The sequence below is a fragment of the Castanea sativa genome, chromosome 6 (genome assembly GCF_040712315.1).
Source record: "Castanea sativa cultivar Marrone di Chiusa Pesio chromosome 6, ASM4071231v1".
In the NCBI taxonomy this organism is placed as follows: domain Eukaryota; kingdom Viridiplantae; phylum Streptophyta; class Magnoliopsida; order Fagales; family Fagaceae; genus Castanea; species Castanea sativa.
In genome coordinates, this window is record NC_134018.1 from 14526219 (window position 1) to 14598307 (window position 72089).

Genomic DNA, 72089 nt, shown 5'->3' on the forward strand with positions numbered 1-72089 from the left:
TAGATGAATAGATTTCATTACACAAAATATACTTAAAACACCTAATAAACAGTACTAAGTTCAATTTTTTCCCTTTAAAAAAATCAAATTTTTTCCTTTTGTATTAACTAAGATGTTGCCTCTTGACTGTTTCTAAAATCATTCTTATCTATATTATTTTTCTTTGTTAGATGAATAAATTTCATTACACAACATATACCTAATGATAGTAACAAAACTTTTTCCAAAAAAAAAAAAGAGTAAAGAACTAACTATTGAAATTATCAGTATGAATACCCAGCTACTGCATTATATGAAGAAACAAAAAGACTATTCAGTGCATTGTGCAACTCCTACGCCTAGCATTCTTTTAGAACTCAGACCATATGAAGAAGCTGTTTACTTAATATTTGAAGGCCCATTTAAGTAGGTTGGCAATTATCGTTTCTGCAAGGCTAACAGTAAGCTAAGATTGATGGTGTGCTTGGAAGTTCAGAAAAGAAATCTGATTCTTTACTGAAACAGAGTTTCATTAATCTTTAAAACCAAAATAAAAATTTTCAGGCGTTCAAGTGATAATAGCATTTTTGTGGACCCTAATATAAGATTAAACCCCACACTTCCCTCCCTCATTATCTACCTACCTCAAAAAAAAAAAAGAAAAAAAGAAGAAGAAGCAAATGAGCTTAAATATTGATGTGGTTAATCTATTATTTAGTTTGTCTATATATGTATTTATTTACGTATGTGTATGAATCTTAGTGCTTGAGAAAACAAAAGGTATAGGAATTTTCATCTTGGGTAGAGTATCAATTGAAGTTTTTGATTAAGATGATGAGCAATTGAAGTGGAAAGTGAATGTTCCAAATGGACGTACCAAAACATCTGAGGAGAATCCATCAAGAAAAATATCTCAACATATTGCAATGTACTACACGTGAATTAAGATGCTAGAATGCTTCAATTTGTCTCCTTAGCAAAAGGTGTGATTCACTTTGGAAATTTGATTTAATGCTTTTAATTATTTGTTTTATGAGTTACTACAAAAAGGCAAAATGAACTATCAACTTCTGTGTTTTAATCTATAGACATTTCATACTTTCAATTTATAAAAATTTTGCACAATTGTTATCAGCCAACTTTGTAATGGTTTCTTAAAAAAAAAAAACTCTTTACAATAGCTAAAACTACATTATACATACAAATGCTTTAAGTATGAAATTTTTTATGGTGGCATTTATTGTTGCTAAGAACATGTTCTACTTGAACTTACATGTTCAATGGGTTAGTGACTAGTATATTTAAAAGCCGAAACGTAGAATTTATTGTTGTTGGACTCTTATTATGCCACATCATTGACCATATAATCTTTATTTTTTCTTTTTTATTATTTTTTTACAAAAAATATAAATAAATTATTGACTGTACACATTCATCTTGGGCGGTTTTAACATTACATATTCATCTACTTTAATTTAGAATTAAATATTTTTTCGTTTTTCTTTTTACAAAAAAATATAAATAAATTATTAACTTTACACATTCATCTTGGGTGGTTTTAACATTATATATAATTTTGCCTTTACATATTCATCTGCTTTAATTTAGATGCTTATAACTAAATAATGAAATCAAAGAAGAATCAAAACCAAAAACAATGTCGGTATATATCTATACTATATATAATAATGGAAGGTTTGTATTAATTTTTTTAAAGCTCTTTATGCACTACATCTATAACATCTTTTCTTTTGTTTTGTTTCTTTTGCAATTCTTACTTTGTACAACTTTTCATCTTCTTCAACTATTGTCTTTTTAGTTCAATCTTTCATCCACTCCAATAATTTTTTTTTTAAATTTCCATTTAATTCCCTTAGATTTAAAAGTTTTTTTTCCCCTTTATATCTTCTTAAATTATACCGTTTCACTTTGTTCAACCTTTCATCTACTTCCACCTTTCCTCTTCCATCTTAATTTTCATATAAATTTATTCTTACTTCATTTCCACCTCTCTCCCCTATTCTTTCCAAGTTGTCCACGACAAAGAGGTCAATACACTTTCTCTCTCTTTTTCCTATTTTGTTTTTCTTTTGGTGGATTTTTTATTTATTGTTTCAATGAATTTTTTTTTTTCTACAAATGGTTATTTGTTATTGTCAATTTAATTATCACATCACATTTGTTTATCCTTTTGGTAATTTTGTATAAACTTTTATGCATATTTAGGTAGTTTGGTATTCCAATTTCCGGTCACAAGTTCTTTTTCTTTATCCCATTGGTTTGATTTGATTTGGGTTAATAATTAGTTGTTTTGCAAGTTAGAATTTGATTTTTTACAGCGATCAATTTATATTTTAAACTATGTGACTTTATTAATTTTTGTTTATTTTTTAATCCTTTGTGGTGGACAAAGTACCATTAATAGTTGTGTTAGAAGTACTATATATTGTCATTTATTTAGAGAAAAACAAAGATTAGCCAAATGAAAATAATTGGATGGGTGACATATTTTAGCTTTTGCAATTGTATTTTAGTTATTATTATTATTTTATAATAATGCATATATAGAAATTTAATTCTTAGATTTTGCTAATCATTGTTTTTTTGATAATATGTTTGAGTGGATGAAATTGAAATTTCTGCGAAGAAAATAACCTTAATAGATTTTTAACAACAAATTGTTTTCCTAATTGGTCCAATTGATCATTGTTAAGTTTTTTTTAGTTTTTTTAGTTACGTTTTTTGATGTTTTGGATTGTAAGGCGGGAAAAAGATAGGGTTTAAGAAATTTTAAAACTAAAAGAATAATTTTTAAATTTTATATTCTTTTTAATGATTCACAAAATGTTTTAAATGCCTTTTATTAAAAAAATGAATATTTTCATTAACTTGCCTTTTGAATTTTTGAGAAAATTTGTATTGTTTTCATTTTGGTATGACAAAATTTATATTTATGATTTATGATTTTTCCTATATTACATTTATGATTGTTCTTATAATAAATAAAAATATGATTATGAAATACATTACTCTTTATTAAATTATTCCAACTTGTAAAAAAAAATAAATTTAATAAGCGAGATCACCCTAATGATATCTAAAAGCTAAAACTTAGTATTTACTATTGCGATGCTTTTATTTAGCCATGTCACCGTACGTAGTATTTCAATCCATTTGGTCCACTTTGGTCTATTCTATTCACTGCAGTCCATTTCAATTCACTTTTGCCTAGTTAGGTCTAATTCGATCCATTTGATCCACTTTGGTCCATGTGTTCCATTTTAGTCAACTTCGACCATTTGGTCCGATTTGGTCCATTTTTGTTCACTGTGAGTCATTTGGTCCAGTTAAGTCCATTTTTTCCTTTACAGTCCACTTCGATCCACTACGGTCCATTTCATTCCACATCGGTCCATTTGATCGACTTTGGTCCATTCATTCCATTTTGATCAATTGTGATTTAGTTTGGTCCACTTCAGTGATACATTGTGAGAAGATGTTCGGGTAGAGAGAGTTGATGCTTCATTAAAAATTAAGTCACATTCTTAGCATATGTTGGTAGGTTCTTGATTTAGTCCACTTCAATCCATTTAATCCATTTCAGTTCATTTCGGTGATGCATGTGTGAAGATGTTTGTGTAGAAAAATAAGTTTTTTTATTGACAGTTATGTCACATTCTCATTGTAGTGTTGGTAGGTTTTTTTTTTTTTTTTTTTTTGTAATTTTTTTATGTCATTAAAGCCTTGTAATTTTTTTTTTTTTTTTGATGTAAACTATGGATTTACTTATATCTACTTTCTATTTAAGTCATTCAAGACATATAGAAGATGAACCATTTATAAAGAATACTAGAACAAATTCCAATCACACATTACACTATTTACAAAATATGTCGCTTATATAATAATTGAATGTAAAATGCATTGTGTTTCTAATAAATAATAATAATTACAAAATTTATGTGTGTTTGTGTGTGATTTTATTTATATGGCCATGCATTAGGTTAGGTAATTATCATTTATTTTCTGTAATTTTATAAGTATGCTTATGCATACTATGCATTATAACATGTTGAGTGAATCAAGTAAAAAACAAGTTTGCCACTATCAATATCTGTAGATTGATCTACAGATTAGGCGGAATATGTATGAAACACATTTTGATATTTGTAACCTAGTCTTCGGATTCGAATCTCTAGTTTTAAGACCAATTCCTTATCATATTTTTCTTTAGTTTTTAGATAGTAACTAGTAATGAATGACGTAGGACCAAAATCTTGTAATTTTTATTTTCTATTGATATAATGATATAATTCAATTTAATCAACAAAGATGTATATTCATCCACAGTTATATTATTATTTTTAATAAAATAAGTGTTGCCTTCATACACATATACACCCCTAAGGATTTCCAAGACCAATAAGTTTAGTCTAAATTTAGTCGAAAAACGAGATAGTCACACTATGCCATCTTTAGATAACTATATCTCATTCATTTCAAAATCCAAATCAAGTCAAATTTGAGTTTATTGGCCCAGATATGGGCAATATCATGGAAAAATATATGGGCAAAAGCTCATAAGCTTTTGAAGTTTGAGCATATGGAAATTTTGTTGTTTTTGAGGAGCTTTGATCCAGACTCAACCCTAATATGAGTCTAATACAAATTTATTAACGCAACTTAATTTTGACATAGTTTTTCATTAGGATTTGCAAACACATCTTTGAACCCTAATAATTTTGATAATGTAATATCTCATAAAAAACATAAAGCCATAATACAACAAATTTTATCTTGATTGCTCACGTGCCAATCATATGTTGGTTTCTTAATCCTTACCACTTTTCACTAAGCTTGGTCACCATTGGCTCTCAGCCACCATCTTAAGGGAGTGACATTTTTTGAATTAGAACTACTTTTTTCAATGTTAATAAATTGGTTAAATAGATTACAAGTAGCCTTGAACCTTTTTTGTTATTGAAGAGGCCATTTTAAGCCTTTATAATTTATATAAGACTGATGTCAAATTTAGGGGAATAAAATTGTGTTTAACTTAAAAAAATGTCCAATGTAAATATCAATTATAGGATACGTAAAAGATAAATTTTATGTTCACAATATTTACATAACACTTTTACAACAAATCATACGTAGCAGGTAATTATTGGTTTTAATCCGAACCCACCATAGAAATTACTTTCTAGCCTACCAGTAATAGCAAGTAACAACTTACCACCAAATATTTATTGTGAAAATGTTTTGGACGTAGCAATTAGTATAATGCAATTGATATGAAGTTTGGCTATCGAGCCTCTAACAGTGTAACAGTAATTTCATTGGTTGAGGGTGATTGGTTCTTGCTTGATAAATATAATCTTTTTCCTATAAAGCAAGCAGGCTCTTTAGGTTCAGGTAATGAACTCTCACTGTGCAACATCATAACCACAGATGACATGTTAGGCCGATCTTCATGATGTTGTTGCAAACATAAGAAACTTATACAGAGGCAACGAACAAACTCCAATATGATGCAACAGTCTTCTAAGCAAGTATCAAGTAGTTCTAAAGGCCTGCATTCTTTCCATAAATTCCATGCCTAAAACATTTAAAATTTTCTTATCATTATATGTAAAATGGATAGTCAATGCTTTTGAGAACTTACGTGTGCAACAAGGTTTAGACTTTGGCTGGGACGGATAAACCCTCGATTTTTCTTTCCACTTAATATCTCCAATAACAGTATTCCAAAACTAAATACATCTGATTTGACTGAAAATAGACCATCAATGGCATATTCAGGTGCCATATAACCACTGCAAAACATCATTAAGAATGAAACTCTTTGAGTAGAAAAGAAGAAGAAGAAGAAATATTGAAAATAGAGCATGTTAAGAATTCTTACTAAGTTCCAACCACTCTCTCTGTATTTCCTTCAGTCTGATCTCCACCAAAATGTCTAGCCATGCCGAAGTCAGAAATTTTTGGATTCATCTTACTATCAAGTAAAACATTACTTGCTTTGAGATCTCTATGTATAATTCTCAATCTAGAGTCTTCATGAAGATAGAGAAGCCCTCGCGCAATCCCACAAATAATGTTGAAGCGTATAGACCAACCTAAAACTTTCGCTCTCGTTTCATCTGGCAAGTTCCTCATTTGTATGAATACAAAGTCCAACTTGGACAATAAAACACAAAATTGAAATTCATTTATATAATAATAATAATAATAAAGGGACAAATATTTCCTCCAAACCAGGTTTGAAAAATCTCCTCCCATCCATTATGTGGCTGTTCATAAAACAATCCATAAGTATTAAATTACATGATTCATTAAATAATTTAAACATGTCATGGGACTATTAAGTAGATTCTGTGACTCATAGTAAATAAGAGTAATTGTTTAAGTTGTCACATAGTGAGTTTGAGGAACTTTTCTCAAAACTAGTTTGGAGAAACTTTGTCCCAAAAGAATTTCACGGAGTTTGGAAAAAATTAATAAGTTTTTGAGAAGTTCAAACCAAAAATGAAGGAATCTAAGCTTCCGTTGGGCATTTATTCATAGATTAGCATTGTCTCATCTCCTTCAATGCAGTAGCCCAAAAGCCTAACCAAGTTACGGTGTTGCAATTTGGCAATCAACATAACTTCATTTTTAAACTCATTTAATCCTTGTATAGAACTTCGTGAGAGCCTTTTCACAGCAATTTCATGTCCATCTATTAGTGTACCCTGGAAATTCACACTTGTAAGTGGATTTTATTGATATAGAATATGCTGATAATTGCTTTTTCTGTAGTCTTTATAAAATTATCTTGTATATTTACCTTATATACAAGTCCAAAGCCTCCTTCACCTAGCTTGTTATCGCTTGAAAAGTTGTTAGTGGCAATGGCTATGGTAGCTAGGCTGAAGAATGGGACCTCTAAGTCTTCATTTTGGAGTTCAATGTTCTGGTCTAACATGATATTGTTCTCCATTTTATCTGATAAGAGCAAGATGGGCTTCACATTATACAAAATAAACTAGAATAATGACAACTTTTAAATTCAGTTAGGCCCATCAATTATACAGTTGAATTATTATTTAATTTCAAATTAAATCAATTTTATGATCCAAAGTGTCAATATTAACAATCAAAACAACAAGTTACCATGTCATATTGCAAAATAATAAAATCAATAAAAGCATGAGAGAGATATTATGATATTGAAGTGGAAAACCGATGGAGAACTCACCAAATGGAAAAACCATTACAATGGTAACTTATACTAAGGGTAACCTATCCTAACTAAGGCAATCCATTATAAAAGGAGTTTTACAATCTTGACCAAAACCTTTGTATCTGGACTCTTCAATACCAGAAGATAACTCAGTGCTGTGACATCAAACACTTTAGAACTCTAAACTTCTTTTTTGGATTTCTACACAAATGATATGTCCACGTCAACAAACTAGAAACTCTAATGCAGTCTACGACACCTACTTGAAAATTTGATCTACAATTAGCTCAATGGAAGAAAGGCTCTGTGTGGTTTCAAACTTCAGATCACAAGCTCTTAAAAAAACTAGAAGGCGTCCTTAAAGATAGCTCATAGAATGAAAGGCACGGTTTTCTCTCTAAAAGCTTTGAGTTTTTGCCTCTATAACCTCATAGTAAATCATTCTTAGATAGTTTAAATAGGTATTTACATGTAGGGTTAGAATTCTGATCAGAATAGGATTGGAATTTTGTTTCTGTAATTGTCGATGAAGCAGGGGTTGAGTGAGGATCAGGCGAGGCCTCGCTTGCCACTTGGGCCACAAATATTTGTTCCCTTGAGTGAGCCTTGGTTTCCACTTGAGCGAGCCTCTTCAATCAACGATACTTTAACCTGATTTTTTAATTTCGTTGACAAAATAATAACAGGTAGAAGAATACTCCCCATCAGTCTGAGGTCTCTTGAGTCTAAATTCACTGATCGCTCCCCTTTGTCACAAAATGACAAAGGATAGTCTAAAGGAAATAGTTTAGCTTAAACAAGGCAGTGAAAAAAATGACCCACCATAGACTAGTGTAGATGCCAACAAAGATGTAGCATGCAAGAAGATACCAATTAATGTTTGACATGGGCATAGAGCACTAAGTGCCATTAGCACTATAGCGGTACCAAGGAGCTGCTCCAAAAATAGAACGCACAAAATTGACACTCAAAAGACCCAAAACAAAAACTATTTCTGATACCAAATGCGCGATGTTGAAGAACATAAGATGTGGTTCATATGCTGTCCAAAATGCAAGAAATTCATGAATAATCAATTGATATGCCAAAACAAACAAATATTCTGCTTGGAAATTGAGGTTAACCCAAAAACTGTGATTGTGGCATATTATCAAGCCAATGTGCAAGTGACGAGTGCGGTGAATATATGACCTTCCAAAATTTTCCCCGCTTAGCAGTAACCCCAGTCAAATTAAAAAACATGAACATTTTGCTAAGTGCTTCAGTAAGGTAGAAACAAAAATCAGTCAATCCTAAGAGTAATAAAATAAAATCCCATATCAAAATCCTAAATGAGATGCAGCAACAATCAAGAATTTACGATCATACATACGAAACAAGTTTTGTAGAATTTGTTAAATATTAGCATTGATATATCATGTTGAATATGCTATTATGGATGCGGAAGCGAAAGCATAAAGTATAGAACACAATAACACAAGAGGAGGATTACGTGGTTCAGCCTAACGACCTACATCCACGGAGGAAACCCTAAAGGGCTACATCAATAATATATTAGAGTGTAGAACAAATCTTGTGTTACAATGAACCATTACATGTGTATATATAGTAGACTAAACCCTAAACTAATAGACTTCTAGTACAAGTAGGAAACTTGGCTTGCACACAAAGTAGAATTAAGCTTGGGCTTATGCTAATGGGCTAATATATCTCTAACAGAATTAAAGGCCAAGATCAATGACAATTCAAGTGAGAAGGAAAGCTAGAATAAGAGACGAGACTGGTGCAAATTAACAGTAGCAAAGGTCAGAAGCAGTTTACGCAGGGTGCAGGGGTATTAGTGTATTAGACTTAAATTGACTAAACCTACTAGAAAGGTCTTGCTCAAGCAGAATTTAACAAGTCGATTGAGTAGGCTTGAAGAATTGGCAAGCAAAGTTTAGGCGAGTGTCAAGCGAAGATGTTGCTTTAGTAGCATTCATGCAGTTTCTTTTTTCATTGTAGAATAGTATTCATATGGAATGAGACTTAAAAAGTCGCTTAAATGTATGTATATAAAAGAATTGTGGCAAGACTAAGAGGATATAATCGTAGAACAGAGAATTTACATATTAGGTGATGGTGAATGAAATGTGACTAATCACTTTGCTTCAAGCGCGCAGGAAATGTGACTCCATGATCATTCTATTTCTATGTTCTTTAATAGGGAAACCAGGTATACCCTTAATGGGACACCACTCATAAAGGGACTTATTTTTTGGAATATATTTCACAGTATCTTGAGGCCACAAAATGGAACCAGGTCCATCTAATGTCATTGAACTAATTTGTGCCGAATACTGTAATTTTTCTTGAATTTTTTTAATTATTTCACTTTCTTTACCTAGAACAACCACCATTTACCATCTTTCTTTATCCACCAAATGCGTAAAAAATGTTGAGCTAAAATATATTAATCCCGGTTAATTAATTTAATTACCTAAGTTGATTAATTAGGTCAAATTACATGCAAATCATGTAGGCTCCAATAAATCACCAAATAACTAATATGTAGGGGAAAATAAATAAACACGGTGATTTGTTAACAAAATGGGAAAACCTCTCGCAAGGCAAAAACCCCCCCTGAATGAATTTAAGGTCACCACTGCTAAGAATTCACTAATCAATAATCAAGTGGTTACAAGTATGAAAAATCTTACTACTATCCTGGCCTATCCCAAAATACCAACCTACAGTTGAACCTTTGCTCCAATACCCAATTGGACTTGATCTTGTAAACAGACTTCTTTCCTTTGTTTCATATATATCCAATTTGTGACTAACTCCTTTGCATGGATTCTAGTACATGACTAACTCTAGCAACTTGATTGATTGTTGTTGGCTTCAAGGTTCTTCACTTTATAAACGATAAAGATCAGGAAGTACTTGATTATAAAACCCTAAGGCCCTCAAACGCAGTAACTTCACACAGAATATATGAGTTCTAGATCTTTTTTTCCGTACTTGATGACTTTTAAAATAAGCCTTATATTTGTCTAGGGTTGTAAAGGGAGAAACCCTAATCATTCAAGTCATCATGAGCTGAAATTCAAATCTGAAATTGTAATTCTCGATAGATCAAGCTTGTGTCGAGCTTGTGTTGAGCTTCTTCATTAATCCTCGATAGCAGCTAGTGTCAAGTTTTAATGAAACAACTTTTCTTTACTTGTTTCTTAGATCAAACTTCATGTCTTTAATTGTACCACTTGATATGTTAGAACAACATACTTCTTGATACATTGAATTCAACTTAGATCAACCAAATTACAAGTAAAGTACGTTTTGTCAAAGGATTAGCCAATTATATAGAAAATATGACCTTAACAATCCCCTCCTTTGGCAATCCATGACCAAACCACAAGCATAATTGTGAGAGAAGTATACAACAACAATCTCCCTAATCATAACACAGAAAATTACATAAGTCTAACTAATACAATGAACTCTTGAAAAAATTGCAAGAAGAGAGATCACAGTATGAAAGACTTGCAACTTGTCTTAGCTAAAACACTAAAAAAGATCCATCAAGGCATTGAGTGTGAAATATAGACAAGTTATATAAAACAAAAATATGTGTGCAAAGAGAGAAAAGAAACAACACATGTGAGATAAAGGTGAAAACATACAACATCAATATATATAACAAGAGAAGTACAGTGAATGTAAAAAGGTCACAAGACCAAGGTACATGTAATGAGAACTATACATCAAAAATCTCACTACATATCTCAAAAACACTCTCCCCTATCACTAGTCTAGCTCTCCCCCTAACAATAAGACTACTCTCTCATAACCAAAACTACTCTCCCTTTTTGTCATGAGTGACAAAGGGTGAATCATTGAGAGACAGTCGTCTCATCATCATGTGCAAAGCCAAAAGCATCATCATTATCATCATCTCCATTATCAGAGGGCTCCATAGAAGGATTAGGCAAGAGAGAAGGAGCAAATCCACCAAGACAGGATTGTCGGCGAGCGATACAACTAATCCTAGTGTTCATCTGACACATCTTATTAGAAAGATGGTCAAGATGACTACCAAAATTAGCATGCATAAGCTGAAGTTGATCCATGATGGTAGTGAGAGATGCCTCCACTCTAGAAGAAGAAGATAGAGCAGACGTAGAAGAGGGTTAAAAGGCATAGGCAGCATTCTCAGCAACTTGTATGTCAACCTCCTCCTATTGGGTGGGAGTAGACTCCTAACGAGGCCGTTTGGCCTTGGCTGCCAGCTGTGCATCACACCTCTACATAGATTCCTTACTAATAGCAATCATGAGAGAGAAGAGAGGTGAAGAAGGAATAGGAATGTGCATGTGTGTAAGAATGCGTGTGATAGCTGAATGGAAGATTAGCTTATTGCATGTAGTAGTGTCTTGATAGATATCGGCCATAGATACTATCATATGTGAAGGAAGTCTATAGATAGACCTTTTAAGAGAGAGAAAAGAAAATGAACAGTTAGTGATAGTGTTATAGTGAGACCGTGGAGTGAGAATAAAGGTTATCACCATATTAAGGATCCTTAGCAAAATCGTGGGTGGTGAAGTTAAGAGTATCACCCCACAACATGGGTTGCCTACAAAAATGTGAGGCAAGCTCATCTAGAAATATAGAACAAAGACGAGGTGCACTAGGGTAGTCTAGATGAGCTACCCTAGGAAGATGTAGTACCTCAAAAATGAACTCCGGTGTAACTACGATATGTGTTCCTCGAAATACTGTTGCAAACTAAGGATAGAAGTATCGATAGCGTGTATGTTGGAGTAAAACTCCTGTATAAATACACTAGGACATCTAGAGGGTTTCTCGCAGAGAGATTCCCAACCTTGAGTGCTAAATGCATCGGGTAAAGGAATGTTTGAAAAATCAGACAAAATAACCTGCCGTTTCGAATGAATCGAATGGTCACAAAAGTTCTCCTCAAAATCCTTTTGGGATTTTGAATCACAGAACCTATCCCAATAAAATGAGAAGAAGAAGAAGAAGAAGAAGAAGAAGAAGAAGAACCACGATGTGAGATTGGATTCTTAGAAGGGATAGACTTTTTGGGTGCCATAGAAGGAATGCTATAGAAAAGAGACAAAAACACACCAGAACACATGCTCGGGAAAGAAGGAAAGAAAAGAACAATGCATGAGCATGTTACATGCAAAAAGAATAGCATCATTGGCAAAAACCCAATCCAAACTACACCACTCACAGTTCATAATCAATCACACTATCCTAGAACGCATGAACATTTGAAAAAAAATGTTAAAGAATGCAATGCATGAGCATGTGAGATCATTACTACAAAACCCAACCAAAACTTTTTAGCAAAAACCCTAATTTTCCCAAAATAGTTAGAGAACCCTAGGTCTAAATGCATGAAATTCATGAGGAAAGAACAAAATAAGGGATTAAGACCTCTTACCAATGAAGTAAAGCTTGAAAAAGGCCGAAAAAGAGGAGGGAAGAAGGATTTTAGTGAAGAAAAAGGTTTTGGATCGAGAGAGAAGAGAAAAGTATCGAAGTGTTTGAGTGAGAAAAAAATCGGGTTGACCCTCAAGTATATATAGAATTAGGTATCTTATTAGATTAAGCAAGCATCGAGAAGGTGTTGAGAATAAAAGCTCAATGTATCGAGAGGTGTCGATGGCTAAAAACTTCGATGAATCGAGGTAGGTGTAGAGCAAGTGTCGAGCATATAGAGAGTTTAGAAATATGGCTTGATGGATCGGGCTATGTGTCGAGAGGTATCGAGAAAATAGAAAACCTCAACAGAAGAGTCTTATGTCGAGAGGTATCGAGCAACTATTAAGCCAGCTATCGAGCTAGTATCGAGCAGCACAAAAACATGAAAGCTTAAAGGAGAAAAGACACGATATGAATGCAAGCAAGATAAACACCATACCAAACATCAAAGAAGCATGTTAAGCACTCAAACACAGCAAAAACTCTAGATGCAAAGTATTCCTAGATCCACAAACACTAAATAAGTCTAACCAATTTTATTTCAAAAAAAGTTAAGACAGTTTAGTAAGCTTATACTACCACATGTATTCCTTGTAATGACCAAATCACATTGTACCTATACAATAGTATCAAGAGTAGCAAAAGTTTGCATGTTGTGTGTGAAACTTTTGCAAGAAAGCATTAGTGTCTCATCATATGAAAATAATGATATGAGAGAATCAAGAACATTCACACACAATCATAACCGTTTGATGGGGAGCATCACCTTTGAGTTACATCATATAACTCCCGCATCTCCTAGAAACACGCTTGCAACCATATGTAAAAGAATTTTGATTCATTTTACTTTTCATGTTCTTTACATATTTTTCTTTTAAGCATAAAAAAGCATATCATGCATAGACATATAAGAGAGATAAAAGAAAATCCTATTTATGTTAGCCAAACATCTTATTCTTGTTGTGCAAGTGCTACACCTTACCAAGCATAACTTTTATGAATTGCACATAGATGTTGTATGATTGACAATTTTTAGTGGTGTGATGGTTATTTATGCCTTTTTCCTAGGATTTTTTAGTCATTCCCATCAAAAAGAGTGATAAAGATATGAATAATAAAAGATTAACCAAATCATGCAAATCACATAACGAGCCACAAAGCTCACATTTCTTAGTTATGCACAAAGATGTTCATCTAAGCTACAAGAGATACAAAGTTAAGAAACCTTGTTTCAATGGCCATCTAAAGGTACACACTGTTTTTGTATTTTTCAGATTTTTTCTTTTTTTATTCATTAAAAAAAAAACAACAAAACCAAACAAGCATATTAAAAAGCAATAAACACAAGATTGACTCAAAACAACAAATGCACTTAAGAGATGCAAGATAAGTGAATGAATTACTTAAAGGAGTCTTTTTCCTTCCAAACAAGAGACTTGGAGGAAGGAGAAATCTTCTTTTACTAAGACCTCTGCTTAGGTGGATAAGTGAGAGGATTAAACCCATTAAAGTTACTTAGAAAAAGGATAGCCTTAAGAGGTTCTCCAAGAGGGGCCAAAGAGTTTTGAAATTGATTTTGACCTCCAAAGGATGACACATTATTACTTTGTTGAGTAGCAAGCCTCTTATAGCAATTTGGACGAGTGTGTTCCAGTGCTCCACAGTGATGACAAAAATGTGGTTTCTTTGGTTGAAACTTCTTATTAGAGAAGTGACGATTGTTTTGCTTAGTCTCTTTCTTAACAATTTTAGGAGGTGCTCCAAGAGTAGATTTTTCCTTATCATTGTTTTCCTCAATAACTATTTTGATCTTAAATTCATTTATCTTAGATTTAGAATTAGAAGTAGGAGGCACAAAATTGACATTACGTAAAGCTTTAGAGGAAGTACTACAAGAAGAGAAAGAGTGATCATACCCAAGACCAGTTTTGTTAGATGCAGCATTTTGGAAGTTAAGCATTTTGTCCAACTCGGCACTTGAAGCTCTCTCCAGTTGAGCCTTTACTTGGAACAATTTTGCATCCAGTTTCTTGGTCTTTTTACCCAAGAAGTTAATTTCAAACCATAGTGCTCCTATGATTTGATTTGCTTCATCAATTTTAGTGGAGAGTTCTCGTTCTAACTCCACTTCACTCAGCGTCCTTGTGGCTAGCCTATAAAGCTCTCATGCTTCTTAAAATTCTTGTAAAGCTTTAAGTAGGTAGTATGGATGTCATCTTTTTCATCCATCTTCTCAAATTTTGACGCCATCAATTCTTCTTCCTCATCAACTAGTTCTTCAGATTCCTTGGGGGATTCAATAGTGTTCCTTCTTGATCACAATCCTTTGAATCTGCTTTCGGTTCAAGGTGCCAGTTAGGACTTTGCTCTTGCCAGTTGACTTGAGATAGGTAGGATATTCTTGCTTCATGTGTCCATACCCTTGACACCCATAACACTGGACCAGTTGGAGTGTTGCTACTTTGTCCAACTTCTTTAGATTCTTTCTTGAATTTATCTTGAGACTTAAATTGAGAGAATTCAGATTGTTTGAAATCCTTGTCATTTGCCTTGACATTCGCATTCTTGATGAACTTCTTGAATTGTCTGGTAATGTAAGATTTAAACTTTGAGTTCTCATCTTTAGACGATTCCTCTCCTTCATCGTTCTTGGCTTTTAGAGTCATATTCTTGCTCTTACTTCCCTTGCCAATCCTTACTAAACCTAATTCATAAGTTCGTAGATTTCCTATTAGTCCTGTCAAAGGAATAGTGTCAATGTCCTTTGATTCTTCTAAGACAGTGATCTTAGCATGGAACTACTCTAGAAGTGATCTAAGGATTTTCCTTACAATCTTAGGTTCTAGAATCTTTTCACCTAAGTTGAAAGCTGAATTCACTATGTCCTTGAACTTGGCATAGAATTAATTGAATATCTCATCATCATCTATCCAAATTTCTTCAGAGTTAGTGGTCAGCCTTTGAAGCTTGAAATCTTTTACAGCTTTGGTACCTTCATAAGTGTTTTGAAGGATTGTCCATGCTTCCTTAGCACTTTCAGTGGATGAGATTTCTTAAAGTCCTTGTTAGTCGTAAAACTAAATAAGGCATTCAATGCTCAATTGTTGAAATTTGCAGCTTTGATCTTATCATTATCCCAAGACATTGGAAGTTTAGTAGGTTTGGTCCATCCAACCTCGACAACTAGCCATACCTTTTCATCTAAAGACTGCAAAAAGGCTCTTATGCGTACTTTCTAATATGCATAGTTAGTACCATAAAAAAGAGGAGGTATAATTAATGATTATCCATGATCCATAACAACGGGGTCAATGGATCACACATCAAATATTAAAACCTAATCAGAGTATGCCCGCTCAGATACCACTTGTTGGGTAAAAATAGATTGACTCTAGTTAATTAATTCAATTAGCCAAGTTAATTAATTAGGTCAAAATACATGGGAATCGTGGAGGTACCAAAAAATCACCAAATAACTAATATACAATGAAAAATAAATTAATACGGTGATTTGTTGACAAATGGAGAAAACCTTTTGCAAGGCAAAACCCTACCGGGTGAATTTAAGGTCACCACTCCCAAGAATCCACTAATCAGTAATCAAACAATTATAAGTATGAGGAATCTTACCACTACCCTAGCCTATCCCAAAATACCAACCTACAATTGAACTTTTGTTCCAATACCTAATTGGACTTGATCTTGTAGTAGACTTCTTTCCTTTGTTGCATAAATCTTCAATTTGTGACTAACTCCTTTGCACGGATTCAATATGTGACTAACTCCAATAACTTGATTGATTGTTGTTGGTTGCAAAGTTCTTCACTTCATAAACCTTGAAGATGAGGAAACACTTAGTTACAAAACCCAAGGTGCACAAAGGTAGTAGCTTCACATAGAGTATATGAGTTCTAGATCTCTGTTTTCGTACTTAATGACTTTTAAAATAACCCTTATATATATTTAGGGTTGTAGAGAGAGAAACCCTAATCATTCAAGTCGTCATGGGCCAAAATTTATATCTGAGAAATCTAAAATTGTGATTCTCAATAGATAAAACTTGTGTCAAGCTTCTTCATTAATCCTCTATAGCAGCTAGTGTCAAGTTTTAATGAAACAAGTTTTCTTCACTTGTTTCTTGGACCAAACTTCATGCCTTTAATGGTACCACTTGATATGTTAGAACAACATACTTCTTGATACATTAAACTCAACTTAGATCTACCCAATTACAAGTAAAATGCGTTTTGTTAAAGGACTAGCCAATTACATAGAAAATATGACCTAGAATAAAAAACTAAATGCAAAATAAATAATTTCGTTATGCTTTTGTTGAGCCACATCATCGGTCACGCTACTATTTTCTTGGTATACCAACTCTATTAATTTTCGATTGCAAAATTAATTATGTGGCCAATATGATGCACTGCATTCTACCATAAACTCTAATTGTCTATTATCTATATTGAAAGCTTCTTTCAATATTGAATGCCACTGTTGATGTGAATAGCATTGAGTATTGGTTTTAATGTGAATAACACGGGATACAAGGTGATCTTTTGAGCTACCACCATAAGTTAACTTAATTTTTTTTAATAAAAAAAAAGGAAAAGAAAATACTACTATAAACCTTCTACTATGACACATACCATTTGATTATAATCTCTATTCCTCTATCACTATCTTTTTTATTTTCAAAGAGTCAATTAGATTTTAATTTTGATTTCCCATTCATTTGTAATTTGTAATTTCTTATAAAACATTTATTTGTACTGTAACAGTTCATTCCGTTGTGTATATAAAAAGATGGTGATCATTTTGTCTTCTCCAATAATTTCCTTAGTTATTTAATATCACTCCAAAACGTTTTCTTTGCTATATGGAGTATAAATCAAACAACACCGATCTGGTGTTTTGCCATTGCAAGTGATGCCTTCAAAGGCGAGAGAGCATCAATATTTGGTGGCTTTAAAGGCGGGCAATGCCAACCTGGAGAAGGAAGCCCCAAGTGTTGAAGAGAGCCATTAGTAGGAAGCCAACATCAAGGGAGGAGGGATTTCTTTTTTTATTGACATATTTGTTCTTTATGTAGATTCATGCTTGGTGAGAGCTATACACTGAGTATGATCTCCATTCCCACTGGCAATAGTTTCCACCAAAAGTTAATATCTCTAATTTGTGTAATACCTTCTATTATATTTTGTTAGTAGTATTCGAATTGGGACAATGTTTAACACGAGCAGTAATTTATGTCTTTTATTTCCCTTTTATTTTGTACTTTATTTGTTACCATAGGTTGAATAGTTGTTTTTTGTTTTTTGGAAGTCCATATTGTAATAAGAAATTAGAAATATAAGATAAACATAAAAATTATTTTTCAGCATTTGTTTTTTCATATTTTAGTGGCATTTTATTATATTACATGTTCTAATATTAAAAAAAAGTGAAACTCAATTGTCTTCCTTCTTTCTTGGCCATCATGCTTTTCTTTTCTTTATTTTTCTTTCTCTGTTTCGTATTGTGTAACAGTTAATGTTTCTAAATTGTCATGTTGGATTTGATATACCATATATGATGTGCACAGCATGTTAATCAGCTTGAGATAAACCAAGATACAAACTACTTGGCTCTAGCTAATAATCAGCACATTTGATTGTTTGATGTTCAATCAAACTACCCTCAAGGAGTAAGTCACTCCCACGAGTAGTCATACTTTTACTTATAAAAGAAAAAAAAAATAGTTTAATCTTACATTTTTTAGTTAGTATTTTACATATATTTTTTCCCAAGGCTAATGTGGACACTTATCTCTAATGGCATGGTAGGTGATGAGCTATGATTAACGTACCAATAACGTGATGGCAATCAGGCTTCAATGTGATGGAAGCTGGATGTATGCAGGTTATGAGAATGACATAGTAAAGATTTGAGTTTTGAGATAAATATTTTTTTTTCCCAACATATATTAGGTGGATTTGTTATTATTTAATTATTATATTATGCCCATATTGTTTAATATTATTTAGAGTTATTCGTATCTATATCTATATACAAGGACGGATCCAAAGGGGGCCCAAGTCCCCGTTGGTCTTAAGAATTTTTTTCTTAGTGAATATATTTCCAATTTTTTTGTTGGCCACCTCTTTCAAAACCTTAAGCCCACTACCCTCCAGTGAGCCTAGCCCAAAAACTTAACAAAAATAAAACTTAAAAAAAAAAAAAAAACCTTATTAGCCCTCGATAGTCACAAACTAAAAAAAAAGGAGTGTCATCTTCTCATAGATGATTGCGTTTCATTGTAGTGTATTAAGAAACAATAGTATTTTGCGTCTTTTGTCTTTGTTGATCTTTTCATAGATGAGTGCATTGTAATGTATTGAGAAACAACAATATTTTGTATCTTTTATTTTATCTTAGTTGATAGTTTGTTAATAATATATAGATGTTTATTTGGAATTTTTTTTGCTTATTTTATATTAGTATCTTTTTTTTTTTTTTAGAAACTATAGTATTTTGTGTCTTCAATCTCCAATTAACCTCTATACATGTCAGTAGTCCTCTTTTGGCTGACTTGCTTGACTCATACCGTAATATCCGAATCCAACCATTGGACTTCATTCTGAACTGAATTGTGACGTCAAAAAGACTTCAGCCATTGAGTTTGACTATTTTATAGTTGACTTTTTGAGTTGACATTGACCAAAGGTGAAAATGTTCAGTAAGGCCTATCTTTCTCATTTTTTTGTGTAGATTCTGATTTTGGACTCTATTTCTTTGTTTGAAACTTCTAAATAGCTCAAATGGCCCATTTCAAATTCATTTTGGGACCCTCCTATGCATAAAGACTCATAAATCGTGCTTCATGACAATGTCCTCTTCGCAGAACTTCTTCAGGCCTTCAATTTTGCCATCCTCCGGCCCTAATAGACTTTTTGGTCATTGATGTAATCTTTTTTAGGCAATTTTTTGGACGTCTCCTTCATTGAGCGTTCATAGTGCTTGATCGTTCCCATCTCTTCCAAGATCACTATTAGGCTTTCTTCATGGCTTCCACAAGGTATCATTATGGTCATCTTCATGGTTTCTTCAAGGAAATTTTTCAAGGCATTTTCAAGGGATCTTCTCAGGCTTATCCAACCTTAAGGCTTCATCAAGTTTTCACCTTGAGTTTTAAAGGGGGTGTTAGAGATATGTTAGCCCAATAGTATAGGCCCAAGCCCAATCCTTCTATGTGTGCAAGCCAAGTCTCCTATTTGTACTAGAAGTCTATTAATCTAGTGTTTAGCCTACTATATATACTCATGTTATGGTTTAATGTAACATAGGATTTGAACTATAGTCTCATATATTATAGATGTAGCACTTAAAGGTTTCCTCCGTGGATGTAGGTTGTTAGGCTAAATCACGTAACCCTTGTGTTCATGTGTACTCTATTTCATGCTTTTGCTTCCATAGCTATTCTAACATATTCAACATGGTATATCAATACTAAAATGCAACACAAACTTTGGATCACAAGATTTTTATAGAACTAGAAGGGCTTTCTCATGTAAGCTCATGGGATAAAAGACATGGGTTTTCTCTCTAAAAGCTTTGACTTTCTGCCTCTCCTATCTCATTGGAAATTGTGCATATGATGATTTAAGTAGAATTTTAATCATAGCAGGATTCAACTTTTGTTTCTACGATTCTCACTCGAGTAAGCCTCAAAAGAGAGTTAGGTGGGGTCTTTCTTAAGCAAGCTTTAATGAGCCACTTGAACCTGCATGTACTTTACTTGCTTGAGAAAGCCCAGTTCTTCACTTAAGCAAGTACACAAATAAACTCTCTTTTATCCCTTAGATTTCATTTTTTAAATTAGAATAATCCTTGATTGTATATGTCTTGTTACGTTAATGAAAGTAGGCTCCCTTCCAATGTTTTACTTAAAATTTATTTTCTTTGTAATTATGAATTACATCAAAGTTAAATAGAGCGAAGTGACTTAGCCTTGTATATGCTTGTTTTAAGTTTTGGACTTGGATTAACTTATGGAAAGTAACTTGGTCCATTGAATATAGAATGAGAGACCCAAGAGCAACCCTCGTAGTGAAAATTTTCCTCGAATAAAGTCATAAACACACTTGCTGCATGTTAAGAGTCCAAGTCACTGACCTTGTCAGCAACAAGTGTTATTAGCTCATTGTAACAGATTAGAATTTTTGTATGTGCTTTAGACAGTTAAAGATGGTTGTTAGAAGTTAATTACAGGTACAACAAGTTGTTAAGCTATTAAACCTGTTAGTTGGTGTGATTGCATTAACAGTTGGAATATGGATATAAGTGTAATCAAGCAATGAGTAGAGATATGAATAAGAATAACCAGCTTATGCTAAACCCTCTTACTCTGTTCTCTCTCTCTCTCTCTCTCTCTCTCTCTCTCTCTCTCTAATTCTTTCCCTTGTTTCCCCCTATTTGTCTACCTTTCTCTTACTATAAGGCCTAGTTGCCTTGAATCAATCACATAACTTAGAGTTAGAATTGGGATTCTAACATTTGGTATCAGAGCAATCTAATCCTAAGATGGTGGGATCAACTCGTAGTGCTCAAGTGGATAAAGCAATTCACCAATTACAGGAGGATAAAGACTAACATGCCAGTGCCTTGGAGGTTCTGAATCAACAAATGAATCGTATCAATGAGCAAATGGGGAAGGTCTTTGAAGTCTTAAAGAAGTTTTCTGAATTTGAAGATAAAGACCCATCAGTATAGAGTTCTAGGGAGCGCTAAGCAAATATGGTAAATAGCGAATCTTTTGTCAATAACTCTCATAAACCTGTGAAATTGGAATTTCCCAAATTTGTAGGCAAGGAGCCTGCTTGCTGGGTGTACAAAGATAATCAATTCTTTAGCTTTTATAATACACCAACACATCAAAAAATCTTATTGGCTTCGTACCATATGGATGGCGAAGCCTTGATATGGTTCCAGGGTACAAAGAAGGCAGGGTTGTTGACAAGTTGGGAAGCATTTGTGAAAGCATTGCAGATCAGATTTTTCAATACAGTATACGACGATCCCATGGAAGCTCTCACCAAGTTAAGGAAGGATGGTTAAGTTGTAGCTTACAAGGGTCAATTTGAATCACTCTCAAATTGAATCAAAGGTTTATCTAAAAATCACAAGTTAAGTTTTTTCTTAAGTGGATTGAAAGATGAAGTGAGACTCCCTATTCGAATGTTTAATCCAGTGAATCTTAATACAGCCTTTGGGTTAGCCAAAATACAAGAGTATCTCTTAACTGGGAAGAAAAGTCTTGAAGAGATCTAAGAAGTTGGAAGACCTTTAATTCTGGGATCACCTCCATCAATTTTGGGAATGCCTAAGGGAGATTTTAGATCAGAGCAACATAAACCCAAGATTCCAATTCATAAGATTACCCTAGTGCAGATGGATGAAAGAAGGAAAAAAGGATTGTGTTATCATTGTGATGAACAATGGAAGCCAGGGCACAAGTGTACATCTCCTAAGCTCTTTCTAATGAAGTGTTTCCAGCCTTGTGCAGAGCATTTGCAAAGGTATCATCTCGAAGAAATAATTGAATTTGATGCAAATAATTTTCTGTTTGATATTGATTCAAGAATTGCGAGCCAAACACCAAAAACCAATTTGTATGCATTAATTGGTCAACCATCACCTGAGACCATGAAAGCCCTTGCACGAATCAACAATCACTGGGTCGTCATCCTTATTGATACTGGCAGTATCCACAATTTCCATGATTCCTCAATCTTGGAAGCTTTGAAGCTTCCAGTGTCATCAAGAATAGGGTTTGCTGTCAAGGTTGCAAATGGAGATGTGACATGACTCAAGGAACTTATGTTGATGTGTCAATCAAGATGCAAGGGAATTCTTTTATCTTGGAGTTGCATTTAATTTCCTTTGGAGGTTGTGATATAGTACTTGGTACTTAATGGCTCAGCTCCCTCAGCCTCATTCAATGGGACTTCAAATCCTTGACAATGCAGTTTATGTATATGGGCAAATAAGTTATTTTACAAGGATTAAGACCCTCTAGGTCTTCCTTGCAAGAGAGTGGCAAGTTCCTCAAGTCTTCAATTAGGAAAGGCTTGGTTCTGCAGATTACTATACCAAACACTGTAGCAAATTAGGACCATCAGTTTGCAGACATTACTCATCTACTAGAAGAATTTGCACAAGTTTTTGAGACTCCAATAGGGTTACCTTTTAGAGGGCATGAGCATCAAATCAATTTGAAGAATGAGATGCAACTCATCTGTGAAAGACCATATAGGTACCCTTACTATCAAAAAACTGAAATAGAAAAGATAGTTAAGGAATTACTTGAAGTAGGTTCTGTTAGGCCTAGTCAAAGTTCTTTCTCTTCTCCTGTTTTATTGGTGAGAAAGGCAGATGGTAGTTGGCGTATATATGTCGATTATAGAGCTCTTAATAGAGAAACCATCAAGGATAAGTATCATATTCCTATGGTGGATTAATTTTTTTCTAAGCTTGATTTAAGGTTAAGCTATCATGAAATCAGGATGAAAGAATCTGATCTGCATAAAACAACATTTCGAACTCATGATGGGCATTATGAGTTTTTAGTAATGTCCATTAGGTTAACTAATGCATCATCTACATTCCAAATTTTAATGAATGAAGTGTTTAGACCTTCTTTAAGGAAATTCATGCTTGTCTTCTTTGATGATGATAGGCCAAAAACGTATTGAACCCTTGTGATGAATTAACCAATTAATTAGCCAAGTGAATTAATTAGGTTCAAATACATGCAATGAGCGCGGTAGCACAAACAAATCACCAAATAACTAAATGCAACGGAAATTAAATTGAAATGGTGATTTGTTTACGAATGGGGAAAACTTATACGGTAAAAACCCCACCGGGTGATTTTAAGGTCACCACTCCCAAGAATCCACTATTATCAAAACAAGCGGTTACAAGTAAAGGAATCCTAGTACCTTATACCAACTTACATTTGAACCCTTACCCCAATACCCAATTAGACTTGTTTTGTAGTTACAATCTCCCCTTGTATTGCATGGCTCCCAATATGTGACTAACCAATTGTGCGGATCCCAATACGCAACTTCAATCACCAACTTGAGAAGGATGTTGGCTGCAAAGTTCTTCTGCTCTTCAACAGATGAAGATCGTGAAGTTGCTTGGTCACAAAACCCTATGGTGTACAAACACAGTAGCTTCTTCAAGAACTAGGGAAAATTAGGTTTCTGGTCACACTTGTGAAATTATGCTCTTGTGCAATTGTACTTTCAGCTGTGTTATCAGATACGACTCTTAAAATAATCCATATATATGTTTAGGGTTGTGAGAAAAGGAAGCCCAAACACATAATCACGGATTTGATGAAAACAGTCCAGAAGAACTGATTTCGTAAACCTCGACAGATACCCTAGCTGTCGAGCCACATTCTAGAACAGCTCTTTAAATCTTGATAGATGCTAGCTGTTGAGCTTTCATGAACAAAACTTTTCACACTTGCATCTTGGATAGACTTGCATGGCTTCAATACTTGGACTTGAACTTTTGTTCCTTGAAGTATTAGATATATCCTAGATTTACCCAATTACAATTAAAGTGCATTTTGTCAAAGGATTAGCCAATTACATAAAATATTGACATATGTTCTTAATATCCAATCACATATGTCCTAACAGATGACATTCTGGTCTTTAGTAAAGATTTTAATACTCATTTACAACATTTGAGGAATGTCTTAGAGGTGCTCAAAACAATCACTTACATGCAAAGAGATCTAAATGTAGTTTTAGGAGTGCTAAGGTAGAGTATTTGGGCCATTTGATTTCTGGTCAAGGGGTTAAAACTGATCCAAAGAAGACTGCAGCTATGGTGTAATGGCCTATAACTGCTTCGATTAAGGCCTTAAGGGGATTTTTAGGTGTTACAGGATACTACAGGAAATTCATAAAGGGATATGGTCAAATTGCAGCCCCACTCACAGATTTGCTTAAAAAAGATGCCTTCACTTGGCATGACAAGGCCCAGCTAGCCTTTGATTCACTTAAATCTATAGTGACTAACCCTCCAGTCTTAGCCTTGCCTGACTTTACTAAAGATTTTGTGATAGAATGTGATGCCTCAAAGGCTGGTCTAGGTGTTGTACTGATGCAAGATCAAAGGGCGATTGCTTTTCATAGTCAAGTATTGAAAGGTAAAGCCTTGCATCGTTCTACATATGAAAGAGAACTTCTAGCCTTTGTGGCAGCAGTCAAAAAGTGGAGAGCTTACTTGGTAGGAAGAGCTTTTGTGATAAAGACTGATCAACAAGCTCGTAAGTTTCTATTATAACAAAAGGTTGGTACACCAGCTCAGCAGAAGTGGATATCCAAGCTTATGGGTTATTATTTTGTGATTGCATACAATAAAGGTAAAGACAATAGGGTTGTTGATACTCTTTCTAAATGGGAAGAAGACAAGCAAGGCATCTTGTGTTTAATCTCTTTTCGTGTGCCTAGCTGGCTTGATGATATAAAAGCTAGTTACACTCAAGATCTTAAATTGCAACTCCTATTGTAGTCCTTGCAAGATAATAGCCTTAGTGACAACAAGTTTCAATTGCAGAATGGTGTAGTTCTCTATAAAGGAAGAGTTTTTGTGGGTGATAGCCTCAAATTAAATCTTTGATCCTTAACCACAGTTATAATAGCCCTTCTACTAGACACTCAGGGTATTTGAAGTCATTATGTAGACTGAAACAAGATTTCAATTGGCATGGTATGAAGGGATAGACATATTCAAGAATGTGAGGTATGTCAAAGGATGAAAGCTAAAACCATCTCTCCTACAGGTTTGCTACAACCTTTCACAATACCATCCACGCCTTGGTATGATATAAGTTTGGATTTCATAGAGGGGTTACCAAAATCTAAAGGATTTGATGTCATTTTGGTGGTGGTAGATTGCCTAACTAAGTATGTTTATTTCCTACCTTTGACACATCCTTATACTGGCAGCAAAGTTGCCAATGTGTTTATGCAGCAGGTGTTTAAGCTTTATGGTATGCTAGAAAGCATAGTGAGTGACAGAGATGCCACATTTACTTCCACCTTCTATACTGAGCTGTTCAAATTACAAGGTACTACGTTGGCTATGTCCTCTAGCTACCACCCTCAGTCAAATGGTCAGATAAAAGATGTAAATAGATGCCTAGAACAATATTTGAGATCCTTTGTTAGTGACAAACCACATAGGTGGAGTGAATGGTTGACTTTAGTAGAATTTTGGTTTAATACCAATTTTCACATTGCCATCAAACTTACACCTTATGAGGCTTTTTATGTCATTTCTCCTCCCAAGCTTATTGATTACATTCCTGGCTTAACTAAGGCTAAGGCTATGGAGTCTTATATGAGCACTAGAGCTTGAATTCTAGAAGTGTTGAAGCAGAACCTAATCATTGCTTAAGAGAGAATGAAATTTCAGGCTAATAAACACAGGAGTGAAAGGTCATTTAAAGTGGGGGATTGGGTTTACTTAAGACTTTAGCCTTATAAGCAACAATATTTGACCATCAAAAGAGTTGGAAGTTGTCTGCTAAATTATGTGGCCCTTTTAAGGTGATTAAGGAAATTGGCCAAGTTGCTTATCAATTGGACCTTCCTCCAAAGTCTAAGTTGTATCTTGTATTCCATGTTTCATTGCTCAAACCTATATTGGGCCAACATACTTCTCCTGTGCCTACTCTTCCTCCTATTGATGCAGAAGGTCCTTTGTCACCTAAGCCTATAGCTGTGTTGCAACAGAGATCTAAGCAGCTAAGGATTAGGATTATAACTAAAGTTTTGGTTCGATGGCATGGCACCACCACTAAAGATGCTACTTGGGAATCACTACACCAGTTACAAAATCAATACCCACACCTTATGGCCAATGTTCTTTAAAGGAGGGGAGTATGTTAAGAGTCCAAGTCACTGGCCTTGTTAGCAACAAGTGTAATTAGCTTATTGTAACATATTAGAATTGTTGTATGTGCTTTAGATAGTTAAAGATAGTTGTTAGAAGTTAGTTACAGGTACAGCAAGTTGTTAAGCTATTAGACCTATTAGTTGATGTGATTGCATTAATAGTTGGAATATGGATATAAGTGTAATCAAGCAATGAGTAGAGATATGAATGAGAATAACCAGCTTATGCTAAACCCTCTTACTTTTCTCTCTCTCTCTCTCTCTCTCTCTCTCTCTCTCTCTCTCTCTCTCTCTCTCTCTCTCTCTCTTTCCCTTGTTTCCCCCTATTTCTCTTCCTTTCTCTTACTAAAAAGCCTAGTTGCCTTGAATCAGTCACATAGCTTAGAGTTAGAATTGGGATTCTAACACTACAAGTACTACAAATGATTCAAGTTTGCTCAAAATTCAGGTCTAGACATTCTTAGACTTGCGTAATTATTTCAAAAAGCTTATACAAATTGAATGAGAGAAATATTGTAGTGATGTAGAAGGTTAAGAGAGAGAGTGACAGAACATATGACAGTTATGTGGTTCAACCTAACGGCCTACGTCCATAGCATAAAGCCTTGACGGCTACAATATATTATGTGTGTTGAAGTATAGAGAACCCTAACAAGATTTTTATAAAAGTAATAGAGTCTAGGGTTAGCCCTAGACGAGCTCTAAACTGAAGGTAGAAAGCTTGTTAAATCCTTGACTTTGAAATAAACTTAAGAAGATTTGGCACAATTTGAGAAAGTGGTTCTGAAAACCCTAACAAGATTTCTATAAAAGTAATAGAGTCTAGGGTTAGCCCTAGACGAGCTCTACACTAAAGGAAGAAAGCTTGTTGATTCCTTGAATTTGAAATAAACTTCAAAAGATTTGGCACAGCTTGAGAAAGTGGTTCTAAAAAGAGTGTCAGATCCGAACAATGTTCCATGGATCTTGTAGCTGATGTTATGTTGACGTCACTGGCTTACATGGCAAAAGTGTTCATGAGGCACATTTCGTGGTTGTGTTGATGTGGTGCTAAAGTGACTACTAGCGTGGCAGATGACGGGTGTTGACATGACTAGCTTCAGACAAGTTATTGGAACGGGTCCAGCCAAATTTTTTTTATTTTTTTTTGGTAAAAAGGGTCCAGCCAAATTTAGGCCCAAAGAGACGCTGCTAACATGGCATGTGGCATGAATGTGACAACATGATGGTGTCAAGCAGACGTAAGAGGACTGACATAAAAATGACCTTTGGATAACACGTGTTAAGTGACATCGTGGAAGCGTGTGAAAGGGTGATTTGGAGATTTTATTTTGAAAGGTGGCCGGGTTTTTTTTTTTTTTTTTGGGTCGGAAAGAAATATGGATTGTCTGCTAGGTGGAGCCATCCATGTGTTTGTTACTTTGTTTAGATTGCTAGGCTGCGTTTCCTTGGAATAAAAGTTTGGCAAGTGGGGTACATGTCCCTCGTGAATCATTACATAGAGAAGCCACGGGTTGAGGAATAAGAGAAAATATGAGTCCAAATCTTCAAAGTTGGGCGTTCTTGTGCTTGTGGTGGCAGCAAGCTAGGGTGTTTGCTGGGGCAATAAAAAGACAAAACACGTGAAGAAGCAGAAGCAATTGAAGGCCACAGAGAGTGACTCTGATAACGTGTATCAATCTAATTGGGTAACTAGTTAAAACCTAATTAATACCCATGTTAATTGGGCTTAATTGGATTAATATCCATTTGACCCAATTAATAGTGAGTTCAAGTCTTATTTTAGTGGGTGAATTTGAATAAGTAAATGAGTTTGGGTTGAATTTGTTACCCTAACTCCAATTGTGTCTTCAATGTAAAACATGGAATAGAAGAGTCTAAGGTTTTACCAAAAAAGAAGAGTCTAAGGTTGTTATCAAAAAGAAGAGTCAGTCTAAGGTTAACTTTAACTGGCTTTACAGGCCTCTGACCCACTATATAAAATATAAACCTAAATATATTTTTAGCAATCATATTAGATGAACTGTAAGATTCTAGAAGTAAAATTAAACAATCTTGCAACATATCTTTTCCAAATTAGGCAAGAGAAAGTAATATTACCTCTCAAGTTCTTCCTTCTGCAAATGCAGTAGGCAATCAAGAGCACTCCAAAAACTACGGCAATGGCAACCACAATTATTACAATCACCTTCATCTTTCGCTTGTTTTTCGCCGCTTCATGGATGAATTTGCAATAGAAATGCAAAAATATTTTAAGTGCAACAGAATTTAATGAAATAAAACAGATGGAAACAAATATTTTAGCTTTGATGGCTCATCAAAATCCGAATAAATGAGAAATTAAGACTATATGCAGGCCCATACCTTGCTCTGAAGCAGGCATTCGAATATATATATCCTGGCTATTAGCATCCTCCTTGTTAGCTGCCATTTGTCTAATATCAATTAGATCCTCAAACCACATGGCGCAGCCACTTCCTCCATTTCGAGTATCTGAGTTTGAATAAGCAATACAGGTACAGTTGTTCAAACATCTGACTCTGCATTCATTAAGACTCATAGTTTCGTTCAACAAAGAAGACGTGGTGTCCGGCATTTTGAGCCCAGAAAATTTATCAAACCCGATTTTATCCTGGCAGCTCAATTTCTTACTGCGTTCACATCCCTTATACCATTCTTCTGGGTTCCATGTTTCTAGTGATTTATGCTTGAATCCTTCTACACATTGACAGACAGGTGCCTCACCCATGATACAATTTCCAAAAGGACCACATAAATTGTAACTGTCACATTTGTCTTTTGGCAAATTTAAGAACATGCTCCATTCTTTTTTTTCTTCAATCCACATATAGCGCTGATACTGCTCTTGTGATTGGTTCAAAACTGCTCTTGTGGTTGCAGACTTTTCAATCATTTCGAACGTGAAGTATACCTCGCTCTTGTTGGAGACAAACGTGAAGTTGTAAAGCAGAGTGGCCTGTAACTCTGGCATACCACTGAAAAAATTGCCATTCCATGGGCCGGACCGGAAGAACTTCTTCGAGCCTTTCTTCATGACTATTTCAGGGTAATTATAAAGTTCAAACCCCCAACTCAGTTCTCCTGGTGAGGGGTCATCTGGACTCTTCCATGCAGTTAGGCGCCTTTCAAGACCAATCCTTAAGTCCCACCCAAGCTTCATCCCTGCTAGCCACGTATCAGAAGGATAGTTAAAGCTTTCCCACAGATAGTTTCCTTCCTTCTCTTCTCTTAATACTAGATTTCCTGAATCTAAAAGCTGTAATATTGAATTCCTGGCCTCTTTTGTTGAATTTGCCGACCAAGCAACAGTCAAATTCTGGCCGAGAAGAACAAGACTACCTGAACTGTTTACCATCAACACGCCAGACGAGTCTGTGATTGGAGTGCCCCGGTTTGCTACCCAAACAACCGTTTTACCTGGGATTTTGTTGTACCAAATTCCCAAGTAACGGTTTTTGGAATTACCTGGACTGAAGAACCCCAGGGCAAAGCCTTGATCTTTAGAGATCAAGGTTGTGCCGTTACTGTCACTGATGAACTGGGATTGAGTAATGCTATCAGCAGCATCCGAGAATACAAAGAACAAAAGAAGCAAACTGGAACTCAAAAGCACAGCAGCAAATATGTCCATTGCTTGCTATCCTTAGAGCTCTTACCCAACGTGTAAAAGTTAGACCCACTATTCTGAGCAAATTAAGTCTATAATGTAGAACGCCATGCATTGACTTATGCTTTTATTTTTCTTTAGGAGATGCATTGACTCAAGCAGCTGGTTGTTGGTCTTCGAATATTCTACATTTTTTTGTGATCAAGAATTTCCAAGTTACTCGGTTTTGCTGGAAAAATTTACCATAGGGTCCACCTGAGAGGGAAGACCCTTGAATCTAATCATCAAATACCTAATCGTTTTACAAATGTCATATTTTTTCAAGTTTGTCTTGGCCCCGACTATATATGCAATATGATGTGAAATGAATGGAAAGGTCATGAGAACAAGGATTTTGAAATTATAGAGCAGGATTCACGTATATTCTTTGATTGAAACAGGATGAAAGCCAAATTTTTGTCATTTAATTTTTACATCCGTATTCAATGGGAGCTGCCGGCTGAACTGGCAGGGACGGGTCCAGGGGGCAAGAAAAATAAAAAGAAAATTTTTTTTGGGCCCCTTGGCCCAAACAAAAAAAAAAATATTGGTTATTTATATATCTATATATATAAAATCGAAACCTTTGAAACTCCCACAATTTTTCATATCAGTACAATATTTAAATAAAATTGTTATTTTATTTAAAAAAAATTATTTTTATTTAGTCTAAACTTAACAAAGAATGAAACTCTATTTCTCTAAAACAAAATTATTATTGTTTAGTCCAAACTTAACAAAGAATGAAACTCTATCTCTCTAACAAGTCCAACTTAAACTCAAACTCATCATTTTTTTAAACAAAATTTTTTTTGTTTAGTCCAAACTTAATAAGGAGTGAAACTCTATCTCTCTAACAAGTCCAACTTAAACTCAAAGTCAAACGTTGATAATTTTTCTTTAATATTTTTTGGTCTTTAAAAATTTTTAATATATAAATTTTTGAGTTATTTTTTTGTAGTATATGAAATTGTTTGATAAATTTTTTGTAAGCCATTGCACATTTAAGCAATGGCTTCTTCATCAATTTTTAACACAAACTGAAATTATATAAGAGCAAATCATGCAATGATGTAGTTTCTTAATCAATTTAGAATTTTATAAAATTATTTTAGTCTACCTCACGAATAGATAAGTTCTCGTGCATAGCACGGGTTAGCAACTAGTATTTTTTTAATTTTTAAAGTTGTGCCTCCCTTTTAATTAATCTAGCCCAACTAGTATTTACTTAACTCAAAAACTTAACGAAAACAAAACATTAAAAAAAAAAAATCATAGCTAGCCCAGTATTAGAATACTAGCATTAGGTGTTCTAGATGTTAAATATTTAGTATTTAGACACCAAATACTAAAAACACTACTGTACAAGACATTTCAAATGCTATATTAAAGTAGCGAAAGTAATTTTTGGTGTGTGAAAAAAAAATATATATTTTTTTTTTTTTTTTTTGCAATAGTTGATGCTCTTAAGAAACAATTTTATTTTGTGTTCTTCTGCTATTATTGGTAGATGATTGCATCTTAATGTATTAAGAAACAATAATTATGTGTATTTATCTTGGTTGATAGTTTGTTAATATTATATGGATATCTGTGGGATTGTAGGAACTTTAACTAATAAGTCTCAAGTTTGATCCAGACTTACAAACAATTGAGAGACTTGGAATTTAAGAGAAGCTAGTCACTAACCTGTGTGATGTACGAGAATAGCTACTAAATGAGTTTCAAGAAAAGAAAAAAAAAAACCTATTATTTTTGAATTGGAGTAATAAGCAAAAATGTATGAAATTTATAAAAAAAAATGATATTGAATAAATAGCACAATGTTTTATTAGTTAGGTAGAGAAAACAATGTTATTTTATTTATTAGTTTTTTGTAGGAAGGAATAAGAGAAAGAATGTTGTATCTCTAGTTTAGTTTGTGTTGTATATATAGATAGGATATATATATAAAGTTATCTGGGAATCAAGCAATCTATAAAAAATTTGGTAAATAAGAGTAAAAGGTCTACTACTATCATCCATATCATAACCAGATGTCAATATATTCAAGGTTAAAGCTTTAATAATATTAGGATCATTCAAAGCAAGAGCAAGGTCAGGATAACAATCAAAATAAACAGGACCATCATATAAAGAAGCAGTAATCATGCCAAGAATGCTATCATTAAATTTCTTAAATCTAGCGTCACCTAAACACATAAGCACAGAAGCATCAATTCCTTTTCTGGTTAAATGTTTAACAACAACTTGAACCAATCCAATGTGTAAATATTTGAGTTTTTTCTTAGTAAAAAATTCATTAATATTCTTCTTGGAAAATAAGCAGCATTTTTCATGAGTTCTAGCTCTATATTCAGAAAAAAATACTTTTTTCAGATCAATTAAGATCGTAAACAGTTTCAGTAGAAATCTTAGGGATATTCCATTTTCTAAAATTTGGGTACTCACTTTTTCCAACAATGAGGTCTTCTTCATTCACAATATCAGGAGGACAACCAGTCCTAGAACTGACATAGGAGTCGGATCTCCACATCCTATCAATATCTATCTTAGTTATAACACTTAATTATCATGTTTTTCTCACAACCATTGCATTTCGTAACACATACCGTAACCAACCTTTTTCCTTTCATGCCCTCACGCTCTCCTGGCTTCACGGGCCTTACTATTCGGACTTGGGAATTCACTTTATGACTACAGTGGCGCCAACGACGGTAAGATCGACACAACAACGAAGTATCACAAGGTCAGGTAGACACGGACAGAATATGAAAGACACAACAACACTATCGGCCAAGGAAAGAATGGCTCTGATACCATAAAGGGGGAAGGACGACAGTGGAGAAGGCGGAAGCATAATAGAATATAGAATAATTCAAAGTAAATGATAAATTAAAGTAAGGCAGTAGAACCAACCAAGCAGTTGTATATCAAAATAGATCAAAGATATTAAAACAGAAGTGTTTATTGAAAGTAAATTCAAAACACTTACAGTAGTAGTAGTAGCAGATACAAGATTAACAGGGATAGTAGTACAAGGCTTGAAAGCTAGTCCTGGTTCTAGTTACAAGCTTTGTGAAATCAGTGAGATATTCTAAACTAAGGGAAGTCCTAGAGAGAGTTCTAAAGGAAATCCTAGAAAAGAATTCTGAGTTTAACAATAAGAGACAACCCCCCTTATATAGGTAAATAAAGTAGTGAATAATGACTCTTACTATTTATATCAGGACCCGTGAGGGGCATCAGGAGCGCAATTTGTGGAAGAAATCAGGTCGGCTTTTGAGGCTGAAAGTAGTTTGGCTGGAAGTGCCAAAAGTAGTCAACAAAGAAATCATTATCAGCAATAGTGAATACTTTTTCCCTTGAGTGAATATTGTAACATCATTAGCCGTTGTGCAGGCCAAACAAATAAGGAATCATCATGCTCCTAGATCAGTCAAGTAGAAGCAGCATCAGATGGGTAACCAGCATAAGGGTCCTATGGAGAGGGATCCCATGGGAGATCATCATTGCATTCATGTTCATGATAAGTTGAATATTGATTGCAAAAACCACAATATAACAATGGTTCGTAAACAGGGTCTCTTGTGAGAAATATTTTGGGTCATCATGTTCTGCCCATTGTAAATGTCGGACAGCAGAAGCATAAGGTTTATTAAGGAAAACAGAGATTCTATCTGTATAACCAAAGAAATGGTAATCTTTCCATAATTCTTCAGTGACATCTAGAATTCGATTATTGAAATAACTTCTCCAACATTCAGCAAGAGCATAGGGATGCTTATGTGAAACATGAGCATTTCCTTCATACCACTGACCCTGGTGAGTATAACCATTAATGAGAACAAGATGCATGGAAGGTTGAACATTCATCCAATTATTCTTCTCCCACTTGGGCAAAGTACTCCAGCATCGGATGGAATCATAAGGGCTTTCAGCATGTGTGACAGCTTTTCGAATAATATCAGGAAATTGGTTAATCTGATTATGACTCGTTAATTTGATGAGTCTGATAAAACCAAATTCGAACATTTGGAAAAGCCAGAAGGGATCAGTATCAGAACCATCTTCATAATTAATCAAAAGGCCAGGGAAAGGACGAGTTTTTTCATGTACTTTGAGACTGCTCCCAAAGTATTTTCCCCATTTCTTCTTCATGTAGCCTTTATTGGGGCCATCAGGTTCAACAATGGTAGGAGCAATTGAAACAAGAGTTTTGAAATATTTAAGCCAAAGATCAAGATCTTTGGTCATAGCCTTGCTCTCAAAAATACAAGATTGTACTTCTGGAGGCAAGTTGGCAACAACACTTTTTAGCAAAGATTGACTCTTAAGACTCAATCTGGCATAATCAGTGCCCATTATAGTCTTTTTATCCATTGAATAGATTTCCTCTTTGCCAAAGAGTTGACTCACGAGGGTTGCAATATTTGGTTTAATAGAATGACTCTTATGAGTCTTGGCATTAGCAAGGTGTTCAACAAGGTAATCGGCAAAAGCCTCATTTTCATTGGTTGGATCAACAATTTGGGTTGTGAGGTTAACAAGATGAATTTCAAGTGCTCTCATAACTTTCTTGAAAAGCTTATGGTGGTTTGATAGGTGGGCAGCTTGAAGATTATAAAGAATGAATTTAATGGAATCTGGTAATTTGCTATAGATTCCATTATGGAATTGTAGTTCTCTGGACAAAACTTCTTATAGAGTTAATATTATATCACCACTGGAATATGTCACCTCTGCTAGGAAAAATTCCTAAAGGGATGTTGCACTGCTGGATTTTACGCCAGAAGACGCGCCTTCATGCATTACAAAAGGTGGTCCCGCTGGGAGCCTTTCGTCTTGAGGAAAGTCCTGTAGGTGCTTTCCCTTTATTCCTCTTCTCTGCCGAAGAAGTCATAATAACCCACTTATTAGTGGTAGTAATATTTACTTTCTCCTGCGAAGGGAGGAAGAGGGCATTAAGCCAGCTGGCTATAGTGAACAGATGGATGATAGAGTGAGAGTAAATATTATCAGTAAAGTTTTTTGAAAGAACATTTTTCAAAAACCATAGAATAGTAATAGTATGACTCAGTTGTGCAAGACAACAGTCTTTTAGAATGGGAGGAGCAAAAAGTATATGTGGAGGGAATATCAAGATAATGTAGAGAGTGATGAGCCCGAATAGAATATAATTTTGGGGTGGGAGTTGTTCAATAATTTTCTTGTATCTAACTTCTTGCTGAAGGAAGTTAAGATGTTTGACTTTAGCATGAATTAGATTAAGAGCATCATGAGTTTCGTTTTTTGAACAAAATTTGAATTTTACTTTCTGTTCAAAAGGACCAGTAGTAATTCCATCATCTTCAGTAAGGAAAGGGTACAAAGAATTAATAAAAGGTAATCCAAGTATCACTTTATCAGTCATGTTTTCAACAAGCACAGAGGGAATCTTAAAGCAAACATTATCATGGCAACCATGAGCATCATTCAATTCATATTTGATTCTCATTTTAGTCCCATTAGTAGAAACCAATCTTTCAGTAGATTTTTCAAAATATTTTGAGGGAATCAATCCTTCTTGAATACAATTAACATCAGCACTAGAATCAATCATAGCAACAACATCAAAAGCATAATCATGTGAGACAACAATTTTGACTTTAGTAAACCATTTTGGAATCATGTGTTTAACAAGAGACAAATGAATATCAATCAAATTAATCAAGACTTTATCAGAAACATTACCAGAAGGAGAAGCTTGTTGATCGGATTCATCTTCGTCATCTTGCTCATCATTATCAGATTGGTGCTTATCCATGTTTTTATCAATTTTAAGAATTAACAATTCTTGTTTGAGATCAACATTATCATTTTTTATGGCTTTTACATCATGTTTTAATTTAATTATTTCTTGTTCAACAGTTGCAATTTCATGTTGAAGATCATTAATAGTTATTTCTTTGCTTTTGTTTTTATTAAATCTTTTCAAAGTTTCTTCAAAACTTATCGTAGAATTAGGTTTTTTAACCTTATCTTCTTTTGTTAAGTTTTTTATACACTTATCAAGATAATCTTTCTATAAATTAGGGTCTTCAATTTTACTTATCATTGTTAATAGTAAATCATCATTTTCTTTACTTTTGGTTAACATTTTAACAGATTTAATCACATTACAACAAGAATCTCTATAGCGAATTTTAAAATTAGGAGAATTAGAAACATCACTACAGGAGTGGTAATCAGAATCAGATGAGGAGGAAAAATCCTCTTCAAACGAATTAGACAAAATAGTTTTCTCAAGAATTTGAAACAGTTCATTTTGATCATTATCATTAATGTTTAACATGTTCAATTTATTTTTCAATTTTCCAAGCTTTTGGTTACAGTCTTTACTGAAATGGCCAAATTTACCACAGTTAAAGCATTTACCTTTACCAGATCTTTGTTTATCATGTTTTCGAAAAGTAGATTTCTTTTTATTATAAAAATCATTAGGTTTAACAAAGTGGGTTCTGTATCTTTTATGAGAATAACTTTTGTAAACCTTATCATGTTTACTTTTTCCTTTTTGCCTAGAAGGGGTAATAGGAGGTAAACCATATTGTTCACAGAAATTACCCATTTCATATTTAGCTTTCTTTATATCTTTTAATTATTGTTTTAACCGTTTTTCATCATTGCACATATTAATTCCAACTTTTTTAATAGTGCTGAAAATATCACCATAAGTTAATTATCAAAATCAATAGAATCATTTTTACCAATTAATTCATTTTTTACCTTATGAGCAAAGATAGGAGGTAGACCATCAATAAACCTCTCTTTCCAATAAGGCTTCGTAGAGTCTATTCTGAGCATGACTCTGGAAGTAAACACATCTTGGTACCATTTGTAAGCAGACATAGTAGGGCATCTCAAATTATTCAGATAATCAAAAATTCGAGATGAAATATTACGTGGAGTACCAACAAAATGCTTAAGAATAGTGTAAACCAAAGTGTTAACACCATCAGGAATACCTCGGTTAATATTTTCATCAAAAATAGGCATACCCTCAGAATCTTTTTTAACAGCATGTTTAATAGATTCTCTGGATTCTTCTGTGAGGTGTGAATCCCACCAACCTCAAAGAGAACCAGAAAAACCAAAAGCAAATAAATCAACAATGTTAGGATGATCAAGATTGTCATGATTGTTTATGTATGCAATACCAACCATAGACATGTGAGCCATTTTGTTAATAATTTCTTGTTCAGACAAACCATCAATATTCCATTCATAAAGTTTATCAGCGGAAACAAAAAATTGAGTTTGAGAAGATCTTTCTTCAAACTGTAAATCAGGAGAAGTAGGTTTAGAATACCAATTTTTTGTAAAAGATGTAGGATTGGGTTTTCCAAGAAATCTTTTGATTTCAAGTAAACTTAAACCATCATCAAAAACATTTTTTAAAGAATCAGAAGATAATGAGTCAGAACTTATGTCTTCTTCAGAAACAATTTCTTTCTCATTTCTTGAAGTAGCACAAGCAGCACTTTTGGAAGTAAAAGTTTGCTCGGTTTTAACTTTTGAATCAGAAAGCATTTTTTCATTCTTTTCAACAGTTGAACCTTGAGAGTTAATAATATCAAAAGTCTTACTTTGAGAAGTTTTAAAATTAATTTTTCCCTTTTGATTGGGTAAATCAATCAAAGGCTTCTTAGTCTTTGGAGCAATAGTTTTTTCAACAATTTTTTCTTCAATACGATCAAGTTGTTGACCAATAATATGCAAAGATTTATTAGCAAAATTGTTTTGTTCAATAATGGCAGAAACAGGGGTTTTATCATCAACAATTTTGAAAGGGGAGGCTTTCACCTCAGTGTTTTCTTTATCATTTTTGCAAGTGATCAAAATAGTTTCAAGGGGTGGATGACTAGACCTAACAATGGTCCTGTCTGGTTTAACAAAAGCAGATTTTTTTATTACGTTCAAGTAATTGGTATGAACCTGATTTCTTGAAACATAATAATTCTCAAGATAATCAAAAAACAGAATATGTCATTTTAACAAATTCATTTTTTCACACCATTTCCTTTTGATTCTGTCTTTTTTAGACTGAGCAAAAGTACTTTGGTAATACTTTCTTTTATCACGGTTTGCTTTAGAGAAAAATTCATTACTTAAAGCAACCATACCAATTTGAAAATCAGGTATTTCAAAATCCATATCAATCAGATTTATCACTCTTAATTGATTATAGTGAATAGGGGTTTCAATAGGTGGAAAATCAAATCCAGAAGGAGTTTCAGATTTAGCATCTTCTTCTTCCTGAGCAATTTTGGAAGGAAATTCAGGTTTAGTTGAATAATAAGTATTGCTAGCTTGGGAATTGTTGCTAGCAACTCCTTTTAGCTTCAAATCAGGTTTTTCAAAATTCTTTTTCAAAAATTCGTCAACATCGGAATCTCTTTTAACAAAACTTTCAGATCCAGCAAGGAATTTCTTCCTTCATTGATTCTTTAAGGTTTGTTACCAGTAAAACATTTGGTATCATCAAAAAATATTTTAACAGTACCATCAACATATTGTGCAATATTGGTAAGATCAAGTTCATCAAAAACAGGTTTAACAGGTGGTGCAACTTGTTCCAAAGTCCATTCTTTGGGAAGAGAAATATCTTGCCATTGAATCATTTTAGGGACTTGGATCTTAGCATCAGGAGTTGAACATTGAACAAACATGGTTTTACCAGCAGGATCACGTCCTCTCTCTCTCTCTCTCTCTCTCTCTCTCTCTCTCTCTCTCTCTCTCTCTCTCTCTATATATATATATATATATATATATATATATATACCAAAAGGTGCCTATTTTATAACCTTTCATATTGGATATACCAAAAGATGCATATTGAAAGGTCATAACCCTTCATATCGGATATATATTAAAGGTGTCTATTGAATGAAAAGATGCCTATTGATAGAAAATGTGTCTATTGAATGAAATGTGTCTGTTGACCGAAAATGTGCATATTAAATGAAAAAAGTGCCTATTGAAGGGTTATTATCATTTAGGTATAAATAGTGGTTCATATTCATTTTGTAACTTTTTCTTAGCTTCTTCTTTTTCATTTTTCTTAGAAACACAAAAAACTTGTGGGTCTTCATCAAAATTGCTATTTGTAGAACTCAATAAACTTGGTTATATCCTAGAGACAAAGTTGTAGTAACCTTTTAGCAACTCTTATGTGAGGCAAATATTGTGTAATGATAACATTCAATTGTGCCTCCAAGTCAATCAAATTTCCTATTTATCTACTGGATCATTTTGTTATTTCATTATATTACTCCTCTATATTCCCAAAAAAATAAAAAAGATCAGTGAAGTCTAATCTTCGTTTTAGTGTAACTGAAATGAATAATTTTTAAGAGGAATTAAGAGACGCTCTGTTTTTTCTTGATTTCAATCTATAAATATATGGTCATCAAAGTTTTTGTTTTTGTTTTTGTGTTCTTTCTTACCAAGTACTTGTAAACGCGTGATTGGTGGTTTATTGGGAACAGAGAAAAAAAAAGCAAAAGAAAAAAAGGAAGTATGTGGTGGAGACACTACAAGAAATCTGGGTTTAGGCAGCATTTTTTTTAGTGACGTTTTTAAATTTGCCGCTATAAGTGGTATACTCTGACGTTTTTGAAAATGTTGCTATAACTCAAAACAATAGCGACGTTTTTGAAAACGCCACAATAAGGATAGTTTTAGCAGCGTTTTTCTGGTTTATAGCGACGTTTTAAGAAAACATCGTTGTAGGTATTAAAGAACACTACCAGTTCCGCACAAACTTTTGCCAGCAAAAGAAAAAAAAAAAACTCTTGCCCCCATTTTTGACTTTTCCACACAAACTTTTCCCAACAAAAGAAAAAAACTTTTGCCCCCCTTTTTTGACTTTTCCAGACTTACCAACATTTCATTTCCCACACTTTTTTCCCCCTTTTTTTTAACTTTTTTTTTTCTTTCTTTTCTTTTGTTCTCCGTGTCCTACACTCCCACTTCCCTTATTTTGTTTTTCTTTCTTTTTCTTTTGTTCACTTCGTGCCCCACACTCTCAGTTCTCTTAGTTCTATAGTCTCTCCTCTCCCACTCCAAAGCAGCCACACCTCTTCTCCCTCAAGCCACCACACATCTTCTCTCCTCCCTTGCCACCCCTAGCCACTACTGTAGCAACCCCAAGCCACCGCTGACCCACCATTTCTTTAAAGTGTAAGTTTTTGTTTTTGGCTTATGAGTTTGCTTTGATCTGGTTTTTCTTTGATGGTCATGGATCTTTTGTGCTAATTTTTGCTCTTTTTTCTGTTTTGGTTGGAAAGATTTTGTTGTTCAAGTTTCATTAGAGTGTAAGTCTTTGTTTTTTGGCTTATGGGTTTGCTTTGATTTGGCTTTTCTTTAATGGGTCATGGAGTTTTTGTGCTAATTTGTGCTTTTTTTTGTTTTGGTTGGAAATTCGTACAAAAAGCTTTTATTCAGATTTGACTTTTTGAGCAAAGGACCTGAGGATCAAGGGCCAAATGATTGTAAGTTTATGTACAAGTTTGTAAATCTTGTATTTCTTTTATTTCTACTATTAATTTTTCTATAGTTTGTAGATTTCAATTTTTTTTTTTTTGTTATTGGTTTTGTGGTTTAGCTAGCTTGAATTAATTTTTAAAAAGAACCCACTACCCACTAATGTCTACAAGGAGATTCTTCCATTAGATGAGGATTTTTGACAAAAAAAAGCAAGAGGACAAATGCTTTTGCGACGTTTGTAACTATTAGTGTTATTATTTGCGGCGTTTTAAAAACGTCACTAAATCTATTTTCCACCATTATATACGAAAATGTTATATTATTTAGTGACGTTTTAGAAAACGTCACTAAAAGTTTTTGTACGCCACTAAAGAGTCACATATAGCGATGTTTTGCAAAACGTCGCAAGAGAGCTATAGTGACTGCTCTATAGCGACGTTTTTTAACGTCGTAAAAGAAAATGTCGATGTAGACCATTTGTGTCTATAGTGACGTTTTTTGGGGTTTTAGTGACATTTTACAAACGTCGCCTAAACCCAGATTTCTTATAGTGAGATGTCGAGATGCAAAGGAAGGAAAGGAATTAAGTAGGGAACATGAAAAGTTTTTTTTTTTTTTTGATAGATGGGAACATGAAAATTATAATACATGGAGAATGTGTTTGTGCATTAAGAGAGAAGATAATGATACCTTTGTTAGAAAATGTCCAATACACACAGGACATAGTCTATTGGCATATTGTCATGGATTTACTGAGAACTATCTCTCCAAGTATGCGGTCAATTGTTGCACTTGATTGTATTGAATATCATTAGATAGCAACAAATGTGCCAAATACCCATAACTAAAAATAATCAAATAATCTTAGAAATTTTAACTATTCAAATATGCAATCACCTTTGTTGACACCAACTACTTGCACCTCAACAGATCGGCCACCTTGAAAAACATCAATAGATGTATTTAAAATTGGGCCTGTCCAGTGAAGCTGCATGATGTTCAAAATGTGATTGAGGTGTTTCATTTGTAATGTGTTTAGGATAAGAAGGATTTTTTTTTTAATTTGTTGAGAAATAAGATATAAAGGATTTTAATATGATATATTTGTTTTATCTAAACAGTTTCTAAAACAAACAAAAAAAAAAAGTTATTTAGAACGTCGCTTATTTCAATTTATATTGCACCGGTGACTTAGAGGTTGGTACTGAAAAGTGAAAATATTTTTGAAACATTACTTTGATTCCACCAAACGAAAAGAAACAATATTTCGGTGTTTTTAAATGAAGACTTGACACTAATTTCTATAGCCACATGGCGCAATAAGGTGAAGTTAACAAAAAGTCAAATGTTTCGATTTTATATTATACTAGTCATTAACCCGTGCAATGCACATAAATAGCTACTAGATGAGTTTCAGAAAAAAAAAAAAAAAAAAAACTAATGTTTTATTTATTAATTTTTTGTGGGAAGAGATAAGAGATATAATGTTGTGTCTCTAGTTTAGTTTGTGTTATATATATATATATATATATAAAAGATAGGTTGTAATATATATACCAAAAGGTACCTATTGAAAGGTTATAACTCATAACCGTTCAAATTGGATATGCCAAAAGGTATCTATTGAAATGTCACAATCCTTCATATTTGATATATATTAAGGTACTATTGACCAAAAGTGTGCCCATTGGTCGAAAAGGTGCCTATTGAACGTAAAAGTGTTTATTGACCGAAAATGCGTCTATTGAACAAAAATGCGTCTATTGACAAAAAATGTGTCTATTGAACGAAAATGTGTTTATTGACCGAAAATGTGCTTATTGAGTGAAAAGATGTCTATTGAACAAAAAATGTGCATATTAACTGAAAATGTGCCTATTAACCGAAAATGGTGCTTAATGAATGAAAATGTGTTTATTGATTGAAAAGGTACCTATTGAATAAAAATGTCTATTGAACGAAAATGTGCCTATTGAAGGGTCATAATCCTTTGGATATAAATAGTGGTTCATTTTTATTGGGTAACTTCTTTTCAACTTCTTATCTTTCATCTTTCTTAGAAACATAAAAAACTTATGGGCCTTCTCCAAAATTACTATTTGTACATCGATTTTTTTGAGTTAAATAGTGAAAAGGTCTAGAAATCAAATTCGAAGAGAGAGAGAGAGAGAGAGAGAGAGAGAGAGAGAGAGAGAGAGAAGATTAAGTTCCAGATAATGTGTTTGTGGCACAACTATTTGAAGGAAAAATTCTGGTTTTGTATCTCATACAAAACACACAGCGGAAGAAACAAACAAGGATCTATCTCATTCATGATTGATAACGTGCACAATGTAAATTTCAGAATTTAAGAACAAGATAGCGTACCTTGGTGTGGAGAAATTCAAAACAAAGATTAGAAGCACTTGGGAACACTTTTAATCTTCACTCCAATTCCACTTTACGCCCAAGATGTGTGGTCTCTCAATCAGTTTGTCAAAGGGAGAATGCAAGTGTGTCTCACACTCTCTCACACACCGTTTCTTTTTCTTTTTCTAATCTCTTAAAAAAAAAATTCTGTATGTTTCTCCCTTTATAACTAACTGATTATCTAATTGGTCTGGCCTATTGGGCCTTTCCAATTGGGCTTTAGTGTGTGGTTTGGAGTGGGACCAAAAGGGACCAATAAGACACTAGCTCCAATGGGTCTTGGGCTTTTCTGTCAACTCTTGACAAGTCCAAAGTTACCATTAATTATATTTAATATCACTATATAAATATAATTGCACTCTAGGCCTTATTAATAAATTATATCCCAAGACTTTATTATAAACGTAACCCCTTCATAAAATATTCGTAGTAACACAAAGTCATAAATGTAGACTGCCACTTTGTAAATTACTACATCTTATCCTTGAGTACCCGATTTAATTCTTTAAAGTTATTCATTATATATTTATGAAATCTAATTTCATAAATATATACTTTAGCAATTTCTTACTAAAGTGGTTAGGCCTAACTCTCTGAATAACTAAACCCATTAAACTTATCTCAAGGGAATATTTTATATCTCCATCAAGAGACTATAAATTTCATCTTGAGAATATACGTTCCATCAACACTAAATGTGGCTGCCCAACATACTGAGGTTTTGACCGTAACTTTAGATCTCACTCCTGATATATTAAAGCAACCTACACTTCATGATCAGGTCCATTATTCTCTCAGGATTAAGAGTTCATGCAAATAGAAGCCGTGAGATTTATTATTCATTTGACAGTCGTTAGGAAAATAATAAATCTCACAACGGTCCTGTTCAATATATTTTAACTCTTAAAACATATCAACTAGAAGTTTCCACTTCCATAATCAAGACAAATCAACTTAGTTTACACGTTATAGTCTTCGCAGATGAAATGCCCAATTTCATCACCGACTACGAACTATAAATTTTGAGTTTACAAAGAACTTGTGATTTACATCTTCTGTGACTTTTCACATAAATCACATACAATGCATCTCATGGACTATATGATAATGGCCCATATTCATGTTACCATTATTTTGGATAATAATAAAATAACTTTATCAAACACAATATTAAGTCATACATCATGTCATACATAATGTCATACATAATATCATACATAGCATCATACATAGCATCATACAATAGGATTTAAGGGCACAAATCCTAACACTATTCAGGAGCCAAACACTTGTATTACAACATTTTTGGTGTCCTGTACAATTTTGCTTTATGGAGTCATAAATCATAATGTTTTATTATAATGTTGTTGTGGGTGTCATGTACAATTTTGAACCTAATTTAATTATAATTATCTTATAAACAAATACCCAGCTTCATGTTACCATTTCTTGTACCGGTTTATATTTTCATATATTGGCTAAAAATAGTATGCATATAACTTCACATTTGTTGGCGAAATAGTATCATGCATATAATTTATTTTTTTTGAAAGAGTTTTAACTTATGGTGTTTGCTCTTGATGGTAGCTCTTTATCATAAGACCAAGACATCAATCAGTTTTAGGTGTAGACGAGGATTGAACCCCAAATCTCTTATACAACCATCAGAAACTTTACCAGTTAAGCTAACTGGGATCCACACAAATAAATTTCGTTTGTTTTCCACTTATAAAAACCAAAAGAGCATATAAAAACTGAGAACCTTGATCTGAATGCAAGAATGCCACGGATGTTGAAAACCTTTCTAAAAAGCTTTAGAAACCATTTCTCTTCATCTCCTTTTTTTTTCTCATTTCATTCACTTTTTTTCATTCATTCACCCCTTTTTTTCATTCATCTTTCATTTCATTCATTTTTTCCTTTTTTTCCTATGTCATTTTTTATTTCACTCATTTTTTTCATCTCTCATTCTTTTTTTCAATTTTTTTTATGAGTCAACTCAAGTTCGACTGAGTTAACTCGATGAGTTGACTCAGCAACGCAAATAAAAAAAGATAATTTTGGCCCCCTTTTTATTTTTTACTCCTTCATCTTTTACTTCTTCTTCCTTCTTTCTCTTCCTCCATAACCACTATTCCAAGCTCCATTATTTTTGCATTTTCTCTTTTCCCACACCATTTCTTGCTTAGAAAATCTCTTCTCCAAGCTTCTAAATTTGATTTCTACCATTCCTTTGATTATTTCTTTAGATCTTTAAGTTTTTGAGCATATGGAAAAACCATTTTTGAAACCCATTTTCAAACCTTCATCTTTGCATCTGCATAGCATCTCCTCCTAGACCACCTTACTTTCTTACATTTAATGGGAAGAAGTATCATCCATTCTTAGAATGAAATGATGAAGAGGGACTCCTTCAAGACCCAAACAACCATCCTCCACACTCATCCAAAATAGATTTCAAGGTGAGCTCATTTTTTGTTTTTTTGTTGGTAAATTTGATGATTTCTTGTTTTGTTGAGAACTTTAAGGTGGGGCATTGTCATTTTTTTGTTCTTTGCTCTTGTTGGAATTTTTGGATGTTGTATGATTTTGGTGAAAATTATTGTGTGTAGGCATGTTGATTTTTTGGGTTTTTTTTTGAATTGTTGAGTTGTTCGGTATTGTGAAGTTTGGACAATGTTGGTCATTGGTTAAGTTTTGTGTTGGATATGATTTTTGGACATTGTTGGATAATTTTTTATTGATTGTGAATTTGGCATGTAGACAAAATTGGGTAAGCTCATTTTTTATGGGTATGGAAATTTTGTTGGGATGTTTGGGCATTATTTATCATGGGAATGGAATTTTTTGTGGGTATTATTTTTCATGGGTAAGGAAATTTTTCTTGTGGTCATTATTTTTCATGGATATATGTTTGAGTCATTGTTGAATGGTTTTTATGGAGATGAAGGATTTTTTTTTTTTTTTTGGTTGATTGGGGTGTTGTTTGGGTGTTGTAGAATTTGAATTGGTGAAATGGCATTTGGGCATGGCTAATTTTTGTGAGGGGCATCTTTATTTTTTTAGTGGGATTTTGTGGTAGTATTTTTGGAACAAGGTATTTTCGTGAATATCATGATATTGGCTAAGCTTTGTTCTGTTTTTTTGTTTTTTTTTTTGGTTTATGAAAATTTTTGTTTTTTTGTTTTTTTCATTGTTGTTTATTTATATTTCTCATGTGGGTTATTCTTGTTAATTGTAGAATCTCAAGAGCCAGGGTAGTCTACAGTTGCTGAAACACAAGTCGACAGCATTATCCCAGACATTAGAAATGTCATTAATGAAGCTGGTTTCCAAACCTTTTTCCAAGCTCTTTTGGATTACAAAACCATTGAATATAAGGATCTTCAACTGCTTGTCGCATTGTTTGAGTGATTCTAGGATACCACTTGTGCCCTTGATGTGGCTGTATACCAATATTGACAAATGCGAGAATGTGGCAACTGGCACGCAAATGTTTATGCTCCTCTTCATTGGAACTCTCCTATGTCTTGGCTTAGGGAGCACAGTGAGTTTACATTACTTGTGGAGTTTGAGGGACATTAATCAGATAAAAAATTATGATTGGGGAGACATGGCTTATGCTACCCTTTTGTACATTATGACTCAGCTTTCTTGAAGTAGTCTTTCAAGCTTAGGAGGTGTACCATTTGTTTGGTAGGTGAGATTTAAATTCTTGATTGGGTGTATTTTGCAAAGGTTATTTGTGGATTTGTGTTGTTGTTGACGTGTGCTGATTTATTTCCAAGTCTGGATGTATGAATATTTTGGTGTTGGTTGTGAGCGACCGCGACCCCAGCCCGCCAATTTTTTCTCAAACTGGGCTTAACCCGCACGAACGGGTGGAATCATGATGCTCAAAATGAACGAATTCACTGTAAAATGTACTCCCCCCTAGATTGAGGGTTTTGCATGGAGTCGCCATATATTTAATTTAAATGGAAAAATAAGAAAACCTTCAATATAAAAAAATGCTTTTGTTGTATTAATATATGACAATTTACATCAATTTTGTAACAAAAATTTACAATGCTTTTTGTCCTAGATACAATCTAAGAAAAATAAATTACATTGCTTTATTTCCTAGTTAAATTCTAAAAAAATGTGAAATTGCATATACAATAGCATAGTCTAAACCCTTGATCTTGGTTCGGAGGCTAATTTACCAAATGAGAAGGGATTAAGCACCCATTTCGCCCGGTAAAACCGGTCTCCTAGGTTAAGGTGGCCAACATCATGTCATGCCAAACAAATACAAACAATATGTCATACAAACATGTTAATTTGCAAGAATTGTAAGAAAATATGTGTTAGGGGAATCTGACATAAAGAGAAACAAAAGAAAAACAAAAAAATTGTTAGATAACAATTTTAATGTAAAGAAAGCATGAAGGTAATGGCATGTTCATCCAAGAAATCAATGTAAACAAAGAATTCCTAGCCTAGACATGTTCATCTAAGCATGTGAAAAAAAGAAAAACAAAGTTGTCATGTTATTTGTCATCAACATAATTGCAAAGAGAAAAAAAATATAATAAAATAAAACATTTAAACATATTTGATCATCCAAGCAATTATGAAAAGTAGTAAAGGAAAATCCCTTAGACATGTTCATCTAGAGAAAATCAAAATACTTAGACATGTTTGTTCAAGCATTTAACAAAATAAAAACAACTACCTAGACATGTTCATCCAAGTATTCAAGAGAAAGTTGTGTTTTAGCCTAGAAGTGTTCATCTAAGCATTCAAGAGAAAATTTGTGTATTAGCCTAGAAGTATTCATCTAAGCATTTAAAAGGAATATCAATGAGACATATAGGCATGTTCATCCAAGCATATCATGAAAGAAACAAATAATGACTTGTTAAGCATTTATTCAAGCATGTGTGGAAAATTAAGAATATAATTAGCTACTTACCAGCATAGAGCATAAATTAAAAGGGGGAAGTGATCACGTAAAGGGCTAGGGAGAAAGCAAGGAAGTACTTAACTACAACCAAAGTAAGAACAATGGTTGCATAACAGCTTTTCATTTCTGCTTTCTCACTAGCTCTCCAGAGGGAATTCTGGGGGTCCAGAAAATGGAAAAGGTCTTCTCTATTTATAGGGGAAGGGATGGCTTAGCTTTAAAGCTAAGTTATTAGCTCTCATCTGAAGCTAAGGGAGGAGATAAACCTATTTAAATGAGCTGGAATGGATTTGGTGTTGATCCCCATTTGAATTTTGAAAGGAAGTTGAAGATGATGCTGAACTTGTGTTATCTTCTGCACCTGTTTCGTATTTTGGCTCTAACTCTCTGCTAAAAATTCCAATTGATTCAAAATTAGTGTTTTCTGAAATTGAATTCAATTATCTACAACTTTTCCAGAAATATAGAAAACCAAATTTCAACGTTTTTCAGGCTAAAAATGCGATTTAAGTTGCCGCTGAAAATAGTAACGTTTTTTTGACCGTTTTTCTGTTTTTTGAAATTTTTCAAAGAATGTATCTGTTTTCCTATCGAACTTGTTTTTCAAAAACTTTCTTCTGAAGCTAAGGGAGGGAATAAGCCTATTAGATAAGCTTGATCAGATTGGGTGTTGATCCTCATTTGAAATTTTGAAAGAAAATTGAAGATAATGCTGAATTTGTGTTATCTTTTGCACCTGTTTCGTATTTTGGCCATAACTTTCTTCTCAAAATCCAATTGATTCTAGATTAGTGTTTTTTGAAAGGAAATTTAATTCTCTACAAATTTTCAAGAAATAGAGAAAATCAAATTTCAACATTTTCCTAGCCAAAAATGCTGAAGATAATAACGTTTTTTGAGCATTTTTCCTCTTTTTTTTTAAAATTTTTTTTATGGATCATATCTTTCTCTCTCCAAATTGTTTTTTTCAAAAGAGCAGATAAGATGCCATAAAAGAAAACATTTTTTATTTAAAAAAATAAATAAAATAAAATGAAATCCAATCAAAATTCACACTTAATTAATTTTAAATTAATTCTTATTGGAACCAATCTAAATTAAGTGTTTAAGATAGGACATGATTGGGCCTATCGTGTAGGTGAGCCATGATCATTGAAAATTGTTTGTATGATAACTTTTGATCAGGTGGTCCGATCAAAACCCATGACATACCATTATGATTGTTAGAGCATCAAGATTTGTTTTGTATCACAAATCTGAAGATCTACCGGCTGGTTAAATGCAAGTTGTAAAATGGGGTGTCTACATTGGTTTGCAACTTTTCGAATATGTTGATGATATGTTTTCAAGGTTTCTTTGTTGGTTGCCTAAGTATTGTCCATCAGCACCCCCTTAGAATTCTTTACAAACTTGGTAGATGGTGATTGACGGCTTAGATGACGATGAGGTGAGTTTTGTTTTGTTTTGTTTGTTTTTTTTTTGTTTTTTTTTTGTTTTTGTTTTGTTTTTGTTTTGGTATGGCTTCTCTTCATTTTGGGTTCTTTGCGATGTTCAAATGTCCTTAAATCCTTGGCTTGGATGTTAGGAGAATGATGAGTGTGCATGGGCTCAAGAGTTGAATGGTCGTTAAGTGCTGTTTGCATGTGGCCATGGGAGGTATTGGTATCTTGGTGACCATGTACTAGCTCAGGTTCAACACATGTACCCTTCTGAAATGAATCCTGCCCATCCTTGTCCTGTATCCAGCTGGCAGACCTTCTGACTAATGAAGAAATTGCTCATGCTCAGATTGGCCGCACCGTTCCTGGGACACTAGGAAACTATCTTGAATTTTTTGAGGCTCACTTGCAGGGTCGCTTAGTTGATATCTCAGGAGCATTGGCGACCTCCTCTCCTTTCCAAATTAATTTGCTTTATGACTTGCATCATTTTTTTTTTTCATTTTGCCCTTTGTGAAAATGTCTGAATGTTGCATATTTAGGCTTCATCTTCAAGAGCTAGAAGTCCTCCTTCTAGCAATGCCGGTGGTCCTTCTAGTTCTTTCATGGAGACATATCCTTATTTTTCGGCATAGCAATATGAGGTAATGAATTCTGATGGATCTTTCAGCTCTATGGATTTAGACCGGTCGGAGTCTACCCCGAATGTCCCTTGGATTGCCTGGGTACATTTCCAAATCCTTTAATCTCTTGTCTTATTCTTTGTCTATTTAGTTGTTTCAAAACTTGTGGCCTTATGCTCTAGATGGGTATTGATCTCGTGAAAGAAAAAAGCATGTGGATGATTGGAGGCTTGCAGCTAGTGGCACACACACAATCTTCCCAATACGTGCTTAATGAAATAAATTGGGTGAAAGATGACACTCCCTTACTAAATTTTGCTTGAAATTCATAGTAATGAACTTAATGCCTGTTGTTGATACTGCATTTTTTCCGCCCTCGATTTGCATGTCGGACCTCGAAAAACTCAAAAATATTTTTTTCTTTCCATGGAGCCATAAGAACATTCAGAATGACGTGTCGCAACCCGTTCGAACACCGGAGCACCCAAAGTGCCTTTTTCGACTAAAATGACCAAAATGCCCCTAGTCAACCCTGGGTTGACCAAAAGTCAAACAAAGTCAAAATCCCCTCAAAATATCACTTTTCATAATTTTACATCAAACCCGAGCTTTTCGAAGACTTTTGGCAACTCTGACCAAGTTTGACTAGGTTTGACTTGGAGTTGACCCATAACGGGCCTAGAAACCCTAATTTTGATCCGGCCGTCAGAATGGGTTGAAACCAATGTCATTATGAAGATTATCAAATTCTCAATCCAATGACTATTCATGGTTCAAAATCGGAATTAGAACGGTCGAGATATCATCAAAACCGTGCTAACGCACCGATCAATGCACCACTAACTTCCGGGAGCTATGACTTTTGATCCAATTGTTGGATTTCTAAGTTCCATACCTTTTAGAAACAGGAAGTCAAGATCTTTCCAAAGGTGTCAAGATCAACTCGATTAGAGACCATTTAAGGTGGTGGTCCTTGAAGGGTTGTTGCCTTGAAAAGCACGTCGGGGCTATAAAAGGCCCCAGGCACCCCCCCCCCCCAAAGAAAAGGGGAGATTTCATGAGTTTTGCTCTCTACCTAGACGTTATCTATACATTTTCCCTCTCTTCCAAAAAAAAAAAAAAACACAAAAAACACATCAAAGCCTCTTGATTCTTATTTCTTCACCAAAAATACAATGTATTGTTCTTATACCCAATCTTCTTCTCCTTAATTCTACACTTTGGATTTAGGGTTTAGGGGTGTGGATGTAGCTTTTTAGCTATTATCCACACCTCTAGCCCTCTAAATCTTTTTCTAGCATTTATCTTGCTCTTTTTGCCTTAACAACATGATTTGTTGCTTTCCTTAGCATGTTTCTTGCTTTATCTTGTTGCTAGCATGTTCTTAGTTTAGATCCATGTTCTTCCATGCTTGTTTATGTGTTATTTGTCTTGATCTACATGCTTTATGCCATGCTTTCTATGCTTAGATCTTCTCTTTCTTATGTTTTGTTGTTTAGATCTACATGCTCACATGCTTGATATCATGTCTTTGGCTATGCCTTGCTTAGATCTACATGTTTACATGCATGTTTCTATAGCTATATGTCTATATCTATGTTTTCACATGCTTGTATGCATGGGATTTTGTGTTCTTACATGCTTTTATGCTTACATCCACATGCTTACATGCGCGTTTCCATACTTATATGTGTAGATCGGTGTGTTTACATGCTTAGATCAATGTTCTTCACGTACTTTATGCCATCATCTATGTACTTTTGTGCTTCACACCATATTTATGTGCTTAGGCCTAGACCTTGTTTGTAATGCCATGTGCTATTGTAGCCCTTTTGTTCTCTTTATCGTATTTTCTTCTATTTTGGCCAAATGGTTAGGACCCGATCTAGATCCCATGGTCTTTGTCATTGTCCATACACCAAGGCCCACATCAAAGGGTTTGGATCATCCTATTTGCATGTCTATGCTTGCTTGCTTCTATGCTTTATGCTTTTGCTGGCCTCTCTAGTTCTAGGCTTTGCCATGCTTAACGCCCTCCGCAGGCTTGATCTTGTTTAGTTACATCCAACATCCATGAGGCCTTGTTTGGATGTAACCATTTGGGAGGCATCTTCGAATGCCGAGTTACTCTGTGCGTACCCTTTCCTTTTCCACTCCGCGCAATGCTATGCTTACCATGCTTGTTTGTGCCACCTCTTGGCTTTCTATGCATCTTTACACACTTGCTTACATATCTATGCATGAGTCTTGCTTACTAGTGTGTCTTCCATGCTTCAACATAATGAAGTTAAGGACATTCGATCCAAACCTACATTTGTCCCTCGCAGACACCACCTTTTATTTGCTTTCATGCTTGTTTGCCTTCTTGCTTGTTTTCTTGTATCTTTGTTTGCCATGTCTATTGTGCTTATCAGCTTTATGCCTCTTACATATGCTCTTTGCATCTTTTCTATCCATTGCTTTTCTACTGGTTTCTTATCTTTGCCTTTATATGTACACACATGGAGCAAGGACGCATGGAGCTAAGGCACGAACTCCTAGGCACAAGCAAAAAGGGTGCGAATGCAAGTGTGGAGATGAGCCAAACGGCTATGTCTAGTAGGTTTAAGGGTCTAGCCTCTCCCATTTGGTTATTTACTATTTTAAAACCCCTTCCTTCCTCCCTCCTTTCTCTCTTAGATGGGTTGTATTAGGTATATCATGCCACGTACCATTCATCCTCATCTTTAGAGTATGGCGACTCCTGTTTACTTTCCTGCACCTATATTTTGAGCCATGCTCTAGGGATGTAGGTATTTACTTTCCTGCTCTGTGTGCTTGTATTGTGCATGATATATGTATATATATACCTGCACCACCCCTCCTAGTGTGATTGTCACAGTCCATGTCACTTAAGGCAAAGCAATGCCTAATTTCCGCTGCAAAAGTAAGGTGACTTGTTGCCAGATTTTCGCCGTGGAAATCTGGTATTTTGCCCGAATGCCTTAGGAAAGCATAGATTGGGACCATACCCATTCAAAAGCCAAACCTAAAAGCCCTCCATCCATGCAAAGCCCCAAAAGCCAATGCCAAAATCGTGTTTTTACTGTCAATCTCCAAAAATTAAGGTTTTATCAAAATAAAGGACTATTCTTGGACAGGCATTGTGGGGTGCCTAACACCTTCCCCACACATAACCAAACTTCCGGACTCAAGAATCAAGATTTTTTGCCATCCACATTAGATTAGGAAAAATGCCATTTTTCTTAGCCTAGGATTGTTAATAAAATCAACTAGAAACAAGTGACCAATCACGCCTCAGAAAAACCCAATGATTGGTGGCGACTTCACTTACCATTGGCGACTTCACCTAAAATTTGGCCAAGATTCCTACCACACCTCCAAAGGTAGACAAATACCTTCCTCCATCGAAAGAGGAAAAGAGAGAGAGCACCCAAAGCTCTGCGCGAAACCACTCGACCATCATTCAAGAGGGGCCTCCAATGGGCCCCGCGCGCACAGGAGCGTCGCCATAGCTGGTGGTTGGACGAAGGCCTGACGGCAGTTTTTTCCAACCTTTCGAGGTTGGGCATTAACACCTGTCTTTAATGATTTTGTAGAGCAATCGAATGGCGAATGTTGAGGCCAACACACGATCCTTGGAAGAAAGAATCAGAAACCTTGAATTTCAAAACAGGCAACAAGAATCCAGATTTTATGCAAGTCAAGAGCGAGAAGGAGGCATAGAGGGTGGTTCTTCTAGGGGTAAGTCTAGAAGATCTTCCCACAAGCGGACTTGAAGTTCGAATGATGCTTGACTTGTGTTTTAATTTTCCTTCAAGAGACAAAATATTCCTTAGTCAAACAATTTGTATTAATTTCCACCTTTAGTTCCTTGTCCTTAGGTGACTTTAACTTTGCTAGAGATGAGATAAGTTTTGAATTCACTTGATGAAGTTTTGTAGTATACAAATTGAACTTATCTAACCACTTCTGATATGATTGTTCACACCCGAATAAGGCATAGCCGAATGCCCTTAGTTTGAAAATTTATGCATGATGATTTTTTAAAACGGTTTTTTTTTTTTTGGAAAAGAGATGATTGATTTGATTTGTTTCAGAAAATGGGATAAGGCATGGTCAAATGGCCCCAGTTTAGAAAATGAATGCATGACTTTGAAAAATCTTGATTTCGTTAATTTCCTCTTTTTTTTTTTTTTTTTTGAAACAAATGACGATGATGTTTTTTTTTTTTGAAAAATGAACGAGGCATGCCTAAATGCCCTAGTTTGACAATCAATGTGAATGTTTTGAGAAAGTCATTGCACAACCACTTTTTGGAGTGAAAAATAGAGCCAAAACGAACCAAAAAATGTGTCCAAAAACACAAAATAAGCCGAAATGCTTGCGGGGGACTGGGTGCCAATCGGTACTTGGGGAGTGTTGATTGGCACACCTAATCTTGCCCCGCCTTTTCACGATTTTTTATATGTTTTCCTTATTTTTTGCTCTTTGAAAAATATTTTTATTCATTTTGGACTATGAAACACTTTCCCAATCAACTTCAAACTCTCTAAACTTATTTAAACATGGTTAGAGACTAGGAGAACCTATCTTAGCATTAAAGTTGCAAACAAATTTCTGCATCAAAGCTATCAAAAACAGCAATCATATACAACAATTATTCATGGCCAACAATCAAAATCCTCCTCAATCAATAACACGTGATATCAACAGATGGTTTCATAACTTTGATTTTATCACCAAGACCAATTTCACTACCTACAAGCTAGAGGGCATCAAGGCTCTAAGGAATGTCAAGATCAAGTGGGATTTTCTCCATGCCAACGTAAAGTTCTAGGATACTAAAGACCATGTATTCCGGTTTAATACTGCTGAACTTTGTCCAATCATTGAAGAATTTTCTACTATTCTAGGTTATGAGTCTGGCAAAAACTCTATAGCAATTTCTTGTGATCCCAAGTGTAGGGAGATTTTATCTGATGCCCTAGGCCTTTCTACTTCAATTACCAGTAGCATGATTAAAGGCCACATGGTGAATCTTTAAGCAGTTGTCACAAGGCTTATTGATAAACATACTCATGATCTATCTGACAATATGTAAAAAATTATTGGCTTAGCTCTTTGCTTTATGGGAGAATTCTTGCTTTGCTCTAGGAGACTTGACTTTGTAAATGCACAAACCATAAGTATTGTGAGTCAAGTTAAGGATGGTGATAATTGTGCTTCTCTGATCTGGGTAGAAACTCTTTTAGGGTTGGACTCGGTATTTCTTGGTGGAGAACCACAACAATTCCTCAGGAGTCCCTTGAATTTACAGATATGGTTGATGGAAAGACTAGACATGATAGCTACACCCACTATTGCCAATTATGGTCCTACTAATTTCCCTAGTAGGACTGTCCTCAAGACCAAGTGCCAAACTGAAAGCGATTGGGTGAAATTTTTGGACAAGAAATCCAATACTCAATTCACTAGGATTTTTATTGGTGGAAGTGCTCACCTCCTTTGTTGAGATCTTTGGGATCAGATCATATCTTTTTGGTTGGCTTAAGGAGGGTGACTTTCTATAAGGCTGATAGACTTTTGAGATAATTCCAGTGTGAGTAAGGGATGTCTGGTGGTAGAGAAAGAAAACTTTTTATTCCTGCGAACACAACTCCGACTTAGGATCATGCTGTTGGGCTTGGACATGGCTAACTGAGTATATCAATATTTTGTTAAGGTTTACTTTCACAGGATGACCATGGACTCTAACTGGCTGGTAGGCAAGATTAGGGATAAAGAGACTGACATGGCTTCTATGAGAAAACAATTTCTTGAAGATAACCAAGGCAAGCAAGGGAATAACAACTATGAGTTCAAAAGGAGAGACAAAGATGATAGGGTACTTACTACAGATAAAACCAATGAACAATCAAAGAAGAAAAAGCTAAAGAAGACTTGATTCTCTTATTTTTGGCTTTGAACATGTTTATTTAAAAAGTTAGTTTGAAACTTTTAGCCTTAGGAATTATTTGGGACTTTCAGCTTTAGGATTTTGTTTGGGGTTATGTTTAGGGTTTGGTTTGTTTAAGGTTTGGTTTATTTTTGGGTTTTAAGGTTTATGTAATGGCATGGTTTGTGTTGATGGAATGGTTAAATCCTGGCAATTTTTTTTTTTTTTTTTGATGGGTGAGTGGTGGGTTTGGGTAAGTTGTGACAGGACCAATATATGGTTGCCTACGTATCTCCTTGGTAGAAGGATCAGCTCATCGCGTAGATCATTTATTTTTCTTAATTTTTTCCTAGGCCACCCTTTCGGGTTTTCAACCTAGTAGGCTCTCTCGCTCTCATTATTTTTTACTCTCCTTTTGCGTAGATCACCTTTTCGAGTTTTCAATTTACCATTTTTAGACTTAATTTTTTCCTAGGCCACCCTTTTGGGTTTTCAACCTAGCAAGCTAGTTTCTTTTTTTCTTTTTAGGAACCTAGGATAGAAAATAACATAATCTACAACCATATTAGATGTGGCCATTCCTTAAACTACCACCTCAGACGTGGTATTTCTTCAATTGATCCTTATTAGTTGGCTCGGTAAAAGGGTTTGCGTCTAAGTCCATCAACCTTACTACTTCCCAGAGTATATCTGCTTGATGATATAAGGACCTACCCAATTCTACTTAAATTTCCCATTTGTTTCCTGAATCAAGGCTCGAATCTCCTTCGGCACTAGATCTCCTGTCTTTAAATCTCTGGTTTTCACTTTCTTGTCAAAGGCTTTTCTAAGTCTCCTTTGGTAACCTTGAATGTGATACAAGGCCTTGAGTCTCTTCTCATCCATCATGCATAGCTGGTCATACCTACTCTGCAACCAATCCACGTCAGGAATTTCACTCTCTAACACTGTTCTTAATGATCGAACACCCATCTTAATGGGGAGGACTGCCTTCATCCCATACACCAATGAATAAGGAATGGCCCCTGTGGATGAACGAATTGATGTCCTGTATCCCCAAAGTGCATAGGGTAACTATAAATGCCAATCCTTGTAGTTCTTTATGCTCTTCTTCAAAATCTGCCCTATGTTTTTATTTGCAGCCTCAACTGCTCCATTCGTCTGAGGATGGTAGGGTGATGATCTATGGTGCTGAATATTGAATTCTTGAAGTAGCTTCTCCGTTTCTCCCTTGAAATGCAGCCCGTTATTTGAGATGATTTCATATGGTACCCCATATCAGTAGATAATATTGGCTTGAATAAATTGCACAACTTTCTTCAAGTTCAACACTCTATACAAGGCATCTTCCACCCATTTAGTGAAGTAATCAATAGCTACCAGTATGAATTCATGACCATTTGATGTTGTTGGGTGAATCTTCCCAATAATATCTATTCCCTATGTAGAGAACGGTGGTGGTGAGGTCATGGTATGTAATGGCATTGGCGGCATGTGCTTCAAATCTCCATGGACCTAGCACTGGTGACATTTTTGAACATGAGCTGCACAATTTGCTTCCATGGTAGTCTAGTAATAACCTTGTCTCATTATCTTTCATTAACATGTGTGCATTCATATGTGGCCCATAACTTGACTCGTGGACCTCCTCAATTACTTGCTATGCTTCCTTGCCAGTCACATAAATGAGATGAATTCCATCATATGATCTTATGTACAACCTTTCATAACAAATAATGTAATTAGTGGACAACCTTCTAATAGTCAATTGGTCATTCTTATCCGCAGACTTCGAGTATGTCCCGTCCTTGAGATACTGTGAAATGTTTGAATACCATTCACCTTCCCTATTTATTTCTTCTCCTCCTTCTATCGATATACAATAAGCCGTCTCTTTTTTTTTTTCTACCACTATTAGCCGAGCTTGGTTTTCCTTAAGCCCACCATCATTGATGCCATTGTTGCTAAAGCATCTACAATCTGATTCTGCATTTGTGGCATATTCTAGTATTGAATCTTCCTGAACTTTAATGCCAATTTCTAAAGATATTCATGATAAGGCACTAGCTTTTCTTCCTTAATTTTCCACTTGTTCTGAATTTGAGAAATTATCAAGGCTGAGTCACCATACACTTCCAACTCTTCCACTCCAAGACCAAGGGCTGCTTGTAATCACATAATGCAAGCTTCATATTCTGTGACATTATTAGTGGCAAGAAAGTTAAGCCTACCAGAGAATGGGATATGTGTCCGTTTTGGAGAAATCCAATGTCACTTTCATTCTGATTAGTTGCTCCATCAAAATACATCTTCCATAGTTCTAACTCTATCCCTATGATATCCTCATCCTGAAAGTCCCATTGGATTTCTTTAGCTTCTTCAGGTGAACAATGAGCTAAGTGATTGGCAATTGTTCTTCCCTTTACAGACTTCTGAGTTACATATTTGATATCAAATTCTGACAAAAGCAAAACCCATATAGCTGTCTTCTCATCTTGCACTGGCTTCTCTATCAAATATTTCAAAAGATTCATTCTTGAAATCAACAAAACCTTGAAAACAAGCATGTAATGTTTGAGTTTTCGGGTAGCCCATATAAGCGCTACACATGTCTTCTCAAGTGCTGTATATTTCTCTTCATCAGCCAACATTTTTTTGCTAATATAATAAATTACATTCTCTTTCATACACTCCTTTAGATATTGAGCAAGCAAAGCCCCCGTTGTTGTATCCATGGTTGTGTAATATAGCAATAATGGCTTTTTGGGTACCGTTGAAACTAGTATCAGTGGATATCAAATAACTCTTAATCTTCTCAAAAGCTTCTTGGCATTGTTCATTCCACACCGTGTGAACTTCTTTCTAAAGCAAACGAAAAAGGGGTTCACATGTCATGGTAAGTTGGGCTATGAACCTACTTATGTATTGTATCCTTCATAAAATTGCCTTGATCTCAATCCTTGGAAGCTTCATCTCTACAATTTCCTTGATCTTCTCAGGATCCACCTCAATTCCTCTCTGACTTACCATAAACCCTAACAATTTTTAGGATGTCACGCCGAAAGTGCACTTCTTCGAATTCAACTACAACTTATGAAATCGGATTCTTTTAAAGAATTTATGTAAAGCTAGTATGTGCCCTTCACGGTCTTTGGACTTCACTATCATGTCATCCACATAAACTTCCACTTTCTTGTGTATCAAATCATGCAATAGAGTAGTGGCTGCTCACTGGTAAGTGGCACTAGCATTCTTAAGGCCAAATGGTATGACCTTGTAGTAATAGGTCCCCCATGGAGTAATGAAGGATGTTTTCTTCATATCTTCTACAACCATCTTTATCCTATTGTATCTTGAAAAGCCATCCATGAATGACAATAGTGCATGTCCTGCCATATTATTAACTAGAATATCAATACCGAGCAATGTTGCACTATATCTGTATCAATACCGAGCATATCATCGCATGACCATGCAAATACCTCTTTGAATTCCTTTAGTAGTGTGACTACTGCATCCTTCTTAGAGGAAGTTAAGGTGTTACCAATTTGGACAATCTTAGGTTCATCATCAGTTTCCAAGTTAACAGATTGGCTTTCTTCTTTTATAGGTTCTACATGTCCTTTTTTTAATTCCTCATTATTAAAAGTTTCTTTATTAATTTCTAAAATAAAAACATTCAAAGCCAAAAAATATGTAGAATCAGAAATTATATTATAAGGAGCAGTGTTCTTAATAGACTCAATATGAATTGACTGTATAGGAATAGAAGCACAATCACAAACAAACTCAACAAGAATAACAATACTAGTAGAGATAGACTCAAGGGGGATAGAGACAATGTTTTTGGCAAGAGTGAGTAGCTCGATGGTCTTTATCTTCTCCAAAAGTTCTTCCATGGGGTGGGCAGCTCCCTCCCATGCCTAGTTCTTCAACCCAGTTGTGGCTTTGCTGATGGTAGCTGGCTCCTAGTGAGTTCCTTCTTCTTTCAGCATCAACACTCTGAGGTCTTCATCCATATAATCTAGGTTTTCACCATTAACTTCCTTATCTGTGGGCTTGTCAAATGCATAGTCATCCAGGCGCTCTATGTTGTTCATCCACTCTCCAAATAAATTATGCCTCCCTTTGTTGCTTAGGCGGACATATTGGGGGAAGTACTGTGATTTGCTCCCTTCCATTCTCTCATCTTCATCTTCAAAATCCTCCAACATTATGTTTCTAAAGCTGTGGATCATTAGATTTCTATCAAGGGTCGTCAATCTTGAAACTATGTCATCTTTTTCATCAGTTTATGCAGTTAATGAGCCAAACTCTGAATTATGAAATGAACCTAGCTCGGGAATCTCCCTACCATACTTATCATATCGGGGGCCTAATTTTGAACTAGCATCTATAATGCAACTCCAATCCAAAGGTTGCCTATAAGGGTATTCATCATAGTCTCCACCTACAGCTTCTGCATCATCTTCTATGTCTTCTATCGCCAGCTTTGACAAACTTTCCATTAAGTGTAGGAGTGTATGGCTTCAAAGGTTCCGGGGGACTAGGAAGTCCCTTTGCTTTAGCCTTTGCACAGGCCATCTTCCTCACTTCTAACTTTAATAAGTCCTCATCTGTAGGTTTATAGCCTAACCTGAAAAGTGGTGTGGCTGTCAAAATTGTCGGAACTCAAATAGCTACCTCTTTCATGGTCTTCCTTAGGTTCATCTCTAGAAAATAACTCATCTTCCTCATCATTGCTACCACATTTTTGTTGCTGTAAGGATCGAAGTCCATAGGTATCTTTTCAACCTCTTTTACCCTTCTTTCAAAATTGGGCTTCTCAATCTCAAAGCCATCTAGGGTTGCTGGTCACCATATATAGTAACTATAGCTCCTTCATGCCGAAACTGAACCTTTTGGTATAGAGATGAAGGCACGACCTCTGTAGCATGAATCCATGGTCGCCCAAGAAGCAAGAAGCTATGTTCAGTACTTGAAATTCCACTTTTCTATTTATTTATTTTTTTTTATCATGGGCCCTATGGTAAGCTCCAGCATCACTGTCCCTAAAGCCTCCATTTTGCTATTGTCATATGCCCTCACATGCTAATCAGATGGCACAAAATCTTTAATACACAAACCTAGGCAACTTGCAGTTTTTAGAGAACACACATTCAGAGCACTTCCATCATTAATTAAGACCATTGGTATCCTCTTGCCTTTGGTATCTATAGTAATGTGCAATGGGTAATTATGACGCTTCCCCTACTTAGTTAAATCTTTGTCAGAGTAGGAAATAGTAACCTCCCTACTTATAGATCCAATCATAGCATTCAAATATTAAGAAGTAGTGATTGTAGGGACTTGGATCTGATTGAGAAGGTCCACCAGATTCTGGTAGTGCTTGTATGAGGCAAGGAGTAAACCCCATAAGGATATGTTGGCTTTTGTCTTCTGGAACTGCTTGAGGACCTTATCATCTTCATTGGGTGTTTGTTGGGTTGCCTTGTTCAAGGCTTCTATCGGGTTTTCTATTTCCAAATGTGGGGGTTTAAAGTGTCCCCCCCCCCCTTGTAATGTGGGAAAATTTGGATGGGCCATTTGATTCAGTGTCTTGGGGTTTGAAGTGTCTCCCCCTATATGCGGGTGTTGGGTTTTTTTATTGGGGTTTAAAGTGTCTCCCCTTATGCGTGGATGTTGGGTTATTTGATTGGGGTTTGAAGTGTCTTCCCCCATATGTGGATGTTGTGTTATCTGATTGGGGTTTGAAGTGTCTCCCCCCATATATGGATGTTAGGTAATTTAAGGTTTCGATAGTATCTTCACTTCGTATATCGTATCCTATTGTAGAAGTCATGCCCATTAGTTCATCCCAAGTCATCATAAACCATTCGGGTAGGTCATAGATCAACTCAGACGGTTCCTCTTCTCCTTCCTCCTCATAAATCATATAGTTGATTCTTGGTCCTTTCCCAAAATTGTGGTTGGGTAAGGGATTGTTGGTGATATTAGGCCTCACCTTGGTGTCTATTAAATCTTGAATTGCATGGTGAACATTTTAACACTTGTCAGTATCATGGCTTGGGCCTTGAGGGTAGGCACACCTTTTAGCAGGTAATGGGTTTGGGAATGGTTTTGGATCTAAGGGTTTTAGCAGCCCTTTTGCTTTCAAATTTTCAAATACTTGACTCATTGGCATATAAAGTTCCTGAAATTCCCTTCTAGGCCCTGGAGGCGGCCCTTATGATATTTGCATTGAGGCAATAAATTGGTATGAATCAGTTTTATATATATATATATATATATATATTAGATACTTCTGCAGTTTTAGAGCTAGAAGGCCCAAAATTCCTTTTAAATTTAGGTGCATCCTCATTCTTTATGGTCCCATTATTTATTGCATCCTCAATCTGAGTACCAGTAGCTATAAAAGTTTTAAAATTTTGAAAGTACTGAGCAAACAAATATTTATGGTACACAGTTAACTAGTTTTTTACAACCATGGTTAATTGCTCTTCTTCATTCAACCTATTCATCATCTATGTGGCTTTGGACCTCCACTAGGTAATGAAGGCGGAAAAGGACTCCTTCGGCTCTTTTTTAGTGGTGTCCAAGTCTCTTCTTGTCACGTCCACTTCTATATTGTACTTGTACTGGTTATGGAACTCCTTACAAATGTCTTCCCAGATTCTAGCTCTATTATCTTCAATGTTGAGGAACCATCTTAGAGCGGCTCTAGTCAAGGTGTTTTGGAACATTTGTGCCAACATTTCTTCAGTAGCTCCCAAAGGCTGCATAGCCCTCATGTACATCTTTTAGTGGGGTTTGGGGCAGTTGGTGCCATCGAACTTGTCCAAGACTGGCATCTTGAACTTTAGGGGTAATCTTACGACTGGGAACAGCGAGAGTGACTGATAATCCATGAGGTCTTCCATCCTGTGCGCCCTTTTGATTATATCCTCCATCTTATTTATCTTCTCATTAATCTTATTCTCACTCTCCGCGATAGGGGAAGTCTAATCAGTCTTGTTTTCCTCTTGGCTACCCTTCAAATTCTAAAACTATTGTATTATGAGGTTCATGTCTTCCCTCAACTGAATTTGGCTTCCCACCATAGTGTTTAGTAGTTCTTGAATGCTCATTGACTCTTCAGTGTTTTGGTGCTCCTCTCCCTTTGCCATGATGACAAAGTCTTTAGACTTCTTGTGGCTTGGGCTGTCTTACAAGTCAAACACATGGTTGAGGTGTTGTAACTATGGCTTGGACTGTCTTGGACTTAAAATAAATCATGTTATGGAAAGCAAAGTTAGAATCATACCTGCATGAATGTATTCCACAAGCAGTGAACTATCCTAGAGATCAAAGAGAATGTATTTCTAAGGATTTAAGTGAGACCACTTAATAGAAAGAAATTCCTAAAGCAAAGCTTCTAGAATTTCTTTAACATAAGGGGAAAAGGGGGTAGAAAAAAGGGGGTCCTGATTTCTAATTTTTGTTCCCTATTTATAGAGGTTTGGTGCTTAGAAAATAAGCTGGATTAGAACAGATAGGAATTAAGTCGAATTCTTATCCCTAAAAATTTGAAATGGATGATTTTATCTTGATTAGAACATTTCTAGGCCAGGCCATAAGGAAGTGAATATGGGTATCATACCATGGCTCAATGAGAGGAGGACACTCACTACCCGAATTGCGACCACCTTCATCCTCCTCAGAATGGTTCAATTCGGAATGGGGAGCCTTTCCACCCACAGCCTCAACGGGCAGATCTTCGATGGCAACCTCCTTTCCTTTACGCCGAGTACAACTCTCACCCTTTGTTAGTGACATGGTAGACGGATTGCGTGATAGAGGTAATGGGTAACGAGATTTAGGGAAGATGATGCGGTGAAGGGAATAAGAGAGAGAAGAAAGATTATGAGAAGGTTGAGGAAAGTGTGAGAAAAAGAAAGTGAAAAGGCGGAGACAATTAAAAACATTGTGAAGGGAGGCAATAGGTCAACCATCAAAAGAGGCATCGCATTAATTAAGCGAATGTTGTGTTTCAGAATAACTTCTAAACTAGGAAAATTGAAGAGACAAGCCTATTCACGGAAGAAAAGGAAACAAGGTGGGGTCCACTGTTTAAAAAACCCGTGAAAGAAAATTGCATAAGTATTTGCATATGAATTGCAAGAGCAATCCATATGCTTAGGGGGCTGAATGTTGATGCCCATTTCTGACAAAGGGCCCAACAGTAGAAGAAGCCCAACAATAAGGAAGATGAGAAGAAAACGAGGGTAAAAATGGTAAAGAAATAAGGAAATAGACCTAGTGGGCTAAAACAGAAGGAATGATAGCTAGCAGGCCTATAAAAATAACAAGAGGTAAAGAGGAAATAAATGGGCTGAGGAAGCCCAAGTAATGAAGTAGTAAGCCTGTGGGAATAATAAGAAGTAAAGAAGAAGTAAATAGGCAGGGGAAGCCTAAGAAATCAAGTGGTAAACTCAATGGGCTGACATGGTAGGAATGATGGTCAATAAGCCCATAAGAGTAATAAGAGGTAAAGAAAAAGTGAATGGGTCGAGAAAGCCCAAGGAATAAAGTGGTAAAATGGGCTGACATGGTAGGAATAATGGCCAATAATCCCATAAGAGGTAAAGATGTGGAGAATAGGCCAAGGAAGCCCTAAGCAGAGAATTAGTGAATCAGTGGGATAGTACGACAAAAACATCAACCAGCAAGCCCACGAGGTGATAAGAAGTAAAGGAAAGACAAAGTTTTAGCAAACACAATGAGGCAATATGGTATGATTAATGGCCAAAAAGCCCTTGGCCTTGAAGAAGAGAGACAAGAGCATGGGCTTCGCAGGCTATAAAGATGAAGGCTTTCACCTAAACAACGCCTAGCCTAAGAAGGGATAAAAGGAAGAAAACATGAGTCCAAGAGCCCATGCATTTTTCACACCACAAAGAATAAACACGAACTTGTACGTATAGCAGAACCAAACAGACAACGCAGGAGCAACAGAAATGGTGTGAAGGCCAGAAAGAAAAAAACACAAACAGAGTGGAGCATGCAAATAGACCAGGGCAGGACCTACTTGTATCTAGCCAATACATGGGAGATGGGCCACGGGTCAAGGTATTCAGAGGGTATGGTTTGGCAGTAAGGAGAAAGGGGGGTCTATTCTGGGGTTCCTGCTTAAGCTTCTTCGGGGAAATATCCTGCGGGGATGGCATTTCACCTAAAAGAGGTAAGTATGGATTGGGACCACTTGATGCATGTCGTAGAGGTACGTGATGAGGTTGCTTAATCCTTAGCCATAAATGTTAAAAAGAACAGAGAGATGTAAGAAACAAGACAAGTAATTTTTTCTAGAAATGAAGAGTGGTGCAACTAACACACTCTGGGTAAAGGTAATGGTTGGATAGCCGGCAGGCTAGTGGGCAGTCCTAGAGAGATGTTCATAAGAAGCTAAAAATGATTGAGGGACAAAAGGGGTAAATCCCACAATGGTAGACGGTATAAAAAAGGTAGCCATAAATAGTAAAAAAGGAAGGAGGCAAGACATAGGAAAGAAAGAATAGAGAAATAAAAAAGAAAAAGAATACACGGAGAGACAAGAAATGAAAGAAAGGTTAAAAAGAAAAGCAAAGGGGAAGTAAAAAAATAAGCATAGAGGCATGCATCAATAAACCACCTTTTCTCTCCCTTTTGATAGATCCACTCTTTGAAGATTGAGAATCGAAACTCAAACCACTTAGGCCCGTTCTCCAGAGCGTGTAACTTCAATGGCAGAAGCCTTTTCTTGAGGTAACCTGCATTGGAGATTGGTTCCCTTCTTGGGTTCGCTTTTGCTGAAAAGCTCAGCCTACCACCTAGTAGACGAGTTGTTTCGTTGGTCATGTTTATTGGGTGATTTACCATTGATTGGCTAGAAATCACTAAGTTATTTACCTTTTTCTACTGTAATGTATTTTCTACTTGCTGTGTTATTCTGCTATAACTCTATCAACTCCCCTCATGGTGTTAGTTTTATTTACTACATTTATCATCATAGTTATCCTGCTATAGTTTTATTTACTACATTTATCATCATAGTTATCCTGCTATAGTGTATCTTGTTGTAATACTTGTAATAGTTATTCCTGCTATGACCACACCAAATGTTCAGCCCAAAACACTCATGCTAGGACTTGTCTGCATTGGGTAAGCTTGACTTGTGCACAAGTTGGCCTTAAGCAAAGTCCCAACAAGGCCAGTCCCAATTCTATTACCTCAGACTAACAGGCCATAGCACAGCAGAAGGGGTTAAGGCCCAACAGTGCAAAAGGCCCCCACATGAATTAATATAGTATGGAATATAATAGGAGAATCATGACTATTCTAAAAAAAATACCCAAATCTTCATAGTTGGTGGCTTTGAAAAAAGGTCAGTGCCATGTCCATTTTGAGATAAGGAGAAACAAGAGTAGCAGTTGTTGGCTTACTTTTTTGAACCTAAATACTCAATGGTCGTAAATTGAAATTTTCACATTTAATTATAAGAAAAACCCAAAGTGCATACAAAAAGATCCTAATGTTTGATAATTGAGGGAAAAACAAAGGCACATGATTAAGTTTATTAAAAAAAAAAGGTACATGATTAATTGCAACTAAGAAACTCAAACTTATTATTGGCCTGGCTGATGTTATATTAAGTAGCAAAAGAAGGATTAGTGGGGGTGAAAATAGAAAATAAAAAATCAGATTTGTTAATTTGATGGACCCAGATTACAAAAGCAAGCAACCTTTCAAAAGCTTATCAACATTGAAAAAAATTGCACTATAGGTTGAATTTATCATGTAATAATTTGTTATGTTGTAAATTTATGTTGAAGATGACATTAATAATTATTCCTAATTCGTAGAAAACAAATGCAGTTGGAAATTGTTTTTTCAAAATTATAAAAATTGTGAACAAACCTAGAGTTGATGGAGATAAGTATGCAGTTCTAATTCAAAAAAGAGAGTAGGACTTGCAAAATAAGTGTTTTTTTTTTTTTGCAAAGGGAATACTATAGGGTAAAACGGTGAGTAGACCTGTATGTATATATCTATCTTATGTGAAACGGTGAGTAGATATTGAAACTTAATGGGTAAAATGAAAAAATATATAACTGTTCGATGTTGTTAAATGTATACTTGACATAAATTTATATAGCCACATGACGCAATGAGGAGGGGTCAACAAAAAGTCAAATGTTTCAACTATTGGATATGATATAGATATAGATATGGATTAATTTATGAAGCCATGCGGTGCAATAAAGAGCAGTTAACAAAAAGTCAAAATGTGCCTATTGACCGAAAAGGTGTCTATTGGTCGAAAATGAGCCTATTAAATGAAAATGTGATTACAGGGGCGAAAGCATGTATAAGGGTGGGGGGGGCCATGGCACCCCCAAAATTTTAAGATTTTAAAAAATATATATACAATTATTTTTATGTTTTCAAAATTTAGTCTACAAAAATCAGAGTTGGCCCCCCAAAATTTTGAATTAGTCGAATAATGCTCTTAAAAAAATAATTGGTCTAATAGTTATAAAGATATAACTTTATTTTTCGCAATTCTATTTTTGATTGTAAAATGTGCTTTTATATCTGTTAAATATTTGATAAAATTTGGTATCAAACATATTTGAATCTATCTTTTTCAACCCGTTATGTGACGATTAACAAGTCATTGACTCGTTAAAAAAATTTGTGGATCAAAATACACATGAAATGTGTCTTTAGTTGCCATATAATGGGTTAAAGATTAGTTGTTTGATAAATATGTTTGGAGCCTATCTTATTCCTCCAGGTTTTGGATCATTCATGTTTTTGAAAATTTCATTAGTTCAATTGAAAGATTTTTTTACTTACGTTAGCATAAAATTTGGTAATTTGTATTTAAAATAAAATTTTTTAAGAATTTGACTACGAAAATGGAAAAAATGAATTTTATTTTATAAAAGATCGCCGTCAAAAATAATTTTGATTGAAAATACTAAACTCTTTTTTTTTTTTTTTTTGGTGTGTGTATATCAACAACTTATCAAATAAAAAAGTGTGTGTATATATATGTCAATGTATGTGGAATTTGTCTTGATAAATATATTAGCGTTGCAATTTGGCCCTCCCAAAAAAAAATTTCTGGCTCCGCCCCTATGTGCCTATTATTTGAAAATGTGCCTATTGAAAAATAAAAAGTCTCTACTATTCGGTGCTTCTAAATGTATACATGGCATTAATTTATATAGTCATATGGCGCAATGAGGAGTGGTCAACAAAAAGTCAAACGTATATATATATCTCTTATGTGAAACGGTGAGTAGATACTAAAACTTAATGGGTAAAATGAAAAGACACATAACTTTTTAGTGTTTTTAAATGTATACGTGGCATACATTTATATAGCCACATGGTTGATTATTAGATATCATATAGATATAAATATAGATTAATTTATGTAGCCATGTGGTGTAATAAGGAACCATTAGCAAAAAGTTAAAAGGTGCCTATTGACCCAAAAAGGTGCCTATTGGCCGAAAAGGTACCTATTAACTGAAAAGGGGCCTATTGAAAAATGAAAAGTCACATCTGTTCGGTGTTTTTAAATGCATACGTGACATTAATTTATGTAACCACGTGGCACAATGAGAAGCAATCAGCAAAAAGTCAAACGTATATATATCTTATGTGAAACGGTGAATAAATATTGAAATTTAATGGGTAAAATGAAAAGATACATAATTGTTCGGTGTTTCTAAATGTATGTGTGGCATACATTTATATAGGCATGTGGAAAAATGAGGAGCGGTCAACAAAAAGTCAAACATTTCAACTATTAGATGTGATATAGATATAGGTATAGGTATAGATTAATTTATGTAGCAATGTGGTGCAATAAGGAGCGGTTAACAAAAAGTGAAAAGGTGTCTATTGGTCAAAAAGGTGCTTATTGGTCGAAAATGTGCCTATTGAATGAAAATGTGCCTATTGAAAAAAGAAAAGTCACAACTATTCGGTGTTTTTAAATGTATACGTGGCATTAATTTATGTAGCCACGTGGCACAATGAGAAGCGGTCAACAAAAATTCAAACGTTTCGGCTACTAGTTATTACTAGTCTCTAACCCATGCGATGCACAAAAAACCTATTATATTTGATGATGTAAACAATTCTTTGCCTTTTCCTCTTTAATTGTACATTAGGATATCAATCTCAGAATTTCCTATCCTTGATATGAAACATTAAATTACGTAATGAAAAAAAAAGTTTCAAACTTAAATTAAAATTAAAATTAAAATCCCAATCCTTAACATCCTTAATTATCCAATAAATGTATGAAACAAAAAATTAAAGAACTACTTAAGCAATATTTCAAATAAATTAAAAGACAACTTTAAAGTATTCTTTGTATCTTTTTCCTTTGTTACTTTATAGTAGTCATTGAATAGCTCCTTTTGTTTTCCTTGATTACAGATGTTGGTGTTCAACATCAATTTTTTGAAACTTTGTAGAATCACCACATAGGTAATACCTCCCTTCATACCAAATACAATTGAGGGTTAAATTTATGGAGAGTCCTAGTAGTCTAATAATTATTGATTCTGAATATGAAGGAAAAAATGTCAAAGGAATTCAAATTAAGATCATCCAAGGCAGTATTGACATCTTCCTATAATATATATATATATATATATATATATATATATATTCAATATGTTCTGCGTATTTATTGAGAAATTTAAACAAACACAGAGAAAAAACTCAAAGATAACCAAGACAAAAGCTGTTTAAAAGAAATGCAGAAAGCTATTCAAAACAGTGCAAATTAATTAAATAGTGCATGCAGTGCAAATTTGGCCAAAATGGACAAATACCACAATTTTCAGAAATTTGTAGCAAGAAAACACTGTTTCGAAACTAAATAGGGAAATACCACTTTTCTGGAACTCGAGTTTCAGAAACTCGAGTTTAAATGGTACTCGAGTTTATGAAACTCGAGTTCTTCATCAGTTCCGCCACTGTGGCACTGTTGAGCTGGAATTTATGCGATTAAAAAAAATAATGTGGAACTCGAGCTTGGTAAACTCGAGTTCCATGCAACACAGTACTCGAGTATTCCAGGCTCGAGTACCTATTATAAAAATATTTATGTTTATGTTTATTACTATGGTACTCGAGCTCACCAAGCTCGAGTATCAAACTCGAGTTCCTTATAACCTTTTTTTTTTTTTTGGTAATCGACAAATAAACATAAACATAAACATAACAATAAGTAGCTATTTTATGTTTTTATTTATTTAAATATAAGCATTGTAAAATATAGGGATTTTAATTTCAAAATATGAATTAATTTCTACATTAATTAAAATTGTTCATTGTTTTCTCATAAAAATTGTTCACTGTTTTTTGCATAAACTATTTCTAGCATTCTGCATAAAACTATTTTATGTTTAGCATTATTTAAAAAATTGTTCACTCTCTTTTCTGCGTAAATTATTCTCTGTTCACTATTTAAAAAATTGTTCACTGTTTTCTCATAAAACACCTAGTGAAATCGTGTTTTCTAAATTTAAATGCCAATCTGAATGCTTTTTCATGTTTGAATTTCACAATAATCGAATCTATTTTTCTGCATTGATAAAATCTATTTCTACATTAATAAAATTTGCTTTCTGCACATCATGTTTACGGTATATTCAAATCTGCTTACTACATTCATAAAATTTGTTTTCTGCATTAATTAAAACTATTCATTGTTTTCTCATAAAAATTGTTCACTGTTTTCTACATAAACTGTTTCTAGCATTCTGCATAAAATTATTTCTGTTCAGCATTATTAAAAAAATTGTTCTCTCTCTTTTTTGCATAAATTATTCTCTGTTCACTGCATAAATTGTTCACTATCACATAGATAGAATCATGGTAGAATTTGTAAAGTTTTTGAATTCCAATTACCCTGATCATCATGGCTACTCTTATACCACTACTCAGCAAAAGCACAAAGGTGTACAGAAAAAATTTTGTTTTATTATATATGCTTGAAATTTTAAAGATGATTTTCTTATAAAACATTTTAAAAGGACTTTACAAAAGGACATTGACTGAAAGGCTTTGGAATTACATCTTGTTAACACCAGTGCATTTATTGAAGCATCTGGTTGTCAGCTCCCTGGCAAGGAGGTTGGAGACTTAAGCTCCACAAAGACAGAATCATAGTCTCTGAAACAGTGTTTTTTTGCTACAAATTTCTGAAAATTGTGGTATTTGGCCATTTTGGCCGGGCTTTGAACCCAGTTACAGTTTGAACTAGAGCACATTGGCATAATAATTAATCTCTCACTATATCTAAAAGTGAAGAACTTTTCTCAAGCGAGTGTTTGGTTTATTTATTAATTATTGTTTCCTTCGCCACCCTTTGTGTTTGTGTCAGCTGTCAGCTTGTGTCTATGCATGTTTAAAGTTCCTTCTTTTCATTTATGGGATGGAGAGTGGCATTTATAAAGAAATATAAGTGTTTCTATTCTCATATATGACCTTTTAAAGGTAGCAAAGTCGACATAATTATCCTTTTGAATTGTATTTTGAATCCTTGAAAATGTGCTCAATGTTGCATATCTTATATAGGTGGAAGACCTCCTGGAAGTGGGTGCAAATATAAGAACTGGACTTGGAGTTCGTCCAAGACCACGAGATGAATAAGTTACTTCTCGTCTACATAAATTGGAATATTTTTGTTATTTTTTAGGCATTGAGTTTTATTTCTGAGAATGATTGTAGCTTTGTCTGGCCATCTTCTTTGAAGATCATTGTCTATATTTTTTAATGAAAACAAATTCATTTACAGAGAATGGATATCATGCATGCA

The 72089-nt window shown here is 34.6% G+C and overlaps 2 protein-coding genes across 4 annotated transcripts; both read right to left on the reverse strand.

The window, feature by feature from the left end:
• Positions 1-5051: 5051 nt before the first annotated feature.
• On the reverse strand, positions 5052-30572 carry LOC142639030 (G-type lectin S-receptor-like serine/threonine-protein kinase At4g27290). Of its 3 annotated transcripts, none has more exons than XM_075813119.1 (5): positions 29032-30569; positions 28768-28881; positions 5885-6122; positions 5645-5795; positions 5052-5578 (listed from the first exon to the last, which is right to left on the reverse strand). In XM_075813119.1, exons 1-5 carry the CDS (start codon positions 30317-30319, stop codon positions 5285-5287), a joined length of 2085 nt encoding a protein of 694 aa, XP_075669234.1. In that variant the 5' UTR covers positions 30320-30569; the 3' UTR covers positions 5052-5284. The 3 variants fall into 3 exon arrangements, with proteins under 3 accessions (XP_075669234.1, XP_075669235.1, XP_075669236.1); XM_075813120.1 differs by having other exon boundaries at positions 5409-5552; positions 29032-30572; XM_075813121.1 differs by lacking the exons at positions 5052-5578; positions 5645-5795 and adding exons at positions 6503-6713; positions 6809-6966 and having other exon boundaries at positions 5993-6122; positions 29032-30567.
• A 26369-nt stretch (positions 30573-56941) lies between these two features.
• LOC142639503 (uncharacterized) lies at positions 56942-58956 on the reverse strand. Its single transcript, XM_075813667.1, has 3 exons — positions 58348-58956; positions 57976-58241; positions 56942-57269 (listed from the first exon to the last, which is right to left on the reverse strand). The coding sequence occupies exons 1-3, from the start codon at positions 58954-58956 to the stop codon at positions 56942-56944; spliced, it is 1203 nt and encodes a 400-aa protein (XP_075669782.1).
• Between the last annotated feature and the right edge of the window lie 13133 nt (positions 58957-72089).

Coding starts and splice junctions, on each gene's coding strand:
- LOC142639503 (XM_075813667.1), bottom strand. CDS start 58,956: ATGGATACAACAACGGGGGCTTTGCTTGCTCAATATCTAAAGGAGTGT. Junction 58,242..58,347: donor GGAAGAGTTGGAAGTGTATG/GTGACTCAGCCT, acceptor ATTAAAGTTCAG/GAAGATTCAATACTAGAATA. Junction 57,270..57,975: donor GACCAATTGACTATTAGAAG/GTTGTCCACTAA, acceptor TTGGGGATACAG/GACATCAATTCGTTCATCCA.
- LOC142639030 (XM_075813119.1), bottom strand. CDS start 30,319: ATGGACATATTTGCTGCTGTGCTTTTGAGTTCCAGTTTGCTTCTTTTG. Junction 5,796..5,884: donor GAGAGAGTGGTTGGAACTTA/GTAAGAATTCTT, acceptor GATGTTTTGCAG/TGGTTATATGGCACCTGAAT. Junction 5,579..5,644: donor GTCTAAACCTTGTTGCACAC/GTAAGTTCTCAA, acceptor TAAATGTTTTAG/GCATGGAATTTATGGAAAGA.